This window comes from Notechis scutatus, chromosome 4 (genome assembly GCF_049901735.1).
Source record: "Notechis scutatus isolate UNSWTSFEM ecotype Mainland chromosome 4, rNotScu1.2, whole genome shotgun sequence".
In the NCBI taxonomy this organism is placed as follows: domain Eukaryota; kingdom Metazoa; phylum Chordata; class Lepidosauria; order Squamata; family Elapidae; genus Notechis; species Notechis scutatus.
This window is the reverse complement of record NC_142012.1, coordinates 142,337,615-142,406,798: the sequence shown is the minus strand read 5'-3', so window position 1 is coordinate 142,406,798 and position 69,184 is coordinate 142,337,615. Positions and strand designations below refer to the sequence as shown.

General features: G+C 36.6%; 1 protein-coding gene across 2 annotated transcripts; it reads right to left on the bottom strand.

The window, feature by feature from the left end:
• Positions 1 to 16,926: 16,926 nt before the first annotated feature.
• On the bottom strand, positions 16,927 to 53,100 carry TSC22D2 (TSC22 domain family member 2). Of its 2 annotated transcripts, XM_026664984.2 has the most exons (4): positions 50,198 to 53,100; positions 33,991 to 34,062; positions 20,673 to 20,724; positions 16,927 to 18,447 (listed from the first exon to the last, which is right to left on the bottom strand). In XM_026664984.2, exons 1-4 carry the CDS (start codon positions 52,114 to 52,116, stop codon positions 18,187 to 18,189), a joined length of 2,304 nt encoding a protein of 767 aa, XP_026520769.1. In that variant the 5' UTR covers positions 52,117 to 53,100; the 3' UTR covers positions 16,927 to 18,186. The 2 variants fall into 2 exon arrangements, with proteins under 2 accessions (XP_026520769.1, XP_026520776.1); XM_026664991.2 differs by lacking the exon at positions 33,991 to 34,062 and having other exon boundaries at positions 50,198 to 53,097.
• Positions 53,101 to 69,184: the final 16,084 nt, after the last annotated feature.

The following is a 69,184-nucleotide window of genomic DNA, read 5'->3' as shown; positions in this document are numbered from 1 at the left end:
AAGGCTTTGAAGACCTGGCTCTTCTCCCTATCCTCTACCCTGCCCGCCCCCCAGGTCTCATGCCAGAATGTTTCTTAAGCCCAATACAGGTGCAGTTGTGATGGAAGTTTGCCATGGTGCCTTCGATGCATTATGGTTAACTTTACTTTTGTATGTGTTTTTTTAGGGGGGGGGTTAAAAATGTTTATAGATTGTTGTTAGCTACCCAAAGTTACATATTTAAGACCAACTGTCACATAAGCCTAAGTAGCAATAGCACTTAGACTTATATACCGCTTCACAGTGCTTTTACAGCCCTCTCTAAGCTGTTTACAGGGTCAACATATTGCCCCCAACAATCTGGGTCCTCATTTTACCCACATCAGAAGGATGGAAGGCTGAGTCAACCTTGAGCCTGGTGGGATTCAATCTGCCAAATTGCAGTAGGAGTTGCTTGCAGTACTTCCCTCTAACCAATGCACCATCGTCTCATAAATAAATAACTACATAAATAAATGTATAATACTCATGTGTGTACATATATGTTCTCATTTTTCTGTTTGCTTTATATTTCACCTTTTCTGCAGTAGGTTGAGGCATGAATATAGTACTACGTTCCTCCAGTTCTTCCAATGAAGCAGGTTGAGCTGAGCAAACATGACTGCCTTGAAATCAGCAAATGAGCTTTCCTAGTTGAGACACAAACATGGATCTTCCTAAACCAAGTCAAAAAGTGGATTCTGGCTATTTGAACTAATGATTTCTTTGTTTTACTGAATCACTGATAGATGCTGTCAAAATGTGATAGGGCAGAGGCGATTGGCATATATTGAGCTAATGAGTCATATACATACCTCATAGAGAATCCTCAGTATGAGATACAATATGTTGGTGTTGCTGCCATGGGTAGTGAGGTGAGGTATGGGCAGAGTATGCCAACAGATTTTCAGTAGTCTGAATTGTTTTCCTTTTCTTTGGAAGTTCTTCAATGTTTTGCTAGCTGACATCATAGTATTTTTACTTAAAGGCTAATTAGATCAAATACTAAATAGATCATGTGAATTTGAAGCCCTGCTCTTCTCAGAACTATGTAATACATATACGTATTTGTGTATTTATAGTGAGAAGAGAAATTTATGCCGGATACAAATCCATTCGTACCAGAAACCTGTGGCTAGGTTCCATGACATGCTGGATCAGGGGAGTTAAATTTGCAGCCCGCAGGCTGGATGTGTCATGCGCTGGCCACCCCCACCCCTGATTTAACGAATGGGAAAAAAGTCACAATACGTCACATAACAATGTGATGCTGCGAGTTTGACACCCCTGTGCTGGATGATCTAATATAGACAATTTGTACAGAAAAATTTTCTGATTGGAATTTGTAAATTTTAGAACATTAAAAGGTGAGCGTATTGCAGGCTGGGTGCAACTACTAGTGCTCTGCATGTTACTTAAGATACTTAAAAAAAACTGAAGTATGAAATTCAACACTGGAATCAATTTCATGTTAACCTTAGCAATATACATTTACTTGAGATTAGGGCATTTGATGTGTTTCCTACCACCTTGTGCCTTTATTCTGTTTTCTACAGAATAAAAGGTTTTTTTTCCAATTTCCCATGAACAGGAAGCAGACTGAAGGCCACCTTTATGGGCATCGCTTAGATGAGAAATGACCTGTTTAGGAATTTGTGAAAGCTTTGAAGAAAGACAATTTAAGTATGTGTAACATTTTCCACATCCAGTGAGTGAACATTTTTATAACCTGTCTGCTTTACCCATTCTTTTTGACAACATATAATATCTTGCAGGCTTGTATATCAATCATTCTTCGACCTAAATTCTTTAGTTCCCTCTAGTGTCCAGTTTTTGAAATCATGAAATTGCTCAAGCATGTAAAAACCAAATCAGAATCTATTTCTCACCAAAAAAACTGTTGTACTTTATAATTAATTCAAAAAATCTTTATTTTAAAGTTTCAATATTCCATTTTTATCTGAATATTTAATCCATGTATAGCTTTCTAAAATTAAAAATGTATTGAGCCTTTTGCTGTTTATTTCAGTCTCCATTGCAGAAAGAAACCACCCAGAGCACATGTGGGAAATCTCTTGTCCTCTTCTTGTCCAAAAAGGTTCCCAGGAACCTGTAGAACCTACTCTCTGGTTCTACAGTCTTTGCCATGGTCATCAGCTCTGCTTTCACAGAATCATCTTCAATGTGCTATACCTTCCCCCAGAGTCCTAAATACAAAATATTCCTATATTAGGTCAGCCACATATTATAGCCCATCATATAATATGATGGTCCAACAATATATGATATCCAATTGTTGTTGTTTTGCCCATTTTATCATACAGTCTTTAATGTATTCATTTTCTGTGTCCATTTTCAGTAAACATCTAAACGTCTTAGCAATAATATGCTCATCATTTGTACACAATCCAGTCATCATTTATCATCAGTCCGGATGACACATTTTTAAAGTTAAATTTCGGTATACATGCACATCCATAGTGAACTCCATTTTCTCATCTTTATAATAGATTATAATAGAATCCCAGTTCCCATCTTTATAATAGATTAAGATGCAATAGAAAAAATATCTCTTCTATGTATATTTTGTGATAGACATCACATATATTCCACCCCGAGAGACAAAGAGATTAGATAGGGTTTTGCTACTGATGGGCAACAGAATTTGGGGGAGGAGGAGGTGTCACATCTGACCCCCTCACCCTTTACAAGTGTGAATAGTTCACCAGTGCCCTATACATCATCAATTCTTCTAAGCCTTTTCACTTCAAAGTACTAAATTATGTTGACTAACATAAAATGGTTTCTTATCTCTTCTCCTTCTTCTATATTTCCTAAATGCAGGAAATATCCCCTGAAATAACATGCACTATCTTTGCTTTAGGTTCATAGGACGAGTAAATAACCTTACCGTCCTTTTTTGCTTTATTTGTTTTTTACAGTCTTGCCATTCTTTTCCACCACGTTTTCCACCACTTCAAGTTGACTTTCATGTGATAGGCTGATTGACATGAAGGTCATTATTGGATGAAGAGAAGCTATTATGAACTTTATTGCTTTTTTGGTTTGAGGCTGGATTCTGCATTTGAATGTATAGATATTACAAATGGTTTAACAGTCTGCAGCAGTGTCTAAAATGGATGAAGCATGTGTCAGGTATTAGCAACAGTGCAATCCCCGCGTCCTGTTTTCAACATACATCATCACATTGCATGTACACCAAATCACAATGAACTCCTGCAGACACTGCTATTGCCTGATAACTATTTTTGCTCCAGATGATGAAGGAAAGAAAGAAAGGCAAATATATGTCATATGGAGTATGAAGAGAAATAAAAGCATATTGGAAGAAAGAAAGAAAAATCTTGCACAACAAGCAGTTGCAAAACCCTGAGTACCAGTTGTCTGATAGGCATTTTGGACTAGAGGTACAAAGGTTTTATGCAGTTGTGAGCTCCAGTTTTCTGCAGAAGGACTGAAATCACAGGCATATGTCACTAAGCTCACTCACCCTGTTGAGCTTAGCATCTTATAGGATACCAACAATCATTGTTTGAAAAACAAGACTTTAGTATTTTAAGGTTAAATGGCTATGGAGATTCTCAGTCATTCTAGGTCATGGTTGTCCCAAAGGTGCTTTTTTTTCCTTTTTTCCCCCCAAGAGGCAACTGGAATTTCTGGTTTTTTCTTTGGAGACATTTCACTTCTCATCCAAGAAGCTTCTTCAGTTCTGACTTGGATGATGGGGAATGGAAGGTTTATACTCCTTGCAGACAGCTGGTCAAGTGCATTGTTTTAGATTTAATTCGTGCAAAAAATCCTTCCATTCCTCACCATTCAGTCAGAGCTAAAGAAGCTTCTTGGATGAGAAGCAAAATGTCTTCAAAGAAAAACCAGAAATTCCAGTTGCCTCATGAAAAAAAAAAAAAAAAAAGCAATTCTGGGACTATTTTAACGTTAGTTACTTTTATATCTTACTTTCTCACCAAGAGTTCAAGGTGGATTATATGGGGCCTCCATTTTTCTGCCTTGCTGTAACAACAACAACAAAACGCACTTAGATGAAATAGGCTGGAGTAAGAATGACTGCCCCAAAATTACTCTGAGACTTTACATGGCTGAGGCAGTAATATACAGTAATAAATTTCCATATCACATTGGTTCCATATTGTGCGAGCCCAGCCAATGGAGGTAGTTAGTAAGTCATGGAGAATTGTGATGCAATATGTTATGTGAATTCAGCAAGTTTGAGGTCATTTGCTTATTATTATTAAATCTCACCACACTTAGTTTATTCTATGGCATAACTAATGGTGAACTTCTTAATGGTGAACCCCTATGGAACAGCTGAACTGTTGGTACTTTTTGTTCTAGTGCATTGGCCAATCGCTGCTTAACCTCAATGATTTACAACTGTAAAACTCTAAGGAAAATACAGTAATGCTCCCCAAGAGCACCATCTACTGGCAGAAGTACACACAGGCACCCAAACTTACGTTGGCAATAGCCTCATTGACTTAACTACATCTGTATAAAATTGCTGCAAGCTGTCGAAGTTTCTTAAGACAAATCGAATCACATCTGTGCTAGATCTCATTTGCGGTGATGGAGAGCCATGAAATATTACAGCTGGAGCTTAACGGGTATGGTGAGAAGAACCTCCTCCTTTTAGAAAGAAAACAACTGATACAAACACAAGGTAAACCGCTCCAAACTCAATTGCAGAAAATACGACTTCAGCAATAGAGTGGTCAATGCCTGGAATGACCTACAAGACTCCGTTGATGCAGCCTCAAACCCTCATACCTTCAACCTCAAACTGTCTACCGTGGACCTCATCCCATTCCTAAGAGGTCCTTAAAGAGGGCGTGCATAAGCACACCAGCATGCCTACCATCCCTGTCTTACTGTCCTCATTTATCTATATTTCCTTCCTTGTTCCTGTTTATGTGCATACTTATACTTGTTATCTTGTACATGTTTGACAAACAAATAAATATGAATAAATAAACAAATTTAAAAGAGGGCAACTCCCCTTCAGCTGGGAGATGATTTCCCCTTAGAAAGGGCAATTGCTGCTACAAATGTTATCAAATTAGGCAAAGAATAACGGGAATGTGATGAGCACAACAATCCTTTATTTGTATGAACTTCATCCCCTCCTATCAGAAAGCAAAAGTCCTCATTTAGGGATTGCCTCAGTTAGAAGCCTTTCACAGTTACCACAGCAATGAAAAAGTAACTTTACGACCAATCCTTGCATTTATGACCTTCACAGGTCGGTATAGCAGAGGAAAGCTGAAGCAAGATTGTAAGCTTGGCCGCGGTTTCACTTAGCAACCGTTTTGCTTAATGGGCAAGTGGTTGGTCCTAAACACAGACTCCCTGTATCAGTGTGTAACCATGCAACTGAAGCCCTGCCCCTTTTTTTACCTGCAAGATTTTGATTGCAGGGCTGCAGCTGCCATCTTGGCTAATACTATTCATCTCCTTAAAGTGGCCTTGCTTGAAATACGGTGAAGTGTTGAGTAGCAGTCCAGTTCTGGGATTGTAGAGCACTAAAAGTTCATACGAATTAAAGAATAGTGTTGTTTTTTCTTAAACTGCAATCCCATGCTCCTTGGCTATAACTTTGGAGGGGGAAGCTGGTTGCTCCCAACATTGAAATCTCAGCAAAAAAAAAAAGGCACGTTATAGGCTGAACAAGATTCAGAATGGTTTTGGATCCAAAGAATCCAGAGAAATTTAGCCCCACTCCACATGCACAAAGCACTTATATATTATCTACATGTGATTCTCTCCTGCTCTTTGGAAGAACAAGACAAGGACAGAAGAAAGAAGGCAAGGGACAGAAAAACCTATGAATCTATTCTCCATTCTACCCTGCTGATTTGTCAGTAGCAAACTACTGAACTAAGCAAAAAATAGAGTTTGAAATCTAGCCATAGCTTGCAGTTCCTTTTGCATGCATCATGCAAGATTGTCTTCTTCCTCATTGGACTTTGTAAAGATAAGCAGTTTCTAAGGTATCTCTATATTGGGTTATGTACAAATTTGAATCTCATTCTGAAATTGAACACTTAAGGTTCAATAATTGGATGTGGAAAAGCTTATGGACACACACACACACACACACACACACACACATTGAACAGTATTATAGAAACAAACTATATGCTCTTTCCTCTAATGTGGTGTTCTCTTCTAGATCAGTGTTTTTGAAACTCAGTAACTTTAAAATGGGTGAACTACAACTCCCAAAATTCTTCATCTCTTCCACTCTTGAGAGTTGAAAACCACATATCTTAAAATTACTGAGGTTGAGAAAACTTGTTCTAGATGTATCAGATCTTTGTTCTAATTACCTCCAGATAGCTTGGTCTTTATAGGCTGGGACTTAAGGGAGTTGAAATCACACATATCTGGACAGAATCAGACTGAGTAATGTTGCCAGTGTAACCTGGAAGAGGTTATTAACATTTTATATCCAGCATGGATTGCATAGTCAAACCAAAAGTGGTGTGGAAGTAATATGTGGGATTAGGAATATGAAAAATAAGGTACAGATTTCCAAATCTGGCACTTTTGGAAGGCACCAAGTTGGAGAAAATACTATATTGCCAAAGAAGCAATTTAAGATAAAAGGTCTAGAAAATTAAACCTAATTAAAAACTGTCATCTTATGATACACCATTTCACCAGCTAAAAGTTATGGGAACAAGAATTTTTAATAGTATATGTATTCTTCTGGACAGCAAGTGCAAAAAATTCCATATTTTTATGTCTTTATGGAATCTAAATCCTGGAAATCTAACTAGGAATAACATATGCACCCTCAATGTGCCAAGATCCATCTCCAAGTGATATTAACAAACTTTGAATTTCAGCCTCACTTCTACTAATTGTAGAACAAGCCTAATCCATGTGATTTAATGTTATAGCTCCTAACTTTAATATTCACCAATAATGTCCACTATACACATGCAATTTTCTGATGAAGTATGTCTAAGGATATAGTGCTGGAATATCATAAAAACCTGGCAGTCAATTGTAGAGTATATAGTTATGTTTCTTTCAATCAGTGTCTGGAAATTTCAAGGAAGATCTATTTCCACCAGGAGGGTTGGATTGAGGGTTGATTGCCAAATGGTGAATGTTCAATGATAAATAATATCTATTCACTGCTTCAGTTTTGCACCTAAATTTACATTAAGTGCAGAGAATTAGAGAAGGAAGTATGCAAGCTGTTTCTCAGAAAAGTAGTGCAAGAACATGCATGGTGGAAGTGACAATTCCATGCAAAGTTATGCAACACTAGATACTCTTTCAAATATCAGTTGAGGTGGTGAGCACTATTTCCATACTTTTTCCCTTTTCTTTTTCTGCAAAAGAAACCCAGAGCAACAATTGTTTGACAATATCCCAGCCTTATAAATGATGACATAGCTCATATATTGTGCTGGGTCATGTTTCAGAGTTAATCAGAGTTTGTTGACTAAGCCACTCTCCACTGTCTTCCTTGTAATCCAGGTAGCCATAAACAATGGCTTACTACTGTAATCTTAATGGGTTCATGTCTGGGTTTTAAGACTTAACCAATTAAATTCCATTAATAATTAGAGTGACTGGGGAACCTAGACATTTTTAAATGAATATAATAAATGTTTATTCTGCATTCCTCCCAGAGAATGAGTTCTCTGTTAAGGATAGATTAGCTCTGGAGACAATATTTTTCCCTGACACATTCATAAAAACCAGTTGACAGTCTTGTGAGGTAGACCAGGCAGGAAGCATGGCCAGATGAGTTAATTCTTCTTTATGGTAAAGTTGCATTAACAGACTCTTGCAAAACTGAAAGTACATTTTTCTCCACAGTCTCCTCGACAGCCCAAGAAACTAAGCTGCTTGCCCTACCCATATTCCTTCTCTGGGCTAAGTAGCCTTTTATCTGACCATATTCTTGGCTGAAATTCTCCCTATCTTCCAAGGTCATTCCCACACATCATTACACCCATAACACTTCAGGAATTTATATTTGCAATTCTTTGTTCATTCTTTGATAATGGTCTGTGAGAATAACCTTAGGCGACAAGGAGATACACAACCTAGACAAACATCCATCATCAAAAATCTACCTTAGCCCATAGTAGAGAAGGGGGGCATGGGAAGTGACTCAGAAGGGACCCTCCCTAAGCCCTTGAAAATAAAGACAGGGGAGAGTAGAAGTGCTTTCAGACTGGCAAGGTTTTGTTACTATAACCTTACAGTAAAGGTTGTGTTAGTACTCATACAATACAGGTTGGGGAGCAGAGATCTCACATGTACTTGAATTGTGGTACTCATGATTTCTCATGCTGCTGCATTTTTTCATGTTCAGTCCCATGCACTTTTCATGTTCAGTCCCATGTAAAGCATGGTGCAGTAAACCAAGCAGGAGGTTTATGAGTAAGGCCTCCTGGTCTAGGAAGAGGTACAATTGCAAACCAACACAAATCTATGTAGAGGTCCCTCTAGCCACCATTGCTACCTACTCTTCAAGTGAGTTCAGAAGGACCCCCAAATTGCACACAAGATGATCTGCCTGGCTTACATCAAACGAACAAGCAAACTTCACAAATCAAATTCCCAAAGCCATCAAATACAATTTGGATGAGAATATGTACAGTAGTGGGTTTCAGAAACACTTGTCTGAAAACTTTCCACCTGCAGGTGGAGATAAAGTATAAGACAGAACAATAACTTGGAAATTTCACTGAGCAAGAAGAAAAGAAGGTGTCACCTGGGTATATTATGCGATCAGATCTTGGAATATGATCCAATTTTCTTTTCTGTGTTTTTTTTATTGCAGAAGGAAAGGGGGTGTTCAAAAATACTTGGGTTGTGCCAGCTATCAATGACTTTTGTTGGATTCCAGTTTTAAAGGTGCTCAGAGTTCTGCATTAGAAAGTTAAGTTGATGTCAAACTTCCAAGGGCACCTAACAGGAACAGAACACAAACAGTGCATGCACTTTTCCTACTGGCACTGCACCAGATACTGTGGGAAGCAGGGCACTGAATAGCTGCTATTTAAGTCTAGTCCCCACTGCTACTTCAGCTATTTTTATTAAAGCAAACATGCTTTCATACTTTTAATAAACGCTTTGTGTTTTTTGTTTCATTCTTTGATTTGAAGGACAGGGTGAATTTATAAACATTGGATATTGAACTGAAGATGTTTAAGTCCCAATTCCTCTTTCCCATGAAACTCATGTGTTCACCTGTCCAAACGTACCTGTGCTAAGCTGCTTTCATACATCAACTAAGCACCCATCTAGTTTGGGTCTGGCTGAGGCCATTGAACAAAGCATTCCATTGACGCTTATTCAACAAACTGTAGTTAAAGACATGATGGCTTCATGCCTGGAACAGCACTGCTGGGAAGTGATTTTAATCTTTTGAGTTCCTTAGCTAGATAGAGAAGATGGTGATGAAAAGAAGAGGCGAAGAAATTACATTCTAATGATGAAAAATAACAATTTGTTATTTACTTCTCCATCCTTACTCAAAGCTATTCTGTTGAGAATGCTCTTATTTCAAAGAACCTTCAGGTTGTATCCTTAAATGGTTCAGTTTGCCCTTCTTTTGCAATGGAGGGTCATCCTTTGCCCAGGGGTGGGATTCAATTTTTTTAACAACCGGTTCTGTGGGCATGGTTTAGTTGGTGGGCATGGTTTGGTGGTCATGTGACTGGGTGGATGTGGCTTGGTGGTCATGTTATTGGCTGGGCGTGGCCAACTCAATATCACTCACATCGAGGCAGGCATCTCCTCGCCTGGCCTCTCATGACTGTGGAGATGCTGCGACAGTTGTAAGTGTGAAAAATGGTCATAAGTCACTTTTTTCAGTGCCACTGTAACTTTGAATGGTCACTCCACACAAGCAAAGTACCAGCAAAGGAGGGGGGGAAAACTCCAGAGAAGTTCCTGAGACAGGAAGTCTAGTCCTGCCAAGAATGTAATAAGGGTTAACGGAGAGGCAGTTTCTGTAAGCAACACCAGAATGTTTCCTTCCTGCCTTCCTTACAGGATTAGGCCAGTAATTTCTTCCAACAACCGGTTCTCCACAACTGCTTAGAATGTTAACAACCAGTTCTAGTGAATAGGTGCGAACTGGTAGAATACCACCCCTGCCTTTGCCCCACCTCCTTTTCAGAGGTTTTCTAGTTAAGAGGAGAAATGAAGCAAAGTAACTCCAACCTTCGTTCTTCTTGGTGTGTTTCACTTGGGACACCGTGTTTTTACTAAACTCTGTGTGTCCAGTTATTTGAGGTTGCTTTAGCATTTTTATTTATTTATTTATTTTTTGCATGTGCAGGCACTTATCTCATCCTAAATCATACTTCAAAGAGAACCTGGTGAGCAGACTTAGATGCAAGGACAGCTGGCATGGTTCCTCTGTATGCATTTGGAGTGCTGAAAAACCTCTCACACCCCCCACCCCATGTTCAAAAGGTTTTGTTTTCTTTGTTACCAGCTATCATGTGATGCAAACACTGCCTGCAGCAGTTGATTGACTAAGCTGCTGCTGTCACACCGAAAACAAAGAAGGGACTTTGCAGTGATAGGGAACTGGCTCATATAGCACAAAAGACTAGCAACGACATATATAAACAAACAAAGGCATCCCCCCCCCCACCCTGCCTCCTTTCATTAATTAGATTCAAGCAGAGAAAGATTTTAAAATGTTTCTGGGTTGAGATGGAAATTCTGAGCTAATTTTAATTCTTGAGGTCCTTTATCCTCTGTTCCGTTCCCATGTTTATTGGACCCAGTGCAAAAACTCAGAACTTTCCACTTGGTCTTCAGGAGGGGTTAGAGTGACATTAGATTGGTGCAAAGGAGAAGGTATTTGGGAGAAGCTTCGTGTTTAAAAGGGGATCAAAAAAAGCAAAGAAGTCTCAAAAAAGCTCTATGATGCTCTGGGAATTTCTTAGATACTTGGGATTATTCTTCATTTGATTTTTTTAAACATTAATCTTTTGGGGAACACATTGAAGTTTTCAATAATAACCAATCCAACCTTTTTAAAAAGGAAAAGAAAAGGTCTAGCACAGCTGCTATATAATATTCTTGACCTTAAAGATGAGGCATGTCCTGTCTTGGCAATGAATTATTTGTTTCCTTCTAGAATATTTAATATGATGAGATAAATTTAATCAAGCTTGTTATGATTTGCTAGTCAGTTTTAAATCATGGTTTAAAGCTATCTTGGCTAGACATATTTCGGAAAGCAGGTTTCACATAGATTAATCGTTAACCCAAAATATAAGCATAGCAATCCACAGAAGAGTGTGGGAGCGGTTTATCCTCAGAGTAGAAATAAAAAGTTCAGCATTGTCTACTAAAGCATGCTAACCCCATAAACTGAGTTGTTACTCAAGAATTTTCAGCTGACGTAAGGTATCACTCAGGCTTTGGAAATACCATAGTTGGGCTCATCTATTCACATAGGTGAATAAAAATCCACCACACCATCTGTGGTTGCTCAAATTCTTGCTGAAACTCTCATAGCTCTTCCACAAAACTCTTGCTGAATTCTTATTTTAATGTGGCTTGATAAATAACCATTAACTATTTAACGATTGAATAAATCTTAATTTTTGTTCTGCTTCCTGCAATACAAATTGTAAAAGCTCACTGTATATTTCAGGTACAAAATTGTTTAACTCTGGTAAGTATATAGCAGGGGTCTCCAATCTTGGCAACTTTAAAACTTGTGGACTTCAACTCCCAGAGTTGAAGTCCACAAGTCTTAAAGTTGCCAAGGTTGGAGACCCCTACTATACAGCACTCCAAGCAAAAATATGATAAAAGAAAACCTTATTGAACCAAGTTTTTTTTTAAAAAAAATTCCCCTCCTTCCCTCTCTCCCTTCCTTTTATATCCATTTATTCACCTAGAGATTAAAATACTGTATATTCCTTAAATTTCATTCCTCTAACAATTTGTGAAACAGGGTAGTTTGACTGATAATAAAAGTTTTTCATGACTTTGAATTCATGACTATGAATTTGAAACTGGATGTCTGATTTAATACTCTAATCACTAAATCACGTTGGTTCTCAGATTTCTTCTTTTCTGAAGCTCCTTACCTTTATATCAGTATACTTATAGACACTTTGGAAAAGAGCTCTGAAATATTCAACAGATAGATTAATGGGATGTAGTTCATATATTTTTTTTCACATAACAAAATTCAAATGAACCCAAAAGACCCCATGGGAAAAAAGTACTGTTCCAAAAACTTGATAGACCTGGAGCAAGCAGAAGGAAGTCAAAGCTAGAAATGGCCTGTTTCTTTGTACTATTTGGGTCTCAGATAACCAAGACATTTAAACTAAGACCATTAAGCTGAGATTTACATAAACCATAACTTCATATTCATAACTTCTGGTTTCTATAGAGATAGACATTGCCAGCTGCCTTTTAATTCTGGTTAACGGAAGTACCATTTTCCCTTTGCTGTTGGATGATATGGTAGCAGCTGGCATAAAAACAAATGGGACCCAAGCATACAACATCTGGAGGGATTAATCTGACTACCATAAGCAGTTGACTCTGAAATGTGAATATTCCGGAATTTGAACTCAGTTTGAACTCTTGATGGATTGAAGCATCTTATTTTGTTGGTTGCTATAAGCAATGCTTTTACGGACTCTGAGGAAATAAAGCAGTGATGTAGTTTAAAAAAAAAAGGAAAGAGAAAGGTTTCCACTATCTGAAGTGTCCCAGAAATGCCAAGTAAAAAGAAACAATTTAAGCACTTATTCTGAGTCTTTATGAGACATTTGGTTATACATATTCAGTTAGAATTTTATTAAAGTTGCAGTGTTTTGTATTTTATTGGGAGTAGATGGGTCTCTTTCAGAGGTGGGATTCAGCAGGTTCTGACCAAAACCGGTAGTAAAAAAATTTGAATCCCATCACTGGTTTTCCCCCCCAGAAATCTCCTTCTTCTGTTTTGCCTGAAAGGAAATATTGGAGGTTACTTGTATCATTGCCAAATCTGTGTCAAGAGACTAAGTCAAATATAAAAATAAAGAATTGGGTATTTTAAATCTTGGTACCTACTGCTTCATGCTGTCATGTTTGTTCATTTCAGCATATATCTTGTTGTAAATTTCAACAATGCCCTTGACCTACAGAAGCTTTTCTGTTATGATTATTTCCTTTGTCAATCTTCTATACAGATAAGGTACCCACAGCCACATAACTAGTGATGAAATTGATGGCATACAATTGGATTAGATAATATATAACCGGGGGTGTCAAACTCTATTTCATTGAGGGCCGCATCAGGGTTGAGCTGGGGTAAGTGTGGCCATAGGGGGTGTGACCTGCTTGATGTCGGGGGCGCCTGTGGCAGTCCGAGTGCTCTGCCAGTGAAAACAGGCTCCTGAGCTCTGTTTTTGCTGGCAGAGGGTTGCAGAGGCTGTTGCAGCCAGAAACGGAGCTCGGGAGCCTATTTTTGCTGGCAGAGGCACTCCCTCACTGTTTCCAGGGTGGCCCCGCGGGCCAGATCTAAGCACCAGATCCAGCCCACAGGCCTCGAATTTGACTGATATAGATAGATAGATAGATAGATAGATAGATAGATAGATAGATAGATAGATAGATGAATGGATAGATAGATGGATGGATAGATAAATAGATGGATAGATTAAGGAAAACCTCCAAAATGTAGTTTTCCCCCCAGTATCTGAATGTTATTTACATTGACATCTGCATGTTATAAGAAAGATGGCACTGTTTTAAACTCAAACTATTTAAAAATCATATTGCAAATTAATTTAAATAAAAGTAATTTGAAAATAACATTCAGTAAATTAGTGTAAGTAACATCCATGTACTCAGAAATTGTGATCTCTCTAAAGTAAGTAGGGTCCACAGTATGATGCCCTGTGACAAGATCTCTCTCAGCTAACATAGTGGATCCAAGTTCCATGATGATTTGTGAGGCTGAGGGTTGGAGATGCTTTATGCTTCTTTGAAAGGAAGGTAATTAATCTTGAAAGTAGCAGTGATTATCATCCAGCCTTCCATTCTTGGGGAAGCTATTGGAAAAAGTGGTGAGACCTCAGCATCAGAGAGTCCTTGCATTTTCTGATTTTTTACAGCTGGATTTCAGGTAAAGTTGAAATAGTATTAATCTCTCTGATGGGGACTGGTTGAAAATGTACACACCTCTGAGCCCTATTAGGATCTACCTTGGTAGATTTTGATACTGATACCCTTCTGAAGAATTTTGGATTGGAGGAACTGTTTTGTTCTGGTTTTGCTGCTTTTGTAATGGGCAATTTCAGTCACTGCGGTGATGGTAAATGAAGAATGGCTGATTTTATCTGATAGCTGCTCCAGTATAGGATATTGCGGGGCTCAGACGTCTTCATGCCACACAATCATTTGTAGAATGCAGTCAATTATCAGTAGGCTGTTAGCAAATAATGCAGTATCATCCCAGGCTGAGCTGCATGGGAATATTTGTGGACTGGATCCTTATAGGACAGCAATTTTATTTACCAGTGACAAATCTGACTCTAGTTTTAGCTCACTCCTCTAAAGATGCAGATCCAGAATTTGGAGCGTCGTTTTTGCAGTTTCTGTTGGAGAAGCAGGTAGAAAACGTGACCAAGAGGAACATCGCCCAGCAACAGCTGGTGACTATTTGCAGGACTATCTGCATGGGGACAGTCCTGACCACAGTTAACTCATGCCTTGTCACCTCTCAGTGGAATTATCACAACATGATCTATGTTGGGCTGCCTTTGAAGACAATGAAAGTTTCAATTGGTCCAAAGCACAAAACTCCATCTGCTGGTTTGAAGCAGCAAATTTAGCTACTTTTACATTATCAGTATACTGGTGAGTGATTTCTTTCCAGATCCAAGTGTTCCAATTGTGCAGTTGAGCACTAATGATGCCCAAGCCATTTTGTAAATAGTTAATTCCTTGTTTTTGTTTTCTCATATGTAATTTTATTAAAACTTTTAAGCGAGACAATAAAAGCTAACACAAACTAAAAAAGTAAGAAAGAAAAAAGAAATTAAAGAAAAAGCAGAAACGGAGAAAACGGAAAAATTAAGGAAACTAGAAAAGAAAGAACAAAGTGTTAGGAAATGGCTTTGATACAGTATTCTTCACAGTAGTAATAAGTACAAATATATTTTAACCTCTCTTTCTAAAATTACATATTACTCTTATTTCTATAATCTATCCTGTCTAATCACAAAAACCATGTCGAGTTCATAGTTTTTCATTTTTATGGAAAAAAATTTATAAAAGCTTCCAAGAGCTTCCAGTCAGCAATAAATGCCTTTTCTCTAATCAAAATTAATTTATTGTCAGCAAAATCTGTCAATTTCACCAGCCATTCCTCCATAATGGGTAATATTGAATGTTTCCATCTCTGTGCATGCAGTATTTTCACTGATGTGATCATACATTGAAATAATTTTCCATGGCTTTTTTCTAATTGTTTATCCATTAATCCTAAAAGGAAAAGTTCTGGCTTCAATTGAACATTAATCTTTCAGATAGATCATCTGTATCGAAATATGTATTCGGATCCATTTTTTTTAAAAAATGTGCTTGTTGCTTTTATTATGCATATCCCTATTTTTAAGCTATTTGGGATCCCCTAGAAGGGGCACCAATTCTTGTGTTAGAGTCACTAGTCTCCCTGCTACACCTAACTTTATACAGTAAAAAGATGCAAAATCAGAAGCTTTCTGCTGCACAAAAGGAGTCTTTTACCTATACTTCTAGTACTACTCCTACAGTACTATAGAATCCTTTTAGAAAATAAGTGAGTGCAGCTTAATGCTTTATTTGGAGTGTTCACATCATGGACAAAGATAAGAAGGGATAGTACAGTATAGAACTGGAGCGGATGAAAGCAGTATTACATAATTCCTTCAAACTTTCTAAAATATGCAGAGTAGAATCCAGAACTTGCTACAGGTGATCCTCAATTTACAACCACAATTGGGTCCTTGATCAGAATTTCTCTTGCTAAGCAAGGCAGTTATTAAGTGACTCCTATGGTTGTTAAGTCACTTCATCTTTCCCCATTTACTTTGCTTAGTGGAAGCCAGCTAGGAAGATAGCAAATGGCAATCATGTGACCCTAGGATGCTATAACCATCACAAATACCTGTTGCTTGCCAAGCACCTGAATTTTGATCATCTGACAATGGGGATGCCAATAGTTGGGTGAGGACCAGTTGTAAGTCATTTTTTTTTTGCTGTTGTAACTTTGAACAATCGCTAAATGAATGGTAATAAGCAAAGACTTCCTGTTTTCCTCAGAGCCCAAAAATAAATCGGTGCAATGTTGGTGCTTCATAAGTCTAATGTACGACTAAGTAACAGGTTATATTCTGTTTAGTAATCATAATCATGGCCTACTTATTTAGGTTTTATTTAGCTTTTTAGAGAAATAAGCAGTGTCTCATGGGCTTTGATATGTCACTTAGGTGAGATGGACGGTGTAGAAATTTAATAAATAAATAAAAATGTTAAAACCCTTTCCATTGCAGATTTCTATTAGAATGAAGTTTATTCAAAGTTTAATAATTTGTGTGCAACCTATTCTTTAAAATCTAATATACCTATATACTATAACCAGTGTCAGAGAAGTAGCATGTAGGGATAGCAGCTTAAATATTTCTCTAAAACACTAACCTAGGGATCTTCTGAATATATTTACAGCCAGACCTTTCAACAAAACTGCAGTTTAATTTCAGAAAGTGTTAAAATATATTGTACATCAACTTCTGACATACTACTACGTTAGTATACACAAATGGTCTCTTGAAACTGTATTTATGAAATGTACATTTTAATTTAAATACTCAGTATACACTGCACTTAATCTGCATGTTGCATTTATTAAATACATTAAAATCTGCAATGTAACAAAACGTTTTCTGCATACGAAATTCAAAACACCATTTTAAATGAACAAAAGATGGCTCACTTCATTTTTTAAAACTAGTGCATAACACACCAGCTTAGCTCCACCACACTAGCTGTTCTTTCTTTTTTTTAATTTGACATTGTTCACAGACTATTACATATCACAATAAGAGTGCTGGATAAAACATGAGGTACGAAAGTGGTTCAAAGATTATAGGTCATGCAGATCCATGCTAGACAGCAAAGAAAAATGTGAATGAGAACACTAAATAAAAATACATAAAGAATGTGCATTATAAAATAAAAACTCAATTACACAGCTTTGCTTCTTTGGTTACAAAGTAGGTTGAACAATTTCACAGCTTTTTATTCCCCCCCCCACCCACCCCAAAAAATCATACGAAATGTCAAAAAGCAGAGGAATCATGGCAATTTTTCTATTAGAAAGTAGAAACAGAAATGAGCAAAGTTTTCTTCATCAAAATAGCCCATCAATTATTATATCACAATGACTGGCGACTACCTGTACAGATGCACTATGGTCTTCATACTTACACTATACAAAAATTTACATTCAAGCTGGATCTTAACTACTGAAAATAAATACCAAAAGGTAAATTGCCATTAGTGTTAGAAATAGGCCAGGATTCTTTTGTTCAATTATTGCCTAAACATTTTTTTCTATTAAACTCAATCCTGTCTATCAAGTTTTACTGATACTTACATTTATTTTTTTAAAAAATTAAAAGTTCTGTGACATTGTTCATGTACATTATGAATAGCAGCCCTGTAATAAATAAAACAAATAAATGAAACTAATGTAGGCAAATGTTACTTGTCATTGAAAGAACAGTGGCTCTAAAGATGAGTTGTTACTATTTGAAAATGCAAGGCTCGAAGTAATCCATGAGTAATGGAAACCTTGAAGAGCCTTACTAAAGCTCTTAAAGACCTCCACTCATGTGCATCAAACAAATGCAGATTTTTGCATTATAACTCCTTCTACATTTTCCCTTGTGCACTGATGGCATAATTGGACACCAACTGTGTTGTATGACATCTCAATGAGGGAAAGCGCTTGCAGAATGATTGTCTAATACTGAAAAGGCCAAAACACACAACTGAAGCATGGCTACCTGCTTTCATATAAAGTGGAAAGAAGACCAGTGGCACACAAGGACAGATTGCTTTCAGTTCTTAATGAGGCAAGCTTTATGCTGAGGAGACATTCGGCTGCTGTGGAGGTTGCGTTGGCTGTGGAGGCTGTGCTATCACTGTTTGCTGTTGAGAAGTGCTACTTGGATTGGCCTGTTGGGTTGAAAGTTGTGATAACTGATCATTGTTTGAAAGAGATTTTAACAGTGCATTTTCCCGTTCAAGTAAAGAGTTTCTTTCAATTAATTCTTTTATTTGTTCCTTCAGTACTTCCACTTCTTCTCTGACTGCATACATCAAATGGCTTTTCACCAGATCCTGTAAAGGCAAATCAAATAATTAGAGAACTCCACATCAAGCTGTTATTTAACTCCAAATACTTGCATAAAACTCCACTATGAGCTTAAATAAGTAAAATAAAAATATCAAAATATCTTAAACTACACCTATACACATATCACTTATGAATAATACTGCTAAATATATAAAGTAAAATATAAAAAATAGTTAAGGAAAAAACAAACTGTAAACTAGCTACATATTATACTAAATATTTTACTCAAAAGGAATCATAGCTCATGACTGGGATAGAATCCATAGTGAGAAGTTATGATATCTCTGAAAACATAAGCCTATGCATTTTGCTAATAGTTAATGTCTCCATGGATATGAATGGAAACTCTTCATTGAGTCTTGATTTGAATTAAATTCCTCAGGTTTACTTTTGAAGAAATGAAAATAATAAATTAATGTTATATATGTAGCATAAGTTGCTGGCTTTTTACAGGGGGTCCACAGGTCACTTAGCAACTGTTCAAAGTTACAATATAACTTTTTTAAATTTAGCAACATGCAGATAATTACAATAGGAAGAAGAATAAAATTTAAAGTACAGTGGAAAATCAGGTTCCGACCAACAAATCCACCCAATTTTTGAATCGGGCTATGATTCAAAAATCGGGTGGTGAACAAACCCGGCCGCGGCAGATTCCCTTTCCATGCCGATTTCCCCTTCCGCGCATGTGCAGTCCATGAAAATCAGGTTGCGACCATAGTCCTGGAATGGATTACGGTCGCGACCCGAGGTTCCACTGTATATGCATGTCTTTCTAAGAAAATGTGCCATGATTTCAATTAGGCCCTTATTCCATTGGAGCCTATTATTCTTCAGAATGAAAGGTTACTTTGGTTCCTACTACTTTGTAGTGCAAATAGAGAAAAGTATACCATACATCTTTTTATGTATTTATTTTCCGTACAACCTGGCTGTCAAGAGAAACATTTAATTTTTTGTATTTTATATAAATATCATTACTAAAGAGCTGACTAACAAATGAAAGAATTTAGCCTCTGGAGATTTAGCTGGTGCAGAATGCAGCAGCCCAGACCAATTAATGGCATTGGTTTTTCAGCACATGTGACACTACTAGTTTCCAGTGTGCTTCCAGGTGCAATTGACTTCCAGATGCAATTCAAGGTGTTGATATTTACCTTTAAGGCCTTATGAAGTGGGACTGAGCTATTTATTGTCTCTTCCCAATTGTTTCTACTTGTCTCACCAAGTATGGCAGGAGGGAAATGCTCTAGGAGTGTCATCGGCTAATCAGTGAGAGCTGGAATGGCCCAGGAAGAGATCATTTTCTGCTATGGTGCAAGTGGATCAACCACTTGAGTTAGTTGTGACATTGCTAGCCTTTCATAAAGTCTTAAAACCTTGGTTTTGTGCAAGGTCTGGGCCCGGAAGTGTGATAGAGCCCGTCTCTTGGCTTTGTGGATGGTTATTTTATTAAGTTCAAGTGTCATGTGTTTTTATTTTATATTATATATTTTATTTGTTTTTAACCTTTTCACTGTATGCCATGTATGTCACATATATGAAATGGGTAGCTACGTAAACAAATAAATGAAGAAACAATATCCATAATAATTTGAACACTAACAAATATAATTTATAAGTTCACAAACCAAATAGTTAAATGCATTATATTTTCAAAGTAACTATTGTATTTAAATACAAATAATATCCTTACTAATAATATGACTAACAAATTAAGCAATTTTAGACAGAATTTCAATAGTTTTAACACCACAATGTTTTAGATGACTGCAATAACATTAATTCTGCCACAGAATTTAAACTGTATTTGCCCAGTTAAAATATTCAGAATTTGAATATTAATTATACAGCAGCAAGTAAGTATTAGAATGGGCAGTTTTATTGCTAAAAGTTCTACAAAAGCTCCAAATTATTTTAGCATTGGTACTATTTTGCTCATCACAGAATTGCTAAAGAATAAAGTGCAGATAGCCAGAAAACTAGAGCAAATCATAATCTGTGCTGTACTATGCTATTCTTTTGTGATTATTATTCTTTAACTATGAAGAATTTAGGACAGATAAAAAATTCTAAAACATATAGCTATAGCTAAAACATATACAGTATATGATCAACATTGTAGGCAAAATAAAATTGACCAGCAGATAAGTTTAATTAATAAATAAATAAATAAATAAATAAATAAATAAATAAGTTTCTTACTTACCATTGCCTGTTCTATTTTGTTATCAATGGCTACAACACTCCCACCAGATGCACTGTTTAAAAGAAAAGTCACATGTGAGCTTTGAGTTCACTGAAATGCTGTTCAGCAAAAGTGATGGAAAAGCAAAGACTTCCATTATAGTTCCACAAGTCAGCACTTTTACAGCACTTTGCATTCAATGTTCTTCTATATTTTAGTGATCATTACAAACCTCTAAGATTGGCAAGTATTAATTCCATATGCTCAGGAACGAGGAAGTGTGGTATCTTCAAATCATAGGCATTGTATCCCAGAGAAAGTGAGACATATTTAGATCTCATCAAAATCAATGGGAACTGAGAATATTAATATTTTCAATAGAACTTAGACATAACTAGTTCATGATAGTTTGGGCCCAAGTTATTTATGCCAGTTTTTGGCCCTTGTTGAAACTGAGCACAGACCTCCTGAGAGTATAAGAAAAGAAATACTGCCCACATCCTATTGGCTGTTATGAGCTCCCATATTTGAGCACATTAATATGCAACTGAAATAGTTCATAATCATAACCAAGTCAACCACTGTGTGTTTGAAAGTGACATTTTGATCAGTACAGAAATATTAAAAGCACCTTAGTGGCAAAAATTAAGCCAATTCTTTTACAATAAAATGACATAAAACTGATTGTTGGGAGAGTTCCACTTCATTGTAGAATACCCACAAAAGATAGTTGGCTTGATTACCATGTTCCAACACTTTAGCCTTTGGTTCAAGCTGTACTTTTGGAGGTACTTCCATACCATCATTTCCAGCAGATATTTTACACCATACAAGAACCCGGTTTCAGTTCTAGCAAGCGCTAATTATGTTTGTGTTATCCTGTGCCATGCTGATCAAAATGTCATCTCCACATAGTTTAGATTTTTAGTACATTTAATAAATTTACTATAGAAAAAACCCCACTGTATTTGGCATATTTTTCAGCAAAGTATTCTGCATTCACTACTAGAAAGTTACATCTATTTTTCATTTTTTAATCTATTATTGACTAGGGAACTTAGTTTACATGTAATTATTCATGTTTTTATAATCCAGTATAAAAATAAGACAAATTCAGTGCTTTCAACTGTATATTAAAAAAACTTCCTTCCATACTGATTTTATTTTAAATTATTATAATAAATGACTTTAAATAAACAATATATAGTGCAAAATCTACCAAAATTTTAGGATCCATAGTTTATTTTAATAACAAAAATAATCTGCATTAGTATATAACTTCAAGTATTAATACTTTGTTCTTTTGTATATGTATGTATACTACAATGTTTCCTATGACAAAGTATTGGCATTATTAAACAAGAACAATAACCACTGTAATAATTAAAACACTCCATAAATAAATGAAATTATCCTCAAAGGATTTGACTTTTCCTGACTTTCTTCACTGTAATAGTAAGAGCATTGTCAAATTGTGATTAATCAGGTTTCTGGGAGCTGTTGCTGAGTTGTGAGTTGGCACATATGAAAATTAATTCCATTCTCCCCCAAAAAAAAAAGTTTAAGAAATATTAAAAAAACATTGGACTGCTAAACAATGTATCTAAAACAGAAATATGCAATTGTGCTTTGTATTTATGCTTGCTGAAAATTTGTGTCATCACTTCCAAATTTCTCAGGTCCATAAGAAACATACAGCACATAAAGATAAATGATATAAGACTGATATGTTTAAAACATCACTAAGAACTTTCATCACAGTATATTTAATACTTGAATAAATTTTTTTGTTCTTTCTCTGAGTCAGTACAGCTGCTCTGGATGAATCTACACAAACACTAAATATAAATGTTCAACATGAAAAGGTATGTCAATTAACATGCATTCCATACAGACAGGAATATAGCAATTCCAATTTAATTTTCACCACTAGGATAGTACATGAAAATAATTACCAACACTACTTTATTGTAAACTTATTTTCCATTGTTTCTCCCTTTCTATCATATGTAGTATTTAAATTTTCTCTATTTATACTGCAATTGGGATCCACCTCAAAATTCCTTGGTGAAGCAGAATAGAAATGTACTATATATTCATTATTTAACAGCCTTCATTTAAGATTCTTGTTAAAATGTGGACTTTTAGCAAGTTTTTCAAAACAGGTATGAAAGCAAAATGTTCATTTTATTTCTGTTAAAATCAATCAATAATGGAAACATATTTTATAATTCAGAGGTTTTCACTCGCTTCTTTAAAAAGGAAATGCTTAATATTTTATGTTGGTAAGTATTTATAAAGCAGTCATCATTCTAACTTTACACTTGTACAACATCCAGAAAAATATCTTTAATTTTTAAGGTTCTTTCATTTCATTCTTTCATTTTTATTACTAAAAAGCAATAGTTGGTGCATTTAATCAAGTGCAGATTTTACAATTCTATAATACGTGAAACATATTTGTAAATGTCTTTTTCAGGTTGTTTTTGATGATTGCATTAAAACATTACTTAGGAATATAGGAATATAACTGCATTTACTTATGTTATGAAATATTAATATGCAGTATTTTAAAATGGACCAAGTATAGTCCTATTAAACTTTTGGGAATCAGGTAGCATTCTGGACCACATGCAAGGAGTAGGAGAAAAGGGCATTGTTTTGTGAAGGTTCTACTCTTTATTAAGTATGTGATTCTAATCAGTTTCTAGTCAGTAGTTATGGGAGATAAGTAATTGAGCCCTTGACTTCTCTATTTTGGGATGGTACAAGATTCAGTTTTCCCCCTTGCCATTTAACATCTATATAAAACTAACTAAAATAAACCATGTTTTAGTTTGGGATAAGAGCTGATCAAGCTACTGACGATGCCTGGTTATACATAAACCAAGCCAGAGATGCAATTGGGGGGTGAATCTTTATCTGATACCTGGGTGTTGTGAAGGATTAGATCAGTGGTAGTCAACCTGGTCCCTACCGCCCACTAGTGGGCATTCCAGTTTTCATGGGGGGTGGTAGGGGTTTTGTCCCCTACTTTATAAATCACCATTACTGTGAAACTGGTGGGCGATTAGAGAAAACTTTACTACTAACAGAGATACAAAAGTGGGCACTAGGTATAAAAAGGTTGACTACCCCTGGATTAGATGATGAAAAATAATCTGAGATGATGGTTCCTACAAAGCCTAGGATAGGATTACACTCTCTGTGGAAAACTGTTATATGAACCTGCTGGGAGAAATTGTGCATCAGTTTGGGGTGAAATATCAATATGCTGATAAATATACATTGACATCCCTTGCTGAGTTAGGTATGCCGCAGTAATCCTGACATAGAGCTTGAAGGTAATAATTGAAGATTTGGATATCAAGATCAGAGTAGATTCTTGCAACACTGCACTGCAGCTTGTCACTGCTAGATTTGACTCTACCTCAGCTGGATAGCTCTTGATTAAGGTCACACTCCCTCCAAAGGAGCATGCCTGCAACTGGGGAGGGGATTCAGCTCCTCTGAAACTGCAGGTAAAAGGCATAGCCAAACTATCTTTTGCTCAGTGTTGATTGATATGCCAAGTATTGTCCTTTATGGATCAAGATTTTTTTCCCCAACAGTGGCTTATAAATTAACCTTTAGGTTTAATCACTGCAAGGCATTATATTGGGGGCTTTCTTTGAAGAACACTGGGAAACTAAAATTGGTTTGTAAAGCACCTGCCACCTGTTTTGTGATGCACACTGGTTAACAATAGCATTCAAACTGCTGATTCTTATATATAAAGCCATACATGGCTTGGCTCTCAATAACTTTTGGAATCATATCTTCCTAAGAAAAAATTTACAGCTAAGGGGGCTGGAGCCAGAAGACCCACTTTTTCTTTCAGCTGCCTCTTAATATCAGATTCATGCTTTCCCTCTTGAATTTCAGAGAGTCATTTAAAGCAATCTTATTCTGTTGGTGTTTAGGGGGCCTGGTCTGGTTTGCAGTTTTATACTAGTTTACACATATATTCAAAAATTGGTTGCTTAAAATGATTATTTTTAATTGTACTTTTTGTCTCTTTTTATGTTATTTTTTCTTAAAAATTGCATGTGGCCATAAACTGGTATAATAAACAAACAATATAAGGAGACCTATTCTTCAGAGATAGGAGGGAGAGACTGCAGGTAAAATAGTCACACATCTCTTAAGCCCACTTAGAATAGTTGTGACTCTTACATGATATTAGGCAAGAATTCTTCCAATATTTTAAGGGCTTATACACTTAAATTATTCAGTGGCATTATATTACTTCCTGTGCTATTTATTCCATAGTTTGGTATTTTTTATTGTAACTTAACATTTGCATGGAGAAATCTAATATTTTAAAATATTCATTGCACTTTTAACACATACTTAATTTGTGCATTTGTTTTACTGTGGACTACAGAAAGCATAAATTTCTATCTAAAAAATGAAATTCATTTCAGTGTCTGTACTCCAGCCATTCTCTCTCTCCCCCCCCCCCTCTTTTTTTCTTATATAAGGTCATAAGTATTTTTGAGGCCACTTATAGAACTTAAAAAGGAGTGGAATTTAAATGTTGTAACACACTGTATATGTGGACACGCAAGAGCATATATTTTACAACATATTTCTATCATCTAGGAAAAGAGTAAGTCAAATTCAAGACTGACTGGAATAGTGGTGGAATAATGCACACTTTTGTAAAGAGTGGAACAAAATAAAAGTGTGCTTTTCTCTCGAAACAATCTCTATATATCACTAAGGAGGGGTGTCCTCAGAATTCAGCTCAGCCTATTGGACGAGACACAGAAGCACCTCCCATGCCTGGATGTTCTGAACAGCTCATCTGGAGAATTGGCTAATTTATTTCTATTGCTGGCTTTCTAAACATGTACTATGACTAATAAACTTCATTAGGACATTTTAACACACACACACACCATTTTTTTGTTTCACCTTTCAACCATTGCTTAATGAAATGATACATAATCTGAAGCTGGAGAAGCAGAGATTTTTTTCATTCCCCCCTCACCCCCACAAATTTATCTACCTTCTCTCTACATAGATATGTAAGGGTTGTTTTTTTTATCAAATAACTATAGAAACTATCATATTTCTGGACTGTTCCATGATTCTTTGAAACAACCATCTGGAATACTTAAGAATCAAATGGCAAAACACTACATCCAATAGCACTATTAGGTGGACAACTGAACACATTAACTCTACATAGACATGATAGACATGATAGACAGATAGATAGATAGAGATCACTGCAAGATTCAAATGCAATTTAGTGTATGATTGTAAGTTATTTGGATAGAATCTTTGATGTACTGAATCAGATGTTTAGATCAAAAGGCAGTTTGTAACTTTGAAGACTTTAGCAGATTTAGTCTGAGCTCTCCATTGCAGCTTTCCTTTCATATGTAGATAAAGCAGAGGCTTGTTGACACTAATATAGTCTGCTGTTGAGTTTTTCTCACATTTATAATGTCCCTATAACAATCTTTGAAGAAGTACTGGTTCTGTCTGTGTCTCATTTCTCATAGAGTTTGTTTAGAAAAATTTGCTTGGAGACACGGAAAGAAAGAAGAAGAAATATTTCTACTGAACTAAAAATCAATTACACTACTTTTCATTTTCACTCCTACTGTTTTTACCCTAAAAATATTCAGAGAAAGTATTTTATAGATAGCTATGGTAAAATGCTTCACTATATTGGGCTGATACTTGGCAAACCATATCTACCATTGTCAGACCATTTTTGCCAAAGTTAAAGTAGTTAACAAAGTTTAGTAATTTTATAGTTAATATTTTATTAAATTGAACATCAAATCTTTTAAATCAAATATTAAATTCATTTATTCAATTACTCATAAACCCTTAAGTACTATCTAATAATCATCCAACTATTCGGTGAGATGGAAAAGCAGATGAACAAAAGTTTTTAAAAAATAATGAGTCTGAATGAAAGTATCAATGGTAAATAGTAAAGGTTTAACACGGTAAACTGATGTAAGATATTAACTGATAATAAACTTTCTTTGAAAGAGACATTTTACAGTATTATTTTTAGAATTGTTACTGCCAATAAAACATTTGTTTTACTAAGTGAACACATCTGAGACAGAACATGCTGGTGCACACAAACATTCTAGAACATTTGTTAAATACTACATTCTACTTTGGAGAAGTTCAGAATTTAAAGTGGTTCAGAAAGTACAAATCAGAGCAGTTCATTTCCAAATAGAAACTGAATGAACTGCAGAGTCAAACCACTATGTCCACTATGTCAGATGTACTGAGATTGGAAATGGCCACTGGTTCAGAATTCTAGAGGCAGCATTTTCAACACACAATATTGGTCATTACAAAGAAGAGAGCTGTAACTAAACAAAATTGTCAATACCAATGGGCAGACTTTACTTCCCATTTTCTTGCATCATTAACACAAAGTCAGAATATACTACGCCAAGCAGCAAAAATATACTAGGCCAAGCAGCAGTTTGATTGCTCCCTGGTGTGTCCTTTTTGAAGCTATTCTACAATCTCTTTTTCTGAGTAATTAAAGTAGTGAAAGGCTCCTGAGGTTAATGCACCTAGCAACAACTGTTCAAGTGGTAAGGAAAACATGGTGTCTTCCCAAAGGAAGCTTTCACCTGACCATGATGTTTAATTTTTAAAACAATAATTTAGAATACTGTAGGTAAGAAAGAGGTTTCTTCTGCCCAAGGATCCAGGAATGAATTTTTAGAGATGGCTAAACTCAGGAGTATAGTGATCTGTCAAAATCATATGCAGTTAAGAGTCACAATGTGATCAGCAACTAGTTTTGCCACCTGGTCATCTCCAATATGGTAGATAACATCATTATTTTCAGATGAGTGCACAAATTCATTTATAATGCTAAGGAATCATGGTGTCATAAATTTAGAGAACCTCTCTACTACAGGACAATATAGCCTAATTTGATCCTATTTAAACTTCTCTCTTGTCCATGAATGCTACTAAACTTCTATATAAGTATTCACTCCTAATTAGAATTTCAAAGGAAAAAAAGGCTTTTGTTAGATTAAAAGCAGATTTTGTATTCCTTAGGATTGCTTTAATATGAAGCATCTGGATATACTTGTGAATCAATGTTACTTAGATAAAATATTTTGGCACTAAAGTTGTGGTGGGCTCCCACTCTGCTGATCTTCTGAAAGAATGTCAAGGCCTGGCTTTGACAACTGGCATGGGGGTCAAGAGAGAAATGTTGATAAGTCGAAAATACAAAAAAAAAAAAAAAAAAAAGAGTGACATGCATGAGAACACCCCCTCCTCTTTTTAACTTTTTAAACTTGTTTTTATTCCTGTTTTTTAATTTTAATCTTTATCTCTTTTGTATAACCAAATGTTTTTATTTGTAAACCAACCAGGATCTAATCTGGGTTGGTCACCAGGACCAGAATTTTAGTCTTCTCAGCTTTTTGACTTGTGCTGGAGCCCATTGTCAGGGAACTTCTCTCCCACTAGATCAGTGGTTCCCAACCTTTTTTTCGCCCCGCACCCCTAAAGAAATTTCACTCGAACCTCGCACCCCCTGAAATTTAGACTTTAGGAACTACTGAACGCGTTAAATATATGGTAGGATTGAATCTTTTCAGCTATGTATGTGACGGCCACTAAATAACGATACTTAACTCTAAAATGAAAACAAAGTTAATCCATTGCATAATAAATAAAAATGCCAACATATAGCCAATATACTATTTTTTTCCTGGACTTTTCTCGCACCCCCTGGAATATCGTCTCGCACCCCAGGTTGGGAACCCCTGCACTAGAATGTTTCCCTTAGATGAAATAGGTGGTGTATAAATTTGATAAATAAAAATATCACATAATTCTGAGTTACGGATATATCCACTATGCTACAATGTCAATGTAGTTAGATTCAAAAGTCAATAAATTAGATTCAAAGTTTGCTGCCAGTGTCACTGATTCAGCTGCATTCCCTCAAAAAGTCTTGTTTGGTTGAAACTCTTTTCTTAAAAGCTCCATGTGGTTAGATTCCTAACCCTTCCAAAGTAGAGTTGAAAGGACACAGAGGCCATACCAGTGATGGGAGAGGAAAAGTTGTTCTTTCTCCATTCCACCAGTGTCTTTATGGATTGAAGGAGCCTATTAACAAAATGCAACATTTGCACTCAAGCCATAAATTACAAAATAGTATGAACAGAAATGTCTGGGGGGGAAAATCAGCATTTAATAAGTAGGCTATAGTCTATGATCGATTTCTCCCCCTTAACTGTCACATCCATATTTCTACATTTATCAAATTTCAGATTAAAGGAACCTGATCCATATCTTAGAATATCATATGCATAGCAATAAAAATATCATACACTGTACATAGCAATATATAAATAATGTCCATCTCCCATGTGAAAGAGAAAAAAAATTCCCATGAAAATTTATTAAAAAGACTGAATTCCTCAATGAAATCTGAGACTTTCCTGAGTTCTCAAAGGTTAGCGCTCTCCAAGAGCTATTTGAGATACTAAAGTTGCCTCAGCTGAGCAAAACAAGATCTGAATATAAGGAAATACTGAAATGAATTCTGCACAAGTTTTGAAAGAACCTGCTATAGAGCATAAGTATCAGGGGTGGGATCCGACAGGGTTAACTACCAGTTTGGTCATTTACGAGGTTCGATGATTTACGATGTGCTTCCCTGTGTGTGCCTGTAAATCGTCATCAGCATGCTGCGTGCAGAGAAGCAGCCTTTCAAAAAGCCCTTTTTAACTGCTTTTTTAACTGCAGCTGTGCCTTGCACAGCAGCTGAAGTTGAAAAATCAGGAAATAAAAGTCAGGTAAGAGCCGAAACTTCCGGTTTGTCGGCTTCAGCAGCGGCAGGGATTCGCGATCCTGCGTGATCCCTGTTGCGCTAGCCGTCTTGGTGCCTCCGATCCGGACGGGTTTGGAGGCTAAGGTTGCCCCGTAGAGGCAGCCGAAGATAGGAGGGATCCGGACAGGGGGTTGGGGTTTTCGCAGACCCCTTCCCCACCCGGCTTAACCCTCTTTTCTCAAGGCGGTGGAGTGGCGGTCAGCAATGGCCGCCACAAAGAAGCTGACAGCTGGACAAGATTGTGCTGGAGGAAGAAGGAGAAAGTTTTGAAGCGAAAGTTTTTTGGCTGAACTGGGACTATAAGATACAAGTATTATCCTGAAAATCCTGATTTTTTTGAAAGATACTTTGTTTCCAGAAGAGATTTACAAGCGGTGAGTGAAAGTGCTTAAAGAGAAAGTTTACTCTCCTTCCACATGGATTTAACAAATGGATATTGAAAATCCTGCTATTTTACAGAAGGTAAAAATTTAAAGCTTTCTGTTATAAGTGGGAAGGGAGAGGACAAAAGGAAAATTTTTATTAAGATTTTGTTGGAGGAGATGCCTGGAAGATTTTGAGATTGGAAGTTAATTGCAATAAGACTTTAAAATACAGATTGGGTTTTTTTTTCCCCCTTGCCAATTGATATTACCCCCAGGAAGAAAAAGTGTGAAGAACTTTGTGCTCTGTTTGGATTGTTTGATGACTTTGGGATTTTGGGGAATTGTTTCAAGCTTTGAATTATCTTGGTTGTTTTAAGAAGAAGAAGAAGAGAAAAAAGAAGAAAAGGTTTATAATGGCTTTATCTGTTGATGAACTGAGAGAGGAATATGGTAAAATAAAAAAAAGAAAGTAAAGACGGTGTGAGAGAAATTTTTCGCTTTTTAGAAATGGCGCTTGCCACTTATCAACAAACACAGCAATTAATGGAGGAGGAGGAGGAGGAGGAGGAGGAGGAGGAGGAAGAAGAAGAAGAAGAAGAAGAAGAAGAAGAAGAAGAAGAAGAAGAAGAAGAAGAAGAAGAAGAAGAAGAAGAAGAAGAAGAAGAAGAAGAAGAAGAAGAAGAAGAAGAAGAAGAAGAAGAAGAAGAAGAAGCCACCTTTAACGAGTTAACAAAGTTGATTAAAAAGGACATAAGACTTAAAAAACATCCAAGAAAGAGAAAAATAAGATGCAAAATCAATACAATGTTAGAAAGCAAAAGAAAAGAGAAATACAACAGAGAGGGAAGCTAAGGGGGTAAAAAGACCAGATGGGATAAGATAGGAAGGAAGAAGGGGGAAAAAAGCCACAAAGGTATGAAACAAGATGTGGAAAAGAAATCTTTTTTAGGGATAATGGGTAATGCATAATTTTGTTCCAAAATGTTTCTGCAAGGTACATGATAGTATTGTAGTATTTGTATTAGAAATAGACAATTAGAATTTTATAAGATTTAAGTAAAGATTAAAACATTAAAGGTTTAATAATGATAGATCTTAAGATTTAATAAAATATTAAAAGGAATGTTTAAAATACTTAGTTTAAGTATAGAGTTTAATTGACTATTGTGTGGATGTGTGTATGAACTTATTATTATGGTATTTGTTTTTGAGATAGGTAATTGGAATGCTATGAGATTTAATGTTTAATTATATATTTAATTACTTTATGGATTTACTATTTTAGTAAGTAGAATGTACTAAGCAGAATTAGATAGGGAACTAGGTGTTACCTTAAATGTTAATTTAGGGGAGCGATGGAAAGGCATCATACTTCGATTAGTGATTTCAGGAGAAAATTTTTTTTTTTCTAATATGAATGAGATAAATGGATAATTGGAAAAGAATGGACAAAAGATACAAATATAATGATTTAAATTAAGATGAAATAAATAAAATAGAATTAAGAAGAGTGGAAAGCTGGGAGAAGTTATAATGAAGATATAGAAGGGTAATAAGATAGGTAATGGCATATAAGTTGAACATGAATTTAATTGAAGTCCATACAAAGAGAGGTAATCTGGGGCCAAGCTACTTTTTAAAAAGAAGTTTTATGTTTTTGTGTTTTGTGTGTGTATGTTTGATTGAGATTTAATAAAACCTTGGGAGAAAGCGAGAAGAATATTTGTAAACAACGCAGAAGGAAATATGAATATGATGAGTATAAAATGGATAAATATAGAAGAAATGTAATTGAATAAGAGCAAAGAGAAATAATGAGAAATTTGCTAAAAAATATTTAAGTGGAAATGGGATATATTAGAATTATATTGTATAAAATAATGTTTTATCTGCCTTGTAAAAATTTATAATGGAAAGAGGTTTAATGTCTTTAATGTCTAATGATGCTTTGTTTGTCTTTAAAATTAATAAAATTTGTTTCAAAAAAAAAAAAAGTCAGGTAAGAGCCCGGGTGGGCGAGTGGGCAAAAACATCAGCAGACATAGAACCGGTTCTATGTCTGCTGCTCTTCAGAGCTACCGGTTCTCCAGAGGTGGACAGAACCGGTAGAAACCCACCCCTGATAAGTATGAATCAGCCTTCAACCAGTTCCATTTATTCCAACATTATCACAGAATTGGAAAGGATATCTAGACCAACTACTTGCTCAGTGCAAAATTTGCTAATCAGAGACAGTGCTCTAACTTTAACAGACAATTTATTCCATAGTTTGAAAACAGTGTTAATAGTTCCTCTTAGAACTTAAGTTTCCAATTGCTTTACCATCTTGGTAGCCCTCCTAGGAACTCAGTTTATTTTTTTCCTTACAGAGACATTTGCTTTCTTCCAGTGTTCTGAGTTCTTGCTAGATCTTTAGGAGTTCTCAACAATTATTCAAAGTTAATGTAATCACCTCAATAGTCCAGGATGTAACTCATCTAGCCCTTGATATTTGAGTCCATTTAAAGTGGGTAAGTGTTCCTTTACCCTCATCTTGCCTAGCTTATGTTGTAGCTTCCTCCTCGCATTAGTGGCACAATAGCCAAGCAGGGGTTTATTTCCTTTCAAAGAAAAAGCATTGAAAATAATTATGGTATTGTGTATTCTCATCTATTATTACTCCATTCCTCTTCCCCACAACAATTCTACATCCTATTTGCTTTTCTTTTTGTTTCTGACATACTCAGGAAGGTTCTTTCTTCACTCTTTGGACATTTGTGACCTTAGCACATCCCAAGCTTTAATCTTTCCGATACTATCTCCACATTTTGGATCTCTTCCTTGTATCCTGCTTTGGTTATATGTTCTTCCTCCAATCTCCTATTATATTATTTGGCTTTTTTAAATACACTGACAATGTCTTTTTTCTATTTGTGGTAGAATATCAGAAATTGAATCAAGCTTCTATCAGCCATGCCCACTTTCATTTTGCTTGCGAAACTGAATCAGTGAGATGAATATTACTAGATTCCTCTTTGATCCCTATAGTGCTTATTGTCTTCCTGGAGCTAGTAGATCTGAGACTCAACACACAAAACCACAGTATTATCTTTTTTTTCTTTACCTTATGGCATGTTGAAACCCCCAAATGTGAAAATTAGCTATTAAGAGTACTTGAGGATCTCAATCTCAATACTGAAAACAATGGCTTTATAAGCTCTTTTGTATCTGTTTTAAATATGAGTTATTTGATTATTGTGATTTTAATTACTGTATTTTTAATCTAAAATGTGTTCTTTAAAATGTTTAAATCAGCAAGCATGTGAATTGAGCAAGCTTTAAGAAAAGCCATTCAGTTTTCTTTGCTTCAATACCACAAATGCAAACAAACAATGCTTAATGTTCAATTAGCAGTAGAAAATATAAAACAGACAAGAACACCATAAACCTGAAAAGCCAAGATTCCAAACTTTTAATATTGGAATCTGCTAATATTGTGAGAAAGCGAATTGCAGCTGTTGAATTAGTAACACAACTTTGACAAGTGATATCCTCAAAGTTGAATTTGTTGCAGTTTCTCGCCAATTGCCTGGCTGTAATTGAATTCTCTTTTAATGCTTTAATTTATCCACGACTCAATTTGTAGATACATGTTATAATTGTTATTTTGTCCAATCAATATAGATCCCATATTTACTGCTCTTAACTCTGAAATTTAAAAGATTTTGATTTCTTTTCAAAATACTTTAGTCAGGCCATTTTTACTACTGATAGTTTTCAAACATTAAGTCTGAACTGTTGATAGCTACAACTGATAGAAGTTCTCATTTTAATATCAATTATCATCTAATTTAAAAATACTCTTCTCCCAGAAAAACCTTGTTATATATGAAATGGAGCAAGATTCCACATGGCCCAAAAGACAAGTTATATAACTAAGAAATTTTGGGATACTTTAATTCCCCTACATGGCAAATAAACAAGGAACAGGAAGAAGATACTAAAACGAACATATTATTTGATGACGAGAAACTTGCACAGTGCAAAGCTCTTCATGCATACTTAAGCACGTATGCTTTCCATACTCAAATATTCATACCTATCCCAGAGGTTCTTTGATTCCTGTAACTTGTTCGAATGAAACACTTGGTAGAAAGTAGTTGAAGGATTCCTATGAGAGCCAGGAAATGAAACAAGATTGAAAATGAACAATCTTTTTGAGTAAAATTATGTGTTCTGGTTTAAACATTTTGATAAGCTAGGTTCAAAGCTTAGCAGATATGTAATAGATAAAAGAGCAACAAAGTGTGTACAAAATATTCTTCTTGGATATTAAAGAGAATCTTGTTCCTTACATCATTTTCAAAATGTGTCAATCAAATGCATCGAGATGCTTACAAGCAGAATACAATGACAGCTTTTATGATTCACCTAGCCCTGATATTTACATGACACTATCTTCTGAATGAAGGGTTGTCTGTTATCACTTTGCACTGATAATATACATGAACAGGGTAATTTCCACAACTTCAAAATAATGAATTTAAAGGCACACAGAGGAATGGGAATCCAAACATAAAACCTGATGCTATTAACCAGAACAGTTCATATTTGCCAAGCAAGTTATTCATGTGTGATTACCTGGAAGAAAAACTACCTACACATTTCCCAATAAGTAATTTTCCCAAATTATCAACCTCAGGCTTAAAAAAAGGGAAGTTTAAAAAAAAAAGACGTTCTAAACTGTGATTATTGAATCAACTGATGTTCTGTGAGCAAAAATGAGAGAGCACAGGAAAAAATTCCATGCTTCTAAATACACAAACTGGATTAAGAATAAATTTCCTCTATCTACAGATAAAGATGACAGGCAATACATCCTTCGCAGAACTTTGATCACAAAAACAGGACATCACTGTATTAGAAAGGCAAGAATATAACTATTTAGGCATTAATTTTTTATGCATTTCAGCTTGCAGAATGATGGGTTTGGCCAAAATCTGAAACAATTTTCAAGTAAACAGCAAAAATGTTTTATCAGTAATTCTTATAATATCTGTACTTAATGGAGCCAGGACAAGGAACTCTTTTCTTAACGATTTACTATCCGATAAGGGAAATCTATGTTTTCAGCTGCAGTCTTAAAAAAAATCCTAACTTACTTCTGAAAAATCACACAGAGAAAAGAATTGTTTCTCATAGCCAAATTTTCAATAGGCCAATATATTATTGATTAAAATTATATTACATTGCAAAAAATTGGTTGAGAACTCTCTATTTTCAATTTCCAAGCCTCTAGAATCATCAAATTGGTACTACTGATAGCCATGGTTTGTGGAAAACGAAAATTTCTGTCTATAAATTGTGAAGTTAATTTATTTCCATCATTATTTACGGGGTTCCACAGGGCTTGGTACTCTCTCCACTCCTGTTCAACATTTACATGAAACCGCTGGGTGAGATCATCCATCACCATGGACTGAGGTATCACCAATATGCTGATGATACTCAGCTGTATGTCTCGGCCCGTGGTGAGTTAAGTGTTGCTGTATCCTCCCACTCGCAGTGCCTGGAGGCTGTTAGGGGCTGGATGGGAAGCAACGGGTTGAAACTAAACCCTTGCAAGACCGAGTGGCTCTGGGTCTGGGGTTCGTTGGTTCAGGGAGAATTACCACCTTTAGTCTTGGATGGGGTGGCACTACCCCAAACAGACCCTGTGCGTAATCTAGGGGTTTTCCTGGACTCATGACTCCTGTTGGAAGAGGCGGCGGTCGTGGCCAGGAGGGCCTTTGCACAACTATGGGTTGTGCACCAGTTATGCCCTTTCCTGGATCAGTGGTCCCTACTCACAGTCACTCACACCCTGGTCACTTCCCATCTTGATTATTGCAACGCTTTCTACATGGGGCTGCCCTTGAAGAGCATCCGGAAGCTCCAGTTGGTGCAAAATGCAGCGAACCGCATGGTTTTATGCAGACCGCGGTGTGCACATGTATCACCTCTCCTGCATTGATTGCCAATTTGCTTCCGGGTGCAATTCAAGGTGCTGGTTGTCACCTTTAAAGCCCTTCATGGCTTGGGTCCGGGTTATCTGAGGAAACATCTCCTGCCAGTTACATCTACCCGACCCATTAGAGCGAGGAGGCAGGGAATGCTACAGGTCCCACTCCTGAGGGATACACCTGGTGGGACCTAGAAGAAGTGCATTTTCTGTGGTGGCTCCGTCTTTCTGGAATATCATTTCCCCAGAGATTAGAATGGCCCCCTCATTAATACTTTTCCGAAAGGCACTGAAGACCTGGTTTTGCCAGTGGGCCTGGGGAACCCAGAAAGGGATGGAACCCATCAAATGGCTAGTGTGATCCGCTGTTGTCGGGGGTGGGGGAATTGGTTTTTGTTTGTTTTGTTTTGTTTTTTGTTTTCCCAAATTTTTTTCTATTGTACTTTATACTAATTTATTTGATTCTTTTTGTTAGTTCTTATTGTTTTTATTTTTATTTGCTTTAAATATGATTTTACATTGTGTAAGCCACCTCGAGTCATCATGGGCGAATAGGCGGCAATATAAATCAAATCAAATAATAAATAAATAAATTATACTTTAGGGTTAGCATGCTAAATGCAGTTCATGTAAAACAGAAAGGAAACAGGCACAAGAACCCGAGGGCTTGCTGGGACTTGTTCTTGTAACACTAAATCATAATTTCATTATTATAGTTGAATGTTGACATAAAAATTTAATGCCAAGCTATACCTAAGGAACTATTACATTCAAAATTCAAGATAGTTATCATAGAAACCAAATACAAAATAGAAACCATTATAAATCTGAAAAATCCAATTTATGTCATATAATGCAATGTTACCATTTTTATTAACAAGAACTACCTATGTATTTTCTCAGGAAACACTAATTTGCAACATAATCATTAGCAGTTTTCCTAGATAACTGCAGCGGTGATTTAAAAATGGAGAGAATGATGCAGTATCTAGTTAACGTGTGTATTTAATGAATTAATTCAGATTAAAAATGTTTCCTCACTCTCTCATCTACAGTATTATTATTCTACATTACGGGTATCCTTTTAACTTGCCTGAACTGCATTGAGTGAATATATAATTAATGTACTGTATATAAATTTCACAATAATGGTAAAAGTTTACAATCTAGTGGAGCTGCATTATTACCAGTAGCTGTCCAGGATTGCATGCAGTCTGTGGGCTGCGGGCTGGATATGTCTGTTCTACATAATCAATAAATATTACTGGTTTGAGAAGGTAAAATTTATAAGTTAACCTTATCAACAGATTCTGATAAAGTCTGGGTTAGGTAATATTAGATTAAGAGAAAGCTAAATTTGATTAATAAAAATATTAAACACAGAAAATAAATTAGGGTTACTTCAAACGAGCATTATAGAATAATTAAGATCTGTAGTACTGTATGCCTTAGTTGCACATTGCTAAACTTAACCAAGACACTAAAGTTTCTTAACAAGAAGAAAACTTCACTGTGTAAATATAGTAAAACACTTATGAAACTAAACAATTAACAAAAACTGTATAACATTATGGTACATATTTTCATAGAGACACTGTTTTTAAAAAAGAAACAAATCGGAACATTTTGTATTTATGTAGTATTCTTACATTATATTTTGTGGGAAAGAGGAGACATTTTAAAGTATAGAATAAATCTATTTTTTTTAAATTTCCAAAACAGTTTAATTGGAGTATTCAACTAAGTATTCAACTGAGCAATAAGTTCAGTCCAACACATTAAAATACTTTATTCAGATACACTGCTCAAAAAAATAAAGGGAACACTTAAACAACACAATGTAACTCCAAGTCAATCACACTTCTGTGAAATCAAACTGTCCACTTAGGTAGCAACACTGATTGACAATCAATTTCACATGCTGTTGTGCAAATGGAATAGACAACAGGTGGAAAGCATAGGCAGTTAGCAAGACATTCCCAATAAAGGAGTGGTTCTGCAGGTGGTGACCACAGACCACTTCTCAGTTCCTATGCTTTCTGGCTGATGGTTTGGTCACTTTTGAATGCTGGCGGTGCTTTCACTCTTGTGGTAGCATGAGACGGAGTCTACAACCCACACAAGTGGCTCAGGTAGTGCAGCTCATCCAGGATGGCACATCAATGCGAGCTGTGGCAAGAAAGTTTGTTGTGTTTGTCAGCGTAGTGTCCAGAGCACGGAGGTGCTACCAGGAGACAGGCCAGTACATCAGGAGACGTGGAGGAGGCCGTAGGAGGGCAACAACCCAGCATCAGGACCACTACCTCCGCCTTTGTGCAACGAGGGACAGGAGGAGCACTGCCAGAGTCCTGCAAAATGACCTCCAGCGGGCCACAAATGTGCATGTGGCTGCTCAAACGGTCAGAACAGACTCCATGAGGGTGGTATGAGGGCCCGACATCCACAGGTGGGGGTTGTGCTTACAGCCCAACATTGTGCAGGACGTTTGGCATTTGCCAGAGAACACCAAGATTGGCAAATTTGCCACTGGCACCCTGTGCTCTTCACAGATTAAAGCAGGTTCACACTGAGCACGTGACAGACGTGACAGGGTCTGGAGACGCCATGGAGAACGTTCTGCTGCCTGCAACATCCTCCAGCATGATCGGTTTGGCAGTGGGTCAGTAATGGTGTGGGGTGGCATTTCTTTAGGGGGCCGCACAGCCCTCCATGTGCTCGCCAGAGGTAGCCTGACTGCCATTAGCTACCAAGATAAGATCCTCAGACCCCTTGTGAGACCATGTGCTGGTGCGGTTGGCCCTGGGTTCCTCCTAATGCATGACAATGCTAGACCTCATGTGGCTGGAGTGTGTCAGCAGTTCCTGCAAGACGAAGGCATTGATGCTATGGACTGGCCCACCTGTTCCCCAGAACTGAATCCAACTGAGCACATCTGGGACATCATGTCTCGCTCCATCCACCAATGCCGCGTTGCACCACAGACTGTCCAGGAGTTGGGGGATGCTTTAGTCCAGGTCTGCCAGGAGATCCCTCAGGAGACCACCCGCCACCTCATCAGGAGCATGCCCAGGCGTTGTAGGGAGGTCATACAGGCACATGGAGGCCACACACACTACCGAGCCTCATTTTGACTTGTTTTAAGGACATTACATCAAAGTTGGATCAGCCTGTAGTGTTTTTTTCCACTTTAATTTTGAGTGTAACTCCAAATCCAGATCTCCATGGGTTGCTAAATTTGATTTCCATTGATAATTTTTGTGTGATTTTGTTGTCAGCATGTTCAACTATGTAATGAACAATGTATTTAATAAGAATATTTCATTCATTCAGATCTAGGATGTCTTATTTTTGTGTTCCCTTTATTTTTTTGAGCAGTGTATTTACACAGTATCTGCCTAGCATACATTTACCCTTAAATAATTAAAACATATAAAAGCATAGAACATAATCTATACTTTAGCATGACTAAGATATATGCACCTAATATGATTTAAGCTATTTAGATTCATCGCTTCATATAGTTGAACAGTTTCATGACTCCATAGTTTTATCAACAATTATTTAAATAGATCATTACAATTCTGAAGAAAATCTACTTCAAGTGGTTAACTTTTTGAAGTAGAATGTCTTGCAACTGAGTAAGATAAACACCAAGGAACAGAATACTAAAGGACAAAAGATACAGGAGACTTGAAAATAAAGTTAATATTCCAGTAGCACAGTAAAAAGTTATTGCCTCAAGGATATGGAAATATTTTTTTTAACTAAAAAATGTCCAAGTACTATGAACCAAAGGAAGTTTATTCAAGGAGTCTTTGTTCACTCTTTTAACCCACAAATGTATCTTCAATGTAGGAAATATGGAGTTGCTCAGAATGGATGACTCAATTATCCATAATCTCTCCAAGGGCCATTGTAAAGTTCTATTACAGTCAAACAAGAGGTATCTTCCCAATTTGGGACAATTCTGTCCCCATCAGTTTACTACTGTTCCAAAGGGCTATTTGTGAAAAAGGCAAGTGTTTTTACATTATCTTTTATCTACCTAATCAAATACAGTAAATTTGTTACGGTTTTTAAAATACATAGCATATAATTACACACAAATATTACACGCCTCTTCCAAAAAAGGCATAGAGAATGACTCTGAAAGACAGTGGAAAGATACATTACCAAGGCAATGATCAGGCAAGCATGGCTTGAGCTCATTCCAAGAAATAAACATAAGAAAACCCAACAGACAGACCATTTCCTAATTCAAATGAAGATAAAAGTGACGGAGGAGAGAAGCATTTGCAAAATTCTATTACTATGGCTATTCTAATAAAAGTAGATTTAGACCTATATGGCATTAGTTTCCTAATTTGGTCTACCTTACTGGGCTGGGATCAAATCTTGAAAGTCTCTTACTCTTTTCTAGAGAGGCAGTAGATCTCTGTATTCCTATTTTCTTAAGGTACACCACTACTATCAGCAAAGCACCACACATTGCAGCATTGTTGGAACATCAGCAGTAAGTGGATATATAAATAACCAATTCACAAAATGCCACAATGCAGATAACACAACATTTGGACAGAATTTATCTCAACCTGCAGCAGCCTGTAGCACAACCAGTATTTCTGCATTTTCATGGGAACTTGCCAGAAAAATCTAAAGGAGACCAGGACTGATTCCTGACTTTCCCAACTCAAATGTGAACTATTTATAGCTGGTAACATAGCAGAGTTTCTCAAAGATTGTAACAAGATCACTTTCATACTGAATTTACTATAAGGAGCAACTAGAGTTGGCAAATACAGCATACACATGGATCACAGACATGCAGGTAAGAAGGGGCTAGTTTGGCGCAGCTTTCTACAGATTTTTTGCTATCTCCCTGATCTTCAAAGAAACTTGACTTGAGGTTTATTGGTCCCTTTCCAGCTAAACTTGTGACCACTGATGTATTAGTATCAATCAAGATTCTGTTTTCCACCAGTCTTTGATTATGAGAGGCACACCACCTACCCTATGCATATTAGGATGATTCCAACTTTGCTCATACTGGTAGATGGATAAGAGTATGAAGTGGAGGCTATTTTGGACTCTAACACAAGGGCAAACTTTTAAAATACCTGATCCACTGAATCGGCTACCCAAAGTAAGAGAGATTACAGGAGGGCTGTGATAGATTCAAATGTTCCATAACTGGTATGCCAATTTCATTGCAAATGCCCAGGGAAATGCTGTTCACATGAATTATCTTCCATTACAAGAATGGGACAAAGTCTCACTTCTTGTAGGGGGCCATAGTACAGATAAATAGGGAAAATACCTTGGTTGTATTTATATTCATGATGTAAGAATGGAAAGGGGAGGGAACAATTACCAGAACAGGAAGATGAAGAACAGGCTTGCAACACGAAGGGGAAGGGATTCACCCCTCAGGGTACAAATGATAACATAATTTGTTAAGTGATCTGGAGGAACTGCTGGCAGAGAAGGGAACAGGACACCTGCATTTTCTTTCCATGATCTGACTCTGTAAATTCTGGGAAGAGGACTGAGGCTGACAAAAGAAGTGATGTAGAAGGCAGAGAGAATGGCCCTGAAGGATAGTGGGAAGATGTGTTACCACAGCAACAATCAAACAAACGCAGCTTGAACCCATTAAAAAAAAAACCAAATGTAAGAAAACACTTCAGATAGGTGCCTCTTTAAATCCCACAAAAAAAAGTGAGGAAGAAAGCACATTGAGACTTGTAAGATTCTGTTACTATAGTTGTTCTAATAGCTATAGCGCTTAGACTTTTATATACCACTTCACAGTGCTTTTCATCCCTCTCTAAGTGGTTTACAGAGTCAGCATATTGCCCCCAACAATCTGGCTCCTCATTTTAGTGACTCGGAAGGATGGAAGGCTGAGTCAACCTTGAGCTGGTCAGAATCAAACTCCTGGAAGTGAGCAAAGTTAGCATGTAATACTGCATTCTAACCACTGCACCATCATGGCTCCTAACAGTAGTTTTAAACCTATATAGCATTGGTTTCTTAGCTAGGTCTACCATATACCAGTAGCACTGGCACCTAGTCAAATAATAGGTTTCAATGAATCTGTAACTGAACAGAAGCTGGCACAATATACTATACTATGCATTTGCAGTATAAAATATTTGTTCATTGCATTTTGTCTTTAGTTATATATTTTATATCATTTCAAATTCACCTAACATGTACAGTAAACCATAACTCAGTATTGTTGTATCTACTATTTTTCCTCTAAAATACTTTTTCCAATTTTATCTTATTAGTGGCCTAAGAGAGTATCTGAGCTTATTTATTATTAATTTATTGAGTGTGTAGCATCTACTACAGAGGTCATGCAATCACTGATATACAACATTAATAAAACATTATACACAGAGACAAATATAAGCTTAAATAATGCACCAGCAATATATACATATGGACACACACACACAACTTTTACAACCCTGTAATCCCTTAATTCAGGATAGAGTTGGGGGCAACTGGATGGAGCAGAGCATTCAATGGCCAAATGCCCTTCCTGACTCCACGCAGTAAATATTTTCTTTTTGCACCCTGGGATAAAAACATCTGCCACTATCTAGGATTGAACTTTCAACCTTCTGAGTGGAAAGTAAGCATCTTCATTACTAGGCCACCACACCAAGTGTATGTGTGTGTACCTATACCAATATACACACATTATATCTATATTAAAATATTAAAGTACAACCATAATAAAATCACCATAATACTGTATATCACCATAGTCACAGTAAGATAGATGCTACAATTCGATATTTAAGAAAGAAAATCATCTAATTGCTTCTAGTGTGGCTATGATGAGACCATCCAAGGTGTCTTGCAATTTCCTGAGAGGATGTTCTCAAACTATATGCATCATCATCTGTTCTGATATGGGAAAGGGGGGTATACTTCCATGATGGTGTGCCCTAGGCAACTTTCTGTTCTACACAGCAACCACAGTTGCTTCACAGTCAAAAACTACAGTTGCAACAACTAGATTATATGAGCTAAAATAATGATTGTCCCATAGTATTTTTCCACATTTCTAACTTCCTGCAAATCTGGAATCCGTAATCAAAGAAGCAGATTCTTTACCAAATTATTTATTTCTTTGAAATCGTAATTTAAGATGCCAGATATTGTTGCCCCATTTAATTTGGAAAAGGGATTTATCCTCTGAATAATCCTATGAAAACATTTTATTGAAAAGAAAGTAACAACAAAAAGTCTTTCAAATTTCAATAAAAAGAAATCTTGCATACATGAAGGATGATAGTAGCTCTAGTAGAACATTATAAATATTTTCCATACAGAAAACTTGGCCTGCCTATTGTTTCAATATGCCTTCTCTATTTGGATTAAAAGTGATTTTACTTGGGGTTCTGCTGGAACGCATGACTGGTTTACTTTTCAAATTTGATATTTATCAAATAACATTTAAGCATTTTTCTTTCACCATCTAAAACAGAAAAATATTCAAGAGTTGGTTTTACTGTTCTGAATCAAGCATTTACTTTCTAAATCAATTAAGATGCCATTGGTTTCTTTCCACTTTTCTAAAAATCTACTAAGAAACACTAGCTTATTGTTGTTGCAGCCTTATTATCAGTCAAGTTTTAAAAGGATAAAATAGTGTGAAAAAACTTCAGTATTCTTATGTCTTAAATGTTGGTTAGAACTTTCATGGCAAAAAAAATGTAAGGCTATAGTTTTCACATCTGAAGTTCTAGATGACTTGGCAATGAATGTTCCATTTCTCTATTTCTCCAATTGATTGGCAAGTATGAGATTCACACATGGAAGTTTCCTGCGAGATCTGGTAAAGTTGGAATGTATATCTCCTTTTGTTTTTAGAGGTTAGAGCTAAACCTAATATTTGACCTATTAGATTGTTATCTAACATCAGTTCTATGGATCAATTTAGATACAAAACACTTACAAAACTAATAATTCTTATCCTAAATTATTGTTAATCTGAAGGAAATAATTTTAATGATTTTCTTCTCTAATTGCAGTGATCTCTAAATGTTCAAAATAGGGTACTTATGTTGGAAAAGTAAAAATAGGATAAACTCTGAATGTCCACTTACATGTTTTCTTTCTTATCATTAAAATGTCATATTTAAAACATAGAACCTGCATGCCTGCTAATGTAGGTAGTGAAATACATTTATTCAGCAAACTTGAGACTGGAATTTTTCCTACTAACTATATAGAACATGATAAGAACATTGAGTTCTAGACCTCCCTTAGGCATGAAAATTGAGAGACTTTGGACTAGACACTCTCTCAGTGCAACCTACCTTACAGGGTTGGTTGTTGTGTGATGAAAATATTAAACAAGTTTGCCATGTTGGCTCTTTCTCTCCCATCCATCCATCCATCAATTTCAGGATAAAATATAATTATGAATTTTGATTTTTTTTAAATTAAAAGGTAGAGAGCTGAAGAGAGATACAAAAACTGAAGTGCAGGAGTTTATAAAAAGCTTCCCATATCATAAATTAGTGAACTAAGATAGACAGGGTATGATATCCTATTCTCCTGGAACAGATCATGAAAGCTTGTTATTCTGTTGGAAGATAAAGCATCATCTGGAAAAACTCTCTAACTAAAAAAATGGCTTACCTCAAAATTATCCCGGTCTAGTTATAGAATAAATAAAAGGAGACTTCTTGTGAACTGAATTTGATGATAGGTGTTTAGTTAATCCATATGAACTAACACTGGCTTATTAACCATATTAAATATATTGTTGTATTTCAAAATTACATCCCTTTTCCTAATTTTAAGTGTTAAAAGACCAGTCCTTTTTAACAAGAGAAAATTCAAAGTGGCTAAACCAGGGCTTCAAATTTGCGGCCTGCAGGCCGGATGCATCACGTGCTGGCCACACCCATGCCCGGTTTCGCAAAGGGGAAAAAAGTCACAATATGTCATGTGACATCCCTGGGCTAGTCTTGTTTTTCAAATAAAGACCTTTACAATAATTTTTAAAAGGAAACCTATTAAGATATCTCATCCAGTCATAATAGACTCAGCTTTAATAGGGATATTTATTTATATAATTTGTCGAACAAAAACAAAAACTCAAATAATATAAAAAGACAGGGATGATAGGCACATTAGTGCACTTTGGGATGTCCCCTTTATGGACCTCTTAAATATGAAGTGAGGTTGACAGAAGTCAATTTGTGACTAAAACTGTGAACATTTGTAACTGAGACAACTGAATCAGGTAGAGCATTCCAGACTTTGACAACTATATTACAAAAATCATATTTCTAACATCTAATCAGATCACAAAGATCTTTTTGGATGCCACTAAATAGACAGCTTTACTCCATTCAACTAACCTAAACCCTAAAAATTTTATTGGACTTAAGCAAGCTACTTCAGAAATGGAACTATATAAAGATTATACTTTTTCCTTTATTTCATTTGCTGATATTTGACCTACATTCGTCATTGCCTTTTCAATGCCATGTCATTTCTCTGCTCCAATCTCAATATATTCTAAATTTATTTTTCATTTGGGGTGATTCTAATTTAGTCATCACCAACTACAGGATCAAATAAATGAACATAAAAATAATAGAGAACCCATTTTTCATTAGTCAGTGCAATAAGTCTATTAGGACACTTACAAGCAAATGTGACGCTCATATTTATTTCAGGGAATCCCTTCATGGGTATAAAGAGCAAGATAACTTCTTTTCTGATCAATTATAGCAGGGGTCAAGTTATTTAGAGATAAATACCAAGCTCAATCTAGCTCTGTAACTCAGTGCCAAAAAATTCAGTGCATAATAGAAAAAGGGAAATTTGCTTATCTAATGAAACAGTATTAGGACAAACTACTACTAACATTTTTTTTAAATCCTTTATGAAAAATATTAAGTATATATCAATAATCAAAATACTTAATATAACTGTTTAATAGAGAGCGGATATATGTGTCACTGATATTAAAAATTACTATTTTTGCTAAATAAAAGACTTGATGTATGTATCTGAACTTGGCAAGATCCTGTTATTCTAATAAATAAGTGGAAGAGTTTTAATAAAATAATTTTAAAATTATTTTTAAAAAGTCTAGAACATGGTTATCCAATCTTTTGACTTGCTGCCTTGGGCTGCGTATAAATCAAATACAGTTAATGTACATAAATAACAAACTTTTTTTATTTGTATTTTTTATTATCTTGGGCTAGCATTAATAGCTGTCAAGGGCCACGTGGCCTAGACACACCTATTCTAGAAAGATAATTATACAAGTTTAATAATATGCCAGGTAACTGCCACTAAAATTTAGGACAATTTAGGACTATTCCTTGCATTCAGTTTCTCCTTTAACTATATCCCAAGAAGTGAGGTTCCAATTCCAGAACATTTAGACCATCCTGTTTAATAATGTAAAATATCAAAAGCTACAGTTACAGCATGTTCTGTGTATCTTATGAATGTAATAGATTTAGAAAGTATTGGAATGACTTTAACACTCATATATTTTGATGAATGTGTAAGAAAATCTGTTGTTATCCCATGCAGTTAATTATATAGAACTACAGTCAATCTCAAAGGATTCACATAAGCCTTGAACTGGGTTGAGAATGAAAACCTGATGGTTATACCTGTTAGCAAGCTCAAGAAACAACTGGGAAGGGGAAATCAATAATAACAGGATGCGAGTAGAGCCTAGAGCCTACTATTTTCAGTTTGTACCATCTTTTTAAATCTAGCCTTCAAATAGAATTAGCATTATATAGCATTATAAAATGCTACGAACAATGGATCAAGAGACCATCATCAATGTTAAAGCTAACTTAAGTTTTTCTTCTATGAAGAAAAAAGCCTCAAAAGGTTAGTTTTACCTTTATAATATTGTATCACAAATTTGGACACTATACAAATACATTTTTAAATATAACACAAAGGTAGTTGTGAAGAAATGTTCAATCATCTAGTGGTGACTACTGAAAGTTCACATTGCAGGCATTCATCAAAATTCTGGGTTGTAGCCCATACAGTTCATACTGATAACTAAATCTTTCTATTCAGTCTATGGTGTTTATTATACCATGTATCCACCAATTGAAAAAGGAGAGTTTAAAATATGTTTTCACAAAAGCCAAAGTATAATAGTGAGCTTATTATATTTCTTAAAAAGTCTGTGGATCTAAAAGAATATAAGTTTAGCAATCTAATATATACTAATTTATTTAACACTATTTTTATTTGAATGTGATAAAGCATTTACTAATTTAAAAAGTAAAAATGTAGCTTCATATATTTATTAATTTGATAGATCCCATAGAGGACATTTATTAAACCAAAGTAGAAAAATTATGTCAGCTTTGGAGCAAGCAGATCAATTTACTTTTCAACTATGTTTTCAGATTTGGAATGTTTGCATACTACCAATTCAAAACCATATACTGTGATAAATTAACTGAATGAATTATACTGTCATAATCTGTTGAACAAAGTTTCCTCTGTTCACATGACACTAAGCCATAACTAAGCAATTATATTACTTGGAATATTTTATGAATCCAATGATTGTGTAATTTTTCTGTTGATGAATATCAGACCCACTCAATTCCCACTGAATTCTGAAGACCATCAATGAGAAAATACATTTCCAATGTCATTTTAAACAATCATGATAATAACAGGGTACAAAATCACATAAAACTGTAATAAACTTTACCAAGTAACAAAACAATGTTAGCAAAAGAATATGTGCTTTTAAATCATTCATATTAAACAAGAAATTCCAACCTATCCCAAATCTTTCAAAAAAAAAAAAAACAACCCACACCAAACAAACAGTATTGTAATACCAACAAATTGTTTCAGAACTAATTCTGGGCACTGATTTGTAGTAGTATTTTACTTCAATAGGATAGATTAAAAACCTGATATTTTGATTACAATGCTGATTTATTTTAGAACTACTTTGCCTCAAAATTTAACTGGAATAGTAGCTAAGCAATATAACATAAGTACACAGAAATAAGTAACTACCTGCTAAAAATAACAAGTTTCTCCTGAGCATCCCAGACTGTCATTTTCGATGGAAACCAATTAACTGGAAGAATCTTAAGTTACAGTAACCATATAAATTTTAAACCAGGCTAATGCTATCTCTTAATTATAAAATACACTTCTCCCTATTTTTTACAATTTATTTCTTGCTTTCTCACACAAAAATCATCCTTCTGCTGTTGTGGAAATTCTATCATAGAAAGGAGGGAAGAGAAAGACATTATGTTTGAACATTATGTACATGAGTACACTATTATCATTCTGTCAGTTGTGAGATGAGGGCTGTGTAAAACTGCAATATCATTTTCATTTGGTTATACACATGACTACTGATTATTTGTGACTGAATGAATTATACTATAAGAATAATCAGAAAATGAAATGAAATCAGTTCAAAAATAGGTATTACACATATATTATTCAAGGATACCGTGAACACGGGACTTTAACAGGCACAATCCAACTGGAAAATCAAGATTGCAAGCTTACGATGGTCTGAAAATTTTAGTGAAACTTGCTTGGAATTATCCTACACATATATTAAACCATTTTATATTGAGACATAATTAATCCATTAACACTTAAACCTTGTGGGTATTAGTAGCAAAGTTGCTATGAGATTTATCTTTTATTGACTTCAAGCTATGGAAATAAGACCAGAAGTTAGAATAAAGATACATAATAATAATATAAAGATGCATGCCTCTATTATTGGATGGTTTATCTTTAATAAATCACAGCAATCATGAATTATATATGTAATATTCAATTGATGATGAACTGTCAATTGCTGTAATGAGAAAAGATTCTTGTTGCATTTAAAAGTGAGTAGATTTGTCCACAATAAGATTTCATACATATATTAGTTTGTTATTTCTCCAAGTGGATAACTTTTATATCATGCTTTCAACTTAAACAGAACAGAATATCCTGGTATAGATCACAATTCTACATGATTGAAAGTTGAAATAAATATTTTAGGGGAAGTTATTGTATATTTTTGAAGAAAAACCAACAGAGTAAGCCTATACATATTAACTGAGAAATCTTGGAAAATATTTCCAAGGTGAATTTTAGAATTGCAAATTTAGATATAAACTATTTCTTGCTCAACATTTTTAGGTTTCCTTGCATTAACTTTTATAAAGCTGTGTCAGAACCAGTCTTAATTAAGAACGTTCAGCTTCACAGAAAAGATCAGCATTTTCTGCATATCCTTTTTTTTAATATGAACTTTTTATTCCCTTACTTTACTTTTGTGATTACACCTTTTACATATAAACGTCTTACTGAATTGTATTTCCTTAAAGCATTTTGATACTTCAACAAATGAGGGAGCTCTACATTTCCAAATTTGGTACTTTGTTCAAAGAAACCATTAAGAAATATTTTATCTATGGAATTCCAAAACCTAGGAAAGGTCTGGTACAATTTATTTCAAACAAGAACATATTGTTATTGGGTTTTTTAAAAAAAATTGCAATTCTAAGCAATTTCTTTTCAGAAAGCCAATCCCATTCAATTTAAGTGTAGCATGCATTTCAGCAAACATCCTTTAAGAAAGAATAGTGTGTTAAGATTTTATGTTCCTTATGAAATACACACATACCTGTAACAATAATAAAAGGTTCCATTAAAAAAGCAAGTCAATGTGGACCCTTCTTTACCTCTATGATCTCTTTTTTCCTAAGTAGTACCTTTTGTTTAATATCTGCAGATTTACAATAGAACTCCTGGAAGGTATATATTCCAGACTATATTTATTTCCTCATGTTTTCTTTCACTTAAAAACTTTTTATGAAATTTGTGAAAATATATAATTAGTTATTTGGTAGAATAAGTCGACAGTCCAGTTAATAAGGCTAAATTTAATTATTTCTAGTTCATGCTAAAGAAAAATGAAATAAAGTATTTATTTTCAAGTTACCAAATGTACTTGATAGATTCAAGAGTTACTGTAACTCTTTTCAGCAGAATAGAAGTTTATCTTTTTTATTTAATGTCTATGATCTCATTTCCTTAAGATCTTATGAAGTTTTCCACATAGTTTTGCAACATAGTTTAGTAATGAACCAGAGAGGTTAAAATTTATCCTACTTGCCTTTCTTATCAGCAAGTACCTTGAAAGAGATTTAACATGTATTTAAACTCAATAAACATTCCAGTAAAATGTGTTTCCAACAATACATTCCATTTAGAAAATATAAAAAATAAATACCTGTCTTCATCACCATCAACAGGAATAGATATGCCAAAGACAGTGCTGGCAAGACTGTTCATAGGAGTAGTTGCAGGTAAATTAAGAGGGTTTGTTAAACTGTCCGGAATAGGTGGCTTCACATGAAGTTTGTTTTCAGCAACAAGAGAAAGTGGTGGTTGAGGTAGGGGTTCAGATTTTCTTCTAGTATCATCAATCTGGCCTAAAGGCTGTGTCTGAAATTGTCCAATGTTAGATTGTGGTATATTCGTAGGTACGCTGCTTGTGCCTTGCATTAATGGAAGGCCAATATGTTGCTGGACAACACTGGAACTTCTACTGACAGTTGTATGGCTGGTCAGCTGAGATTGGACTAAAGTAACAGAGGCATTTGGCATAGTAACAGAAGTTGTAGACACATTAGGCACAGTAGTACCAGGTACAGCTACAGGCACATTCTGAACTCCGGAGACTATACTGTGTGGAGTACCAGCCACTTGACTGCTTCCACCCATTTGCTGCTGAGTCATGGATTTCTGTTGAACAGCCCCTGCATGTCCAATGCCTTGCTGTACCACACCTCCTGGTTGAGAAATTACAGTCTGAAGTGGAGTTGTCAGGCCACCCTGCATTAGCCCAGATCCCTGTCCTATTGTTTCGCCTGCTGGTGAAGCAACTCCCATCACTGGTGCTAGAGGTGGAGGATTCTGACCAACTACCTGTGCTGCTGGAAGACTGGAAGCTCCAGTGCCTGTGACTGAGCCAGAAGCAGCCTGTTGTGTAGTTCCTTGAGACTGCATTACTGTCATATGCTGAATGTATTCTGGCTGACCAGGAGTCTGGGCTGACACCATGTGTACTGGTGTCATCTGTGACTGAGAGTAAGCAAACTGCTGAGTCTGTGCCACTGGTACATTTGCTTGCTGTTGTGGCATAGGCAAACCTGGCTGAGCTATTGCTACATTCGTAGATGGTAAGCCTTTCCCATTAGGCCCAGCTGGCCCCATGCTCTGTGCATTTACCTGTGTCTGCAACAGAGGCCCCATCACCTGCTGGCCTGCTACTGTGGCTCCTGAATAGATTGGCTGAGCATTACTGTGAGGCTGCTGGCCAATAACAAAATTAGGCTGCTGTGGAGAGGGCTGGTTTATTTTCTCTGGCTGGAGTAGCTGTGAAACAGCAGTAACAGAACTGTCAGCTAAGGAGTCAGGGCCATGCACAGAAGTTGCCACACCTGAGACAATCAACGAACTACCAGTAGCACCTAAGCCACTGTCCCTATCTTGAACAACTTGTTCGAAAGTACTGTTGTGTCTAATGCAATCACCAGTCCTGGATAACACAGTCCCACCATCCGAGTCCCGATCATAGTATTCCATACACGTCCATCGTCCCCGTCTAAACGGCTCTCCAGTACCATGGTCTAGCTTGATCACTCTGAAGCGAGAACTGCATGCGGCAGCAGCTGTTAGAGGCATGGCTGGCGGACCAGCAGCTGGTTGCACACTGCTGCCTCCTGTCGCTACTGAGCAGGCTTGGCTGGCAGTCGCTGAAGGCATCACAGTGCTCCTGGGAACCGCTCCTCCATTGGCAACAGGCACAGCAGGAGAAGGCGGCGGCTGTATCCCTCCAGAAGCTGCAGCAACAGCAGCAGCAGCAACTTGGCCATCCAGAAGCAAATTGGGAGAGACCGTCCCTGGAGTCTCAGCATCACCCACATTGTTGAGAGTTTCCTCAGAGGAGCTGCGTTCACACACATCTTCAGGTCCATAGTCGGTAGCACGGGACACATCGAAAATCTCCGATGAAACATCCTCGGTGCGGGATTCATCCGGGTCGTCCAAACTCTCGGTGTCCTCCGTGATGCTGCTAGCCACCTGGGCCGTCGTCACACTTGTGATCTGGAAACAGCTTTTTTTCTTGGCCGGCATCTTGGACATGGCTCCTTCGCGAGAGAGACGCGGGTTCCGCCCACCTGCCCTCGCCGGAGTCGACGAAAACTAGGTGAGGACCTTGAAAGGGGTCCGAGCTGGCCACCACACGAGCCTGGCCGGGCGTAGCGAGGAGGAGGAGGAGGAGGAGGAGATCACGTTCTCTCTACGGCGCAGTCGCTGGCCGTCTCGCACATTCCTCCGGCCTCCCGACGCAGTCCGGGCTCAGCAGGCGGTCACCAGGCCTGGGGTTGGAGACGAGGCAAAAAGGGAAGGGGGGCGGTGGCCGAGCTCCTCCTCTTCCTCCCCTTGAGTAAAGCGGCGGGCCCCTTGGCGGGCAGGCGGCGGCGGTGCCGCCACCTCCTCCTCCTCCTCTTCTCGCCTCTCCGCGAGTTCCGCTGTCCCCTTTCGCAGCTGAGGTTCCTTTCACAGCCGTTCTCGGGTTGCGCGGCCGGGGTGGCGCTATCACTCAAGCCGCTCCGCTGCCGGGCTTCCGGCCAGACCCGGGATTCCCAAGGCGGGCCAACGCCACTGATCCGTCCGCAAGCTTTCGGAGAGGGGCGGCGGCGGCGGCGGCAGCCGGCGAGGCGTCCCTGAGGCGCAGGCCGCCCTGCCTCCCCGCTCTACCTGGAGATCAGCACCAGACGCATCATCTTCTGGGAAGGAGAGAAAAGAGGGGACGAGAACGAGTCCGGTCACAGCGGCCCCCTCAGGCGGGCGGGCCTCCTAGACGCGGCGGGGTCGCTCGCTCCGTGCCGCCAAAGCAATTTCCCCGACTGCAGAGCCAGGTGGCAGCGAGGCGGAGCGGCCGGGCTCCTTTCCCCCTTTTCTGAAAAGCGCCGCGCACGCTCCGTTCCTCTGCGCCGCCGAAGGAGCTGAATTTCAAACTGCTCACTCCCCTCGCTCAAGATGGGGCTCAAATGGAGCCGCGGGGCAGGCTGGGAACTGGAGCAGGGCTGCTACTGCAGCAGCCTCGCTTGTCTCCGCCCCCCACGCAGGGGCGTGCGCTGACATCAGCGCCAGAGGACGCGCCCCTCTCCAACTCGAGCGGGTGAGAAATTTCATCCGGCCGAGAAAGAGGCGGGCGAGAGGGAGGGAGGGGAGCGTGACTTCGCGCTGAGGCAAAACCCCTCCCCTTCGCCATCGTCATGTTAACCGTTTGGAATATTCCACTGGCTCCGCCCCGCCTTCTCTTTCTGTCAGCAGACTTAGTATCTTCCCGGGCGGGGGGGGGGGGTTGGTGGTAAAGCGAGGGTAGGAACGATGTGGTGCCTTTATTTAACGTCCCTGCTTGTACTTCACGTGGAAGTTTTATCTGCCCCGCTTGTGGCACTTTTATCTTTTAGGATGTGACACACCCGACTAAGTTATACTATAACTTTTATAGCCTGCCTCGAGGGTTTTCTAATGTGGAAAGTGCTTCCCTTGCTGCCAGGACTACGTTTATGAGTCTGCTGGGTTTTTAACTGGTTTGAATCCCCATTAAAGTTAAATGTTTACCCTCTTCCACAACGGATTTCACTTCTAATCTTTGCTTTATTTCCCACACTATTTCACCCAGCTTTGGTGGCCCAGTATGGGTGAAACGGCCAGAAAACTAGTGGGCAAGACATTTCCATCTTTAGGAAATTTTGTTTTTTTTCTTCTGCCACGTGGTGTTTTCCAGGATTTGGCAGCCTTAAGTAAGACATGCCTTATCAAACGGGGCACTACCTTGTATTGATGTATGCTTTTGACTAAAGATCCCCCAGGTAACAGATTCTAGGCTGCCAAAATCCAGGCAACCGCTAGATGGTGACACAGAGCTGTCTGCATTTTGGCTGTTCCAACAATGCTGGACAAGAAGCTCTACAGTTTGCTCTCCCATTGAATAGATGTTTGCTACGTGTTTTTTAAAAAGATTTTGAGAGCCAAATTAACAGTTCAGAATACTTGCCTATGCAATTGTAACCCAAGGGATCAAGTGCAATTTGTTTCGGTGAAACAAATGAAAGTGATTAGGACAGAGCCTTGGCCATTCATTCTATCCTTCCAAATGTGTGGTAAATTTCAATGCACAGCCACCTGTAACCCAGCAATCAATGGTAAAGTATATTGGGAGAGGTGTTTTAGGATCTGAAAGGGCACATACTACCTTTTGGTTTATTAGATGAGTTTGCTTGGTTTTTATTTTATTTTAAAGACCAGGCTGCTATCTCAATGTGCAAATTACTAGTGATTTTAAAGGAATTAAAGTTGATGGGAACTACCAGATGACCACAATTTGACTCACTTCCCAAATGTTCAAATTTAAGATTATCACCCTCTTCTTAGCACTAGTGTTATCTGTTGTAAAATACAAAGATTATTTCATCTTTGAAATATTTTTTCACACTTCTTAACTGCTTGTCTCTCAGAAAAGGGCTTTGGGGTGTATGCACAATTTAATCTGCAGCAATGTTATATGCAGAGAGATGGGAAAATTCAGCATTATCCACTATGGAAGAATGGTTGGTGAAATTGACATCTTGCTGAGACAGATAAACTAACTTTGATTACAGAATGATGCTATCTACATTTATTGCTGACTTGAAACCTCTTACGGGATTTTCCCATCAAAATGAATTGTGATTTATGGCTTTGATAATTAGGCAGGATTTTTTCTTATACATTTTGCTTTCTCATTGCTTTCTTGCTTTTTTCTTTTTTCTCCTTATTTATGGTATTAGTTTAAATCCATTTAATGACAATTTTTATCATCTGTTTAAAAAGTTTTAATGAATATATATATATATTTGTTTTCTTAAGCTTTCGCGGGTACTTACATGTATGGTATTCAGCTTTGTTCGGGTATTTTCCCACGTCATTATAGTTGTGCTTTTAAAGTTGTAGAAACGTTTCGGCAGAATCTCATCTGCCATCATCAGGCTTCTGTATTCTGTATCCACAGACAAACACCATACAGAAGCCTGATGATGGCAGATGAGATTCTGCAAAGCTACAACTTTAAAAGCACAACTATAATGACGTGGGAAAATACCGAACAAAGCTGAATTATTTATATATATATATATATATATGGATCTTTGGTTATTCGGGTTTTCTCCCGCGTAAGATTGGAAGTATCTAGGCAACGTTTCGATGAAGTCTCATTCATCATCTTCAGGCTTCTGTCTTCAGCTCTGTGCTTCTCAGAGTGATGTGAGCTTGCAGCTGCTTCTTCCTTTTAACTGCTAGTGGGGTGTGACTTGATTGGGTGGGGGCTTGGCTGTGTTCTGATTGGGTGGGGGTGTGTTCTCATTGGTTGGGGGTTTGGCTGTGTTCTGATTGGTTGGGGGTTGGCCATGTTCTGATTGGCTGGAGGTGTGTTCTGTTCAGGTGGGGGCTTGGTTGTGCTCAGGTTGGTCTTAGTTACTGGGGGATTTGAGCTGGTGAGCTGTGGTCTTGCTGTTTATATATATATATATATATATATATATATATATATATGTATATATATATATATATATATATATATATATATATATATATATATATATATATATATATATATATTTAAAATAGTCAATAAAGTATATGCTGCTGTTCTATTTTCTAACCTCACTGCAGTTAAATCATGTCTGCATCATTGGTTGCATTACTGCAATGGACTACACATGATATTACATTTGAATATCATGTAGAAGTTGTAATTGATTCAGTATACAGCAACCTGATTATATGGCATGTTTTGTTAAGAGCACATTTCACCTATGCTTGGCCTCTGTATTGACTTTCAATGAGTGCAGCCTAAAATGTTTGCTTCGGTCCAATCTAAGTATAGTATATAAAATTATACATTGCAATGTACTACCTGTCAATGAATACTTCAGCTTCAACCATAACAATACAAGAGCAAACAATAGATACAAACTCAAGGTAAACCGCACCAAACTTGATTGCAGGAAATACGACTTCAGCAACAGAGTGGTCAATGTCTGGAATACTCTACCTGAGTCTGTGGTTTCTTCCCCAAACCCCAAAAACTTTAACCTTAGACTGTCTACTATTGACCTCACCCCTTTCCTAAGAGGTCTGTAGGGGGCGTGCATAAGTGCACCAACGTGCCTACCGTCCCTGTCCTATTGTTTCTTTTATTTTTTTGTTTTATTTTTCTTATATGTATCCATTTCATGTATTCATAATTATGTTTATACTTATACCTGTTATTTTATAATCGCTTGACTAAATAAATAAATAAACTATAAAGCCATATTATGACCTAGCACCTATGTACTTTTAAAAAACATTCTTCAACCTGATCTGACCATGTTAACTGAATTTGCATCAAAAAAAGGATTAGGATTTTCCTGGGTCTGAAAGACAAGCTTATATATGCCATTTGTTTAAAAGCCTCAGTTTGATCCTTGTGTTCATTTTAACTTTCACCCATTGCTCCCCCTTCCCTTTTTTAATATAATGTTCTTGAAATAATAGTTCTCAGTTCTTGCTTCACCTTTATACCAGTATCTCTAGGACCCACTCCAATTATGTTTTCATGCAGGAAACTCTATGGCAGGGGTGTCAAACTCATGGCCCGTGGGCCAGATGCGTCATGTGCTGGACCCATACCTGCCCAGTTTGGCAAAGGAGAAAAAAGTCCCGATACGTCACATGACGCCACCGTGATGACGTGAGTTTGACACCCCTGCTCTATGGAGTCCACATTGGCTCATATTAACCTGACATTGGCCGAGGTAAATCATTATTACTACTGCTATTGAAGCTATTTGTTGTTTTTTATACCTTTGACCACCAAATATTTTACTTTAACAATGGCGTTCCCTTGACAAGTATGACATTTCAATAATTGCAATCTTATCTTTCTCAAAAGGTAAATTCTTAGTCCTTCCTACTGTCAGTGAGAGTTTCTCAGGGCTCAGCATTGGATTTCTTATACATTCTATATATTCTCTGATTTCCTTTCAAAGTTAAAAATATAGTATAGATGGTGACTTTTAGATCTATTTATCTGTGTTTACTCAGGATGATATTGTATGTCTTTTCATCTGCCTAGGCAGGACTTCAGATTGGATGTGTTCCCCGTCTTAAACCGAAGATGAATAAACAAAGATTACTGTGTTCTACATTAATCTTATTATCCCTTCCTATTTTCATTGGAGTTTCAAGTTGCTTGTCTTGCCAATTGTTAGGCACCAAACAGTATACACTAGTGATAGATTGTCCTTAAAATCTTTTTATTAAAAATGTGAAAACCTACTATTTCCTTTTAATGACCATTTATAGAATCCACCAGTGTCTCACTACTGAGACAGCCAAGATTTTGGTTCATGCCCTGGTTGTGTCCTGCTTGAATTATTGTAGCATCCTGTTGGCTGGGTTCATAAGACATCTTTTTACAATTTCATTTCTGTTCAGAAAACTGCTGTTCATACTATTCTGGATCTTTCTTATTTTGTCCCTACATGTTTTTATAGTCAGTAGTTATAATGGTTGAGAATTTGACAAAGATACTGGGACAAATTTATGCTGCTGACACTCATGCTCTGCTTATGGGCACACCCATTAGCGAATGATTCATGAACACCTGCTCTTGGCTCAATTATTGGGCCATGGTTATTTGGTTCTATCAAGTACTAAACTAGACATGTTGTGTCTAAGGGTTTTTCTTGTTGTACAGAATAGACCCATGCCAGGATTACATTTGGAACTATAAAATAATAATTAAAAAACACAGCTGCTTTTTTATGGATTCCTATGAGGTTGCTTTAAATAAATAAAGTTTTACCTGATACTTTAAATGTTTAAAGCTTAAACTATAATTAATCTTCTCATTTAGACCTCTCTTATGTTAAGATGTTATAACTGATTGAAATAGATTATCATTTCCATAGTTTAATTCTAGGTCTATATTGCGTTTAGCACATAGTAAATAAAACTATGATTAATCCAAATCAATGGGTTCAAATATCAAGAAAAAATATTTTGACCAGTATCTTCCAACATTTTCCACCATGAAGATTGCTACATTGTTACCAAAGCTTTTAAAAGACCATCATAAAGTACACTAGTCAGTAACATGGCAACAGCAGACACCAAGGCACATATGACTTATAGATGTCATCCACAGGAATCCAAATTTAATTTTAAATATACATAATGTTTAAATATACATAATGAACAAAATTAAGAGTACTAAAATATCATAAGATATTGAGCAAATCATTCAAATTTTGCAAGGTTTCATGATCTCATGAGAGGAATTCATTCTCATTCATTCAGCACTGAAATATATTCAAGGACAAGACCACATTCTTCTGCGATGTCTATTATTCTATTAATTATTCTGTTTTTTTGTTTTATTCTTGTTCTGCTACTCAAAATGTTGGTCTTCAGTCATGTAGGCCAACTCTAAACTAAACCCTACGTTTCTTCTTTTAATATGTATAATTGGCTTTTAGAGGATTCTACTATTAATCAGCTTCTTAAGTTGGTCTTAATGGATACATATCTGGCCCCGAGGCTAGAGATGTGCAGATGGTTGTACTGTAGCTTACCAGCAGGCTGATCTATGAACATAATAAAGATTGAATTTATTTGTTTTCCCAGAGTCTTGACAGACCTGTCATACTACAGTCCCATTATTAGAGATACACTGAATTTAAAATATTGGGGAAATGTCCAAAATAAATCAGTTCCAAATGAACCATGAATCACCTTAAAGATTTACAAGTAATTTGGCATACATGGTAACACAGACAAACAGAGTGCAGAGAGCAGGAAATTAAATGACTTACCCATCTTATCCTAAAATATGGCAAGCTACACCTGTTCGTCCTTTTACATAGTAATTAAAAACAAATGAACTTTATTCTCATTTGGCATCTAGCTACCCTAAGCCTCTTCCCTTTTATTATCAGGTCTGTAGTTATTCTGACACGTGTGTGTGTGCGTGTGTGTGTGTGTTATTCAGCTTTGTTTGGGTATTTTCCCACGTCGTCATAGTTGTGCTTTTAAAGTTGTAGCAACATTTCGGCAGAATCTCAACCTACAAAACAGACAGAAGATATTAGAAACACCAATCAAGCAGAACACAGCAAACTCCAAGACCAATAAACACAGACCAAGACTCCCAACCAATCAGGATGAAGAAAAAACCATTCTGGCACAGCAGTAGGCTAGCTCCAAATTTAAAGCAGAAACAGCTGTGAAAGTCTGACTCACAGATGAACACAATACAGAAGCCTGATGATGGCAAATGAGATTCTGCCGAAACGTTACTACAACTTTAAAAGCACAACTATAATGACGTGGGAAAATACCCAAACAAAGCTGAATACCATACATGTAAGTACCCGCGAAAACTTAAGAAAATATAAATATATACATATCCTGCACTCACAAACAAAAAAATCTCCACACCACAAGCCAGGCAAACACCTGGGCACAAACAGATCCCCCCTGATACCTCCAGCTCAAACACACCCCAACCAGGCACCCAGATGAAACCTAGCTTCCTAATAAATGATAGCCGTCCATTTACTCGGAGCCAAGCTGCGCTAAAAGCCTCCAATACAGGAACAGAATGTTGCCAGCCAATCAAGACAAAAAAAGCCACAAAACAGAAGATATTAGAAACACCAATCAAGCAGAACACAGCAAATTCCAAGACCAATAAACACAGGCCAAGACTCCCAACCAATCAGGATGAAGAAAAAATCATTCTGGCACAGCAGTAGGCTAGCCCCAAATTTAAAACAGAAACGGCTGTGAATGTCTGACTCACAGACGAACACTTTACAGAAGCCTGATGATGGCAGATGAGATTCTGCAGAAACGTTGCTACAGCTTTAAAAGCACAACTATAATGACGTGGGAAAATACCCGAACAAAGCTGATAATCATCACCTTTATTATACCTTGCTTTTTGTGAACTACGCAGGATATGACAGAGATCCTGCAGCTGAACCTGTTCCTGTGTACTTCAGGGGCAATACATTTCTTCCTATCTAGGAACTGTCAAAAGCATAATAGCTCTGCCAGAAAATGGAAATAATTCTGCATATACCAATCAACTTGGGCCAAGCCATGCTTGGGCCAAGCCATCTGTTCACAAGATGGCTATCATTTTAAAGAGAAGACTTTAGTAATGCATAGACCGTTCTTTATATAGAATTCTATTAGTATAACATTATATTTTCCTGTGTAACAAGACTAGAGTAAGCCTTTTATTACCCTTCCCTTATTATTGTATAAGTAACCCAAGTTGGTGAATATATATGGTACTTCTTCCTCTTATTTTCCCCAGAACCTCTTCTGTGAGGTGGGTTGGACTGAGAGAGAGTAACTGGCGCAAAGTTATCCAGCCAGCTTTCATGCCAAGGTGGGACAGTCTTCTGGTATTCATGGTCCTAGTGTTTAGGCCAACACTTTATCAAATTGCTGTTAAAGACATAACTAAAAGGACCTGTTCAAATGTTGGCCAGAGCATCTTATATTAAAAAGAACAATAATCACAGACATGCATTGTTTATTAGAAATATACACAGTATCATAATAGTTATGAGTAGTTAAAATGAATTCAGCTCTGTGATAGTGTTTGTATATTTTTATACACTAGGAATAAGCGTATTTTAAAATAATGTATGAAAAACATAAATCAAACAAAATAGTTTTGTGTTTAGAGAGGGAAAATGTGCATGTACATGATTGAAATAGCCTGGCAGTACTTTATTAGAGTTCTGCTTTGTTAGGGCCCATAAATGGGAAGGTTCGCCAAGACAGATTAGCATAGTGTTCTGCATTTCACACAGAGCATTGCTTTTCAGTCTGAACGTTAAACACAAAAATAATGGATTTCCTAGGATGTGGAACAGTCCTTAAGTTAAATAAGTGTCTTAACAAAAATTAAGAAAGTTGTCTTCCAGTAATATGTTAGGCCCAGGAACTTGAAGGATAATGTGTATGCATTTTTAAAAAATTGAATCAAATACATGTTCTATTATTTTCAATTTTCAATTAACAACTTCAGTTAATATTTTTAGAAAAGGCCTATATATTTTTCACTGAGCATTTAAATTATTTGTTTTTGTCCAATCATTTTATTTCAGTGAGCTTATTAGGCACTAAGATTAGTGTCACAGTAGTGCCCCTGACCACAAGGTTATTGTTGGTTTTTTTAGCATTTGTCCCACATAGTTGGAGGGTCAGCTTGTTTAATAGAGCACTCACCTAGCTCGTAAGCAAAGCTATCAATTTATGATGTAACAGGATTGTCACAGAGGCTGACACTAATTTGGGCTGAGAGGGTGTAACTGGACAAAGGTCACCCAGTTGGCTTCCACAACTAAGGGAAGACTAGAATCTGAATTTAATTATTACACTACACTGGTTCTCTGTTCCCTACCTTTTGGTGTTTCCTAATAACTTACAACTGGCCTTCTTAGATGTATTATTTAATAGAACACCATAAACCTGTTTACTTCAAATGCCTTTTCACTGGTGTCCCTTATTTTGATATCTTGTTTTTATTCATGTTCCATGACTCTGGAATTTTTGAAAACAATATTAATTCTGTAATATTTTCATACAACATCATTGTTTTTAGATTTTTAAGCATTACAATTTTCTGTTTGCTAAGATGGGTGGACTTGGGAAAAGAAAATATAAATATTTAAATTCAACCAAATCCTTTTCTGTTTCCTTCACCCATCTACCCATTAACTCATTTTAGTATGTTTTCACTTTTTTTTTTTTAAAAAAAAAAACTTATTTGGCAAATTCAGCCTTTTAAATTATATAACATATAACCAATGATTTAGGCGATTATCAGCTTAAGAAGAGAAAGTGGGTAAGGAAGACTCTTTGACTAGGTCTGGCCAAACTTCATTATTTTACATTTGTATATTTCTGTCACTGAGACCACCTCAGAGTGTTTCCAGAGATTGGCCCATTAAATCATTACTGTAAAGGAAAAATGCCATCTAAGGAAATGCAGGGACAAGGAAAAAGTTTTATAAGGCAGCCAAGATATTATAAATGAATAATTATTTCTAAAGAAATATTAGAAAATTGTATAGATATGATTTATCCTGTCCAAATTGTTTCATGCTCAAATATTGCCTAACCATGCTAAGGATTGAGAGCAACTAAGAAGCATGTCACAATTTAAGGAGGGGAGAAGGTCAGCCTCGTGCAGATGAACAGAAAGCATTGTCAGAGTCATTCTGGACTCTGTTTCTTATTTTGCTTGTGCAAGACCACAGTGGTCAATTGCAAGTCCAATATGAATATATTAAATTTAATTATTAGAAATAAATGACATGTTTATTTCTTGCCCAACATAAACACTAGTAAAATCAGTTTTGTTCATGGTACCCTCCCCCCAATTAAGGTATTATTTTAGGGTGTTGAAGAGCCACATAGATGGAAAGCTACAGCTTAATGTTATCAGTCAGAATCAAAATTCATCATGAATAAGAAACATAAATAAAAGTGCAAAATAGTTACAGTTGTCTTTCCCACAGTAACAAAATACATAAACAATGGTCATTCAATGGCCATTCATCAACTAAGCTAAAATGTGATTTTATTTGGGTTTAGCATAGCTGTCTATAAACCAAATACAATATTTTGTAAAACATGATGTATCCCTTGGCATACTTTATGAACCCAGTGTCAGCGTTTCAAGTAATGCATCTGCCAAAAGCAGAACTATGAGGCAGGTAGATTCCTCAAAGAACATGTTTATTGGATACATCACATCAGCATAGCCAGTGAAAACCAACTCTAAAAGTTCCTGCAGTTTTTAGCCTAATTAAAAGAACAAATAGTTCCCTCCCTAAATGTCACCAGTCATATTGTCCAATGTAAGTAGCTGGCAGGCTGCTTGGTCACTCCTTTCTTCCTTCAACTACCACCTGTTAGGATGACCTTGGTTCCCACAAGAAAACCTTTTGGGGGGGCTGTTACCAGCCTATCTACTTCCCCCTCCCTTCCCCCTTTCAGAGTTTGTGGCAACTATGGGGCAGCAAAAGATGGATTCAACCAGGTTCACTTCAGAGTTGACATCCAGCCCTCGTGACTTAGCAAACAAACCATGATTAAGAAACCATGGCTTAACACAATATTCTAAATGAATAAGGATAACCTCTTTCAAACTAAGCAGGAGAAAAAGAAAAATCCAATCACTGATGCAGCATGAAATTTCTGTTTTTCATAAAGATTCATACTTAGTCCTCAGCGTTCCAGTTTCCGGATCAAATAAAATCCCTGGTGATGTCCAGTTTAGTCCAACTTAAAGAGTAGGAGAAACATTTCTGGATAACTTATACATAAATGTGTATCATGCATTGTAATTAAATATTGGCAGGAGATGAGAAATTACATTTTTTTTCTGGAAGACTTTATAGATCCTGTAGTAGGATAAAAATATGGCCTTTAATGATTCACTATAGGATTTTTCAAATCCATCATACTCAGTATGAAAAACAATGTTGTTTTCACGGATTAATTTGATAGTATGTCTTATTTGCTCGCCGTATAGACAAATAAAATAAAAAAGTCTGAGTAATCTAGATAAAATAATATAATGAGCACTGTGTCTCATGGAACCTGTTTTTCAACTCCTTATTTTGATAATTAAAATGACGAGAATAAATATGCATAATTATAAGGTAGTTGCATGTCTCTTACTTTATGGAATGAAAGACTAGATGGCCTATATGTTACCAAGCTAAAAGCAGCTGGGACACACTGGAATTGATTGGACAGATTCAGTGAGTGACCAGAGACTGAGCCAACAAGATTTCTGTCAATCATCCTCTCCTGCCTAAAGAGGAAGTGGCAACTCACGTTATATAAAAGAATGGTTAGGGAGCATCCAGTTTTCCTGAATGAATAACTCCTCAGCCCCAAAATAATTCCATCTGAAAGCATGGAAAGTCCAAGCTCTTTTTTCCCTTTAAGAAATTATGGAGGGTTCAAGATGGAACATTTTTCAAGAATGCCAGTCAAACCATTGGAAGAGGGGACTCTTTAACCTTATCTAGCCATCCTATAATTCAAGTCAGTGATCTGATTAATGAGAGTTTCGTAGATGTTTTCTTCTTTGAAAATATATTTTTTAAAACCAGTTTTTTCTCAATGGAAATGCTTGAAAAAATACTTTTAAAATGTTTTGCATAGCATTAGTTATTCTTTCAGCTTTAAACATAGACTACCACTAAATCTCACTTAACAAACAATGCTTCTTTCCTGATTTTCTCCTGACATTTAAGATCAAAGAATGATGTCTATATAATTAAAGGTGTGTGAGACCAGTTGTATGTTAAGTTTAGTATGGATGAAAGAATTATATTACTGGGATTTCCGGTGGTGCCTCCCTTGCTGATGGACCGGAGACCGCAATCGTGCATGGCTTCGATCCGTGCTCTCTCATCAGAGGGCCCCGAGCATCTGCTTTTGGTTCCAGAACCATCCTGTAGGGGTGGTGAAGAAGGGGGAGACCACCAGCTGAGTCGAGGGGAGCTGCATCTCCCCTCCCTGGCTAGGTATACTCCCCTCCAAAGACGGGCTGTAGCGGTTGTCAAATATGGCCAACCTGAAGAGGAAGAGCTAACCGGGTCTAAGATTGTGCTGGAGTGGTGAAGAAGAGGATAGTGTGAAAACTGGGCTAACCAAGCACAATATCTGGACATAAAGGTACCACAGAATTAAGATTCTAAGAAATTTTTAAGGAAGATAGTAACAGCGGCGACCAGAGAAAGTGTGTGTGTATGGGGGGGAATTGACAGCTGAAAGTGGCTTTGAACTTTGAAAGCAGGAAGCCAGAAGAAAATAACTGTTCAAACTGGATAAATATATGGTTTTGGCACTAAATGGGCATAATTAAAGCTGAACTTGAACGTGTCAAAAAAAACACCCAGTAAGTGATATTTGGACTTATTGGAAATTTGACATTTAAAAGCCCTAAATAGAGAAGGGGAAATGGAGGAGGGGGGGAAAGGGCAGAATTTGGATATAACCGAGAGTGCCACCTAGTGGTAAAGGAAATTTTGTGTGACTCTAAAAAAAATGCCTGGCTCTTTTAAAAGTGGAATTTGATTCAAAATAAAAGAAACTTCGTTACAATAAAATAGAAACCCTGGAAAGTAGAAAGTATAAATACAGAACATCAAAATAAAAGAAAGATGAGTGAAGAAATTACTCTGGGACTGTTTGGTGATCTTGGCATAAACTTAAATTTATGGATCTTGGACTATTTGATGTAATAGTACTGCCCTAAAAAGCAAGAAAATATTGGAATAAAATAAGGAAATGGTTGCTAGAAATTACTAGTCTCCAAATAGAACAAGCCTGAAATGTTTCTTTTAGGGATAATTAGAGGAATGTTTAAGAAAGAAATTAAATATATCATAATATATGTATACTAACAGCAGCAAGAATTACATAAGCACAGAGTTGGAAACTAGATAGCAGTTTAATAAAAATTATTATATAAAAAAACAATAGCAGACTTTCATCGTAATGTCTTGGTTCCTCCAACTCCACAGAAAGTAAAATTCTTCCCGACATTCTTTACCAAGAAAGAAGATAAAATAAAGTTACAGAAATCTCAGATTTGCTTTCCTTCTTTAGAATCTCTTAAGACAGAAACTTTCCTTGTCTTTACTCAGGGCTCATGTATGAACAGGTGATGTGGCTGTTCTCTTATCTGATGCTGGAGGAATATTCACATGGTTAGAATATAAATATCTCTCAAGTTCTAGATATACACCTTAGCAAGTTGAATAGAATCACGTTGCCACAAAGTGAGAAAATAGGAAAATACTTTTAGTTCCACTCTCAGCTGTAGTTTCATAGATAGATTTTCTAAAGCTAAGGGAAAACCCCTTTTTTCTGTTAAATCCATCTTAGTAATTGTGGAAGTCTTAAGTATTAGAATGAATACTGCAATGATGTATTATATATTTGTTGAGCTGAATAATTAATCTGGGAAAGTTCTGAATCAATGCATAGTACTGCCCAAAATATGCATATATCTTAAATTTTCAGCACAAGTGGGAGGACAATGTTGAAGAAATGAATGTTAAATTTCTCTTTCCATATTTGATCTCTGCTGCTCTCTTAACAATGTTTACAAATAATTTCTTAGGCAATGCTATTGTGGGTTTTGTTTCTAAACTAAAATTGAGGGTTTTAGCTAATCTTTTAATATGGCTTATTTAGGGTTAGGGTTAGGGTTATGGGATGCCAGGAAAAGTAGAGAAGCAAAGACCTTTAGTAGATACCACGATATAACTGTCAGATGTTGACTAAATCATATTCTATAGCAGTAGTCGCCAACCGGTGGAACCCACTGGTGGTCTGCGAAAAAAATTTGGTGGTCCACAGAGACAGGTCACCCCCAGAGCACCCCCCAAAGCGATTAATCCAGGCTGCGCAGGAACACAAGGCTGTGCCATTCACATGGTCCTTCCTCCCCACCCACTCACTCCTTACCTGGCAAACTTGCCTGATATGTCGCTATTTTTCCTTTTTCCAACCATCAGCTGTTCTGCTGTGCCAGGAGATTAGATTAGCTAGAAAGCAGGAAATCGTTGGATTTCTTGCTTTCTGGCTAATCTTTAGATATTTGGCTCTGCTTTTCCTTAGGACTGAAGCAATGCAGACTCAGCTAGCCAATGGCAGGAACACAGATCTCTAAATGAATCTGTGATTCTGTGAGCAACTCAATCTGCCTGCCTGCTTTGCCTGATTTTGGGTAAAAGTTGCTCAATTTTTATAAAAAAATCAATATTTATATAAATATTTATAATATTTACATACAAGCCATGCCCGGCCAGTCACATGACCACCAAGCCATACCCTCAAATTAGGCCACGCCCACAGAACTGGTTGTTAAGAAATCCCACCCCTGCCTCTGTGTGTGTGTATAGGTTAGATCAGATATCTCTCTCTCTCTCTCTCTCTCTCTCTCTCTCTCTCTCTCTCTCTCTCTCTCTCTCTCTCTCTCTCTCTCCCACCAACATCAGCAAGCCACCGTCAGTCAAAATTCATATTAGTGGTCCCTGGGATTTAAAATTATGAGTTTGGTGGTCCCTGAGATCCAAAAGGTTGGCGACTGCTGTTCTATAGACCCTACAGGATGCACTGAAGGTTAACTGGGTGTGGGATTCTTGGTGTGATAATTTATGGCCACTACATAATATCAATTGAATTTGAAACATTTATTCAATGTATTTATCAATTTACATAGTGAAAAGCAATATTTTAACACTGTAATCCCATGCCAGTTGGATGTAAACATATGCAGACTGAACTACACAGTAAATTAAATTCCACTGAAGTTTATAATTTATTATTATGCTTAAGTGAGATTCCAGTGGTATATAGATTAAGATGACAAATAACAATTGGCCTAAGCCATTCAGTAAATTTCAAAACAGACAATAAACTATTTACTTATCTACCCATAGTGAAGCTGTGTGAAGATTATATGAAACAATATCTTGATTTAAATTCAGTGCAGGAGAAGCCAGCAGCATTAGTCTGAAATGACTAAAGGAAAAATTAGAATGTGGATAGTAAAAAAAGCAAAAACAATCTCAGAAAGATCCTATTAAAATGCTATCAGAAGGATCTAATTATCAATTCAGGACTGTTAACTTAAAAGACTGCCGTTAATAGTTTAGTAGTTCAAGATAGATAACATTTGTGTCAGTCATCTATTCAGATGGCATCTTAGCTGGCATTCTACTTATGTTATGTGAATCTTCCATTTAAGCTATATTTTTTCACTTTACTAGGGTTTAAATTTGGAAAGTGAGATTTGTTTTCTTTAAAAATAGTTTACAAAATCATCTGTTCAACAAATATAAAAGAAGTTACTACCTTTTGTCAGTTCATCCAAACAAACCATAATGCAAACTGCATAATGTATATTAATATTTCCAAAATAGTCTAATTGTGTACTGAAACATCTAAGAGGTAACTGGTCAAGATTAACACTATCTGAACTAAAGTGTAATATAGTGAAGAATGTCATGCTTATAAGAACGCAGAGTTAAGCCGTGGAAAGTCTGGATGTCTGGAACTGTTTCAGTTGAATTCTGGATGAAATGGAAAACATCATAATTGAAAAAAGTGTGATAGGAATACATATTTAAAAGCTATGAGTTATCATATGAATTTAATTTACAAACAAACTGACAATTCATTTCATCTTGTGCCCTAAAATATAATCTTCCACAAAATCCACTGCCAAATTTGTTCATTATTTTTTCCACATTTTTTCTTTCCATTTATATGTAACTCCCTAACCCTCCTTATTAAAGAGAAAAACTAACTACACAATATGTTTTAATTGGTAGTGCTGAGTCATACATTTTAAAAACCCTTTTTTCTCACACAGGAAAGTTTGTATTTCTTTAAAGTTGAAAAAATGCTTTGGACATTTACTTAAATCTGTGGCAGAGTGATTGCTCCCTAGTATATATGCTTTGCATGCAAGTGGCCTCAAGTTCTACCCTGCTGTTTTCAGAAACAGGATGAACAAAGATACTGCTTATTGATCACTGCTGCTTTTTGCAATACCTTATCTGAGAAAAGTTCTGGAAAACAGCAGAACTTGAAAATTTGCAACCTTGTTTGTTATCATTGTGAGATACATTTTGCACTGTGAAAAGTAGGTTAATAGCAAAACAATCAGCTAATAAAGATTCCCTACCTTCACAAAAGAAACACATTTCTTCTCCTTTATGTAAAAAAGCATGAGCAATGGACTAGAATGTCACCTTCTTAAACTACATTTATCTAAGTTTCTTATTTGAGTGTAGAGTATCAGCTAGAATTCTTGTGTGACAAGCTTAACCTTTCTTCTAATAAATATTATTAACCAGAACTCTGAGAGACTCTGAACTCTTTCTGGTCCAGACAGGGAGGAGAGAAGTCTGGCATGAGTTTTGTTTACTTTATTATATACAATATGGAATTTGGATCGTATCCTCCTCTCTTCTAATGTTCTAGCACAGCAATTATTATTTTTCATTTGCACTATAGTAAATAATGTTCTATTTGGAATTCAGTAGCTTTTTAC

Coding starts and splice junctions, on each gene's coding strand:
- TSC22D2 (XM_026664984.2), bottom strand. CDS start 52,116: ATGTCCAAGATGCCGGCCAAGAAAAAAAGCTGTTTCCAGATCACAAGT. Junction 34,063..50,197: donor GTTGATGGTGATGAAGACAG/GTATTTATTTTT, acceptor TGGCTCTCATAG/GAATCCTTCAACTACTTTCT. Junction 18,448..20,672: donor ACAAAATAGAACAGGCAATG/GTAAGTAAGAAA, acceptor TTGCCTTTACAG/GATCTGGTGAAAAGCCATTT.